Source organism: Hyperolius riggenbachi, chromosome 5 (genome assembly GCF_040937935.1).
Source record: "Hyperolius riggenbachi isolate aHypRig1 chromosome 5, aHypRig1.pri, whole genome shotgun sequence".
In the NCBI taxonomy this organism is placed as follows: domain Eukaryota; kingdom Metazoa; phylum Chordata; class Amphibia; order Anura; family Hyperoliidae; genus Hyperolius; species Hyperolius riggenbachi.
The window spans coordinates 327482519-327554607 of NC_090650.1; positions in this window are offsets into that span (position 1 = coordinate 327482519).

The following is a 72089-nucleotide window of genomic DNA, read 5'->3' on the forward strand; positions in this document are numbered from 1 at the left end:
CTGACTGGCAGCAGTACAGTGGCAGTACAGAAATGCTATACAGTGGTGGGTGAGCGGTGTACCACTATTGTCAGCAGCGACACAGAGCACAATGCTATACAGTGGCGGGTGAGCAGTGTACTACTGTTCCCAGCAGACACAGAGTGGAAGTAAACACAATGCTATATAGTGTGGCTGAGCCGTGTACACAGAGTGGCATTAAACACAATGCTATATAGTCTGCTATATAGTCACCCCGAACAGGGTGATGTTCTGCAGAACCCGAACAGTGGCAAACACTGTTCGCCCAACACTATTGGGAGGGAACGCAGATTTTAGTACCTAAACACACGATACAACATGTTTTCCGGGGTCGGACTCTGAGGCACATACAGATGGTCCCGATCATCATCCTCATCATACAACTCTTCTCCTGAGTCTGACCCACCCACCACCTCTGCCACCCCAACATCCCCAGACACAGACCCCTCATCGTCCTCAACATTAACTTGGGATGCTGGCCTGAGCCAGACCTCCTCCTCCACATCAGGCCCCATCATCTCCTCAATGGCAGCCCTCATTAATCGCTCTGGCGACGGACCGATGGACACAACGTTCTCCTCCGGGGAGGGCTGCTGCTGACCACTGGCTGCTGGGGTGGATGTTATAGCTTGCGTGGGGCGTTGGCTGTTGCTGTTGTTGGGAGTGCTGCTCACAGCGGAGGTCTCTGGGGAACTCATGTTGAGCTCATATAGTGGTTGACGGTGAGTGGAGTATTACTGATCCCAGCAATATACACACTGACTGGCAGAGTACGCAATGCTATATAGTGTGGCTGAGCGGTGTACACAGAGTGGCAGTAAACACAATGCTATATAGTCTGGCTGAGCGAGCGGTATACTACTGTTCCCAGCAGAATCAGAGTGTCAGTAAACAATGGTATATAGTCTGGCTGAGCGGTGTACACAGAGTGTCAGTAAACAATGGTATATAGTCTGGCTGAGCGGTGTACACAGAGTGTCAGTAAACAATGGTATATAGTCTGGCTGAGCGGTGTACACAGAGTGTCTGTAAACAATGCAATATAGTCTGGCTGAGCGGTGTACACAGAGTGTCAGTAAACAATGCTATATAATCTGGCTGAGCGGTGTACACAGAGTGTCAGTAAACAATGGTATATAGTCTGGCTGAGCGGTGTACACAGAGTGTCAGTAAACAATTTTATATAGTCTGGCTGAGCGGTGTACACAGAGTGTCAGTAAACAATGGTATATAGTCTGGCTGAGCGGTGTACACAGAGTGTCAGTAAACAATGATATATAGTCTGGCTGAGCGGTGTACACAGAGTGTCAGTAAACAATGGTATATAGTCTGGCTGAGCGGTGTACACAGAGTGTAAGTAAACAATGGTATATAGTCTGGCTGAGCGGTGTACACAGAGTGTCAGTAAACAATGGTATATAGTCTGGCTGAGCGGTGTACACAGAGTGTCAGTAAACAATGGTATATAGTCTGGCTGAGCGGTGTACACAGAGTGTCAGTAATCAATGGTATATAGTCTGGCTGAGCGGTGTACACAGAGTGGCAGTAAACACAATGCTATATATAGCGTGGCTGAGCGAGGTGCACAGTGGCAGTACACACAATGCTATATAGTCAGGCTAAGCCGTGTACACAGAGTGTCAGAAAACACAATGCTATATATAGCGTGGCTGAGCGAGGTGCACAGTGGCAGTACACACAATGCTATATAGCCAGGCTAAGCCGTGTACACAGAGTGTCAGAAAACACAATGCTATATATAGCGTGGCTGAGCGAGGTACACAGTGGCAGTAAACAATGCTATATATATAGTGTGGCTGAGCGAGCGGTGTACTACTGTTCCCAGCAGCGACACACAATGACTGGGGGGGACCCTGGCTAGCGTGGCTGGAGAGCGAACTACCCTGCCTGCCTACCCAAAGCTAAACCCACAGAGAAATGGCGGAGATATGACGTGGTTCGGGTATTTATTTACCCGAACCACGTGACCGTTCGGCCAATCAGAGCGCGTTCGGGCCCGAACCACGTGACCAATCACAGCGGCCAATCACAGCGCTAGCCGAACGTTCGGGGAACGTTCGGCCATGCGCTCTTAGTTCGGCCATGTGGCCGAACGGTTTGGCCGAGCACCGTCAGGTGTTCGGCCGAACTCGAACATCACCCGAACAGGGTGATGTTCTGCAGAACCCGAACAGTGGCGAACACTGTTCGCCCAACACTACCCTTGACTTTTAAACCCATTTGAAAAACAAAATATACTTTCTATTGTGTTAAGGTCTGTATAGGTCTGACTTGTGCGTTGCTTATTTAAAATGTTCTGCTTTCGGCATCCACTTCTCACAGTTGAGTGGCCAAGATTCAACTCTATGCTCGGCTATGTGATTCTGATAAGCTGACAAACAGAAATATGTCTGCCTCCAGTGAGCCTGTCAATCAGAATGAGATGGAAGCCTAGGAGAAAAAACGTTCTACTGTGCACTTTGGCATTATTATTATTGTTGTTATTGTTGTTTGATTATTCCATAGCATGTAGTACAGTAGTATAAAGGGCTATTAACTTACAATAAGCCCCGTTAGAACGTCATATTAAATGGTTGAATGGGTGATAAGCTCTTCCACATTTGAGTGCATAAGGCAATAAAACCTACTAGTTATGGTGCAGGAGTCAGCATGTGCTACATATATAACCTGGAATGCATTACATGTAGTAATTCTCTAATCATTAAACAGTGGAGAACCTCTTATTAGGAAGCAAGATAAATTGCAGTTATTTCGGTGCGCTCTGCAGATAGCACTCATTTCCCTATTTAATTTCACATCATAAAAATGCAAAATCCTGAAATGTCCTTCAAGATAGATGGCTACGCCTTCACATTACTGCCTCAATTCCTTCAATAGCTCATGCTGCTTTATACGACAGGGCCTCATGTCTCATTACACCTATGTCAGCCCTGGACCTTACCTCTTATTATCCCTCTCTCCTCTCAGTAACTAGACCTCATTTATTATAACTCATCCCTTTGTTATTGATCTAGTGGAGCACCTTACAGAGATAGTGTGTGCCTTTCCTAATCGTGTCCATTCAATTGAGCTTAGCACTAGTGGACGCTAAACAATTTGTAGAAACATTCCACTGGTTATAAATAAGATGAAGTACACTAAATAGCAAATGGCATATTGAAGGGTAGGAATACTTGTTCACTGTGCTAACTCTGAATATTAGTTCTGAAAAAAAAAATGTCAACTATTTAAAAATGTCTTTATGGGGTATGGAATTGTTAGGATCTATGCCTTTAAAGTGAGTCTGAAGCAAAGTTAAAAAAAAATAAAAATACTCACCTAAGGAGAGGGAAGGCTCTGGGTCCCATAGAGCCTCCCTGTTTCTTCTATGGTACCCGTGTTCCAATGCTGGATCGCCCGCTAACAGTCTCAAACCGATGGGTCAAAGCTTATTTACTTTGCCCACTGCTGGAGGCTTTGGCAATCTTTAGAAGCCTGAGTGCTCCCGTAGACACACTGCTCATACTGCGCATGCATGAGCACGCATTCTCGCACACTCGCCCATGCACAGTACGGTGCGACCCGTCTATGGGAGCACTTGGGCTCCCGAACATTGCTGAAGCCTCCAGTAGTGGTGGAAGTGAGCAGTCCCCAACCCGGGAAGGCTCTATAGGCAGGGCCGGCCCGCTCATGAGGCGGGGTGAAACATTTGCCTCAGGCGGCAGATCTGGGGGGCGGCACCCGCCTGTCCATCATGGATGCTGGGGGCCGCCCGCTGAGCTGGAGGGGTAGCTGGCAGAAAGGGGGTATTGGGCCTAGCGGTAGGGAGGGGGGTCGGACCCCCCCTCCCTCGCCTGGGTCCCCTAATCTGCGCTCCTCCTCCAGCGTTAAGTACCAGCATGCATATGATTGAGGCAACGGGCGGGGGAATCACTCACCTCTTCCACGTTCCATCGTGCGCTCCACTGACGTCACTTCCGGCAACGCCGCCCACTGTATTGTAAGTGGACGGCGTTGCAGGAAGTGATGTCAGTGGAGCGCACGATGGAACGCGGAAGAGGTGAGTGATTCCCCGCCCGTTGCCTCTTAATCATATGCATGCTGGTACTTAACGCTGAAGGAGGAGCGCAGATCGGACGACCCAGGTGAGGGAGAGGGGGTCCGACCCCCCCCCTCCCCACTTCTAAGCCCAATACCCCCTTTCTGCCAGTTACCCCTCCAGCTCGGCGGCCTCCCCCCACCCATGGCTGGGGGGGGGGGGGGGGGCAGCGTTTTTTCTAATTTTGCCTCAGGCGGCAAAAAGTCTAGGGCCGGCCCTGTCTATAGGATCCAAATATGCTAATAGAATGCAGTCTGCAAAAAAAGCCAGCAATATGTTTTGCTGAATAGTGACCAGTGCCACGCCGACATTCTTTTTTTATCTGAGGTTACCTTAAACCGTCACACTTGCCTGCCGTTTCTATTATTTGACTTCTTGGCATTGATCCTCTGCTTGTCTGACTACTCTTACCTGCTGTTTGTTTGATTACATCTGTGTACATAAAATTCTGTGAATCTGTGCTCTGTGCTTGCATATTTGCCTTGTATATATTTGCAATAGTTAGTAAAGGTGCGTACACACGTCCAACTTTACGCCTGATTGTCGTTTGAACTGGTCGTTTGAATGACTTGAAGTGCACACAACAAGTTGGACAGAAGTCATGTACACACTGACAACAAACCTAGTTTACATGTCATTTAACCAACTTGGTAATGGAAAATGGACTGGAAAGAGCAATGGACTAGATCAAACAAAGTTGTGTGTATTTACCTTAAAGAAGAAGTGACACCCATGGTAACCTAGAAATAAAAATCACATACAGTGGTTTGCAAAAGTATTCAGCCCCCCCTGAAGTTTTCCACATTTTGTCACATTACTGCCACAAACATGAATCAATTTTATTGGAATTCCACGTGAAAGACCAACACAAAGTGGTGTACATGTGAGAAGTGGATCGAAAATCATACATGATTCCAAACATTTTTTTACAAATAAATAACTGCAAAGTGGGGTGTGCGTAATTATTCAGCCCCCTGAGTCAATACTTTGTAGAATCACCTTTTGCTGCAATTACAGCTGCCAGTCTTTTAGAGTATGTCTCTACCAGCTTTGCACATCTAGAGACTGAAATCCTTGCCCATTCTTCTTTGCAAAACAGCTCCAGCTCAGTCAGATTAGATGGACAGCGTTTATGAACAGCAGTTTTCAGATCTTGCCACAGATTCTCAATTGGATTTAGATCTGGACTTTGACTGGGCCATTCTAACACATGGATATGTTTTGTTTTAAACCATTCCATTGTTGCCCTGGCTTTATGTTTAGGGTCATTGTCCTGCTGGAAGGTGAACCTCCACTGCAGTCTCAAGAATTTTGCAGACTTCAAGAGGTTTTCTTTCAAGTTTGCCCTGTATTTGGCTCCATCCATCTTCCCATCAACTCTGACCAGCTTCCCTTTCCCTGCTGAAGAGATGCACCCCCCAAGCATGATGCTGCCACCACCATATTTGACAGTGGGGATGGTGTGTTCTGAGTGATGTGCAGTGTTAGTTTATCGCCACACATAGCGCTTTGCATTTTGGCCAAAAAGTTCCATTTTGGTCTCATCTGACCAGAGCACCTTCTTCCACATGGTTGCTGTGTCCCCCACATGGCTTGTGACAAACTGCAAACGGGACTTCTTATGCTCTCTGTTAACAATGCCTTTCTTCTTGCCACTCTTGAATAAAGGCCAACTTTGTACAGTGCATGACTAATAGTTGTCCTATGGACAAAATCTCCCACCTGAGCTGTAGATCTCTGCAGCTCGTCCAGAGTCACCATGGGCCTCTTGACTGCATTTCTGATCAGCGCTCTCCTTGTTAGGCCTGTGAGTTTAGGTGGACGGCCTTGTCTTGGTAGGTTTACTTTTGTGCCATACTCCTTCCATTTATGAATGATCGCTTGAACAGTGCTCTGTGGGATGTTCAAGGCTTTGAAAATCTTTTTGTAGCCTAAGTCTGCTTTAAATTTCTCAATAACATGGTCCCTGACCTGTCTGGTGTGTTGTTTGGACTTCACGGTGTTGTTGCTCCCAATATTCTCTTAGACAACCTCTGAGGCCCTCACAGAGCAGCTGTATTTGTACTGACATTAGATTACACACATGTGCACTCTATTTAGTCATTAGCACTCATCATGCAATGTCTATGGGCAACTGACTGCACTCAGATCAAAGGGGGCCGAATAATTATGCACACACCACTTTGCAGTTATTTATTTGTAAAAAAAATGTTTGGGATCATGTATGATTTTCGTTCCACTTCTCACGTGTACACCACTTTGTGTTGGTCTTTCATTTGGAATTCCAATAAAATTGATTCATATTTGTGGCAGTAATATGACAAAATGTGGAAAACTTCAAGGGGGCCGAATACTTTTGCAACCCACTGTATATAAGCAGGGCAGTTTCTAGGCTAAATTGCACCCAGGGCGAGGGTATAAAAATTGTGCCCCCTTTAACCCCCCCCATGGACTTGCGCACCACTACTCATTTGAGACAGTCACACAGCCACAGGTCACAAAAAGATCTGCCTACTTACTAGTGACCCGACCAGCCGCTCATCCAGGAGGAAGCAGGGACCAGTAAAACACAGACGAAGAGAGCTCGGAAAGCCGACTCCTCCATGGGCACCGCACACTGACAGCCTGCAGTACCGCTACAGGACATCAGGTCTCATGCGGTGGTGACGTGATGATGCCTTGACGTCTGATGCAGACAGCCCAGGAAGAGTCAAGGGATGTGATCGAGCTGGTAATCTTCTTCTTCCATCTGGCTGCACCGCACATCACCAGCTCCCTAGCGGATATGTCCTTCTGTCTATGCCCCCCTTCTTCTACTTGCTGATCTGCGCCCAGTGTGGTCGACCAGGGCCGGCCTTAGGTTTCACAGCGCCCTGAGCGTATCCAGATTTTGGTGCCCCCCCCCCCCATTCATCCTCTTCGCGTGTGCGTGCACACACACACAGCCCCAACTATATATAGGCACCAGATACGCCCTTTAGTGTATATAGATATTTAAGACATATTCCCTCCCCCCCCCACTTAGGCAGATCCCCTCTTTAGTATATATATATATATAGGCAGATCTACTCCTTACAGTGTATAGGCTACTAGCAAGGCTGCGGTCCAAAAATCCAGCCAATGGTGTACAAAAAAAGACTTATTGAACAAGTGCACATTTTTGCTTAATTACAGTGAAACATTAAAATGCATGAACAGGTCACAAATTTAAAAACAACATTGCTGTTGCAAACAAACTGCTATTTCACACATATTGCCAAGCCACACCCCAAGCGTAACTACAGACAAGGCCCCAATAACATGCACACATGGGATCCCAAGTAGAGGCAGCTATCCCTATTCCTTAGTGCCAACCGAGGTATAACAGAGTTCTTCCTTCACACATCAGCAAAGCATAATCAGCGAGCAGCAAAAATCAACAGCTTCAGCATCAGCTAGCCAAAGATTGACAGCGAGTCCAGCAAGCCAGCTAAGCTGATAGCACAAGAGCAGTTATCATTCTCACAGATCTGATATTCCTAATAAAGGGGAGGGCAGTCCTAGTCCATAAAGTATCACAGTGCACTGATGAAGTAAATGAGGGCCCCCCCGCATGCGTAATATCCACCAACCATTCACTTCCACCTAGTGATTAGTGAACACAGCCATCCATAATCCAAACTGACTAGGCGGGAACGCAGAAGCAGCAGTCCGCGGGCATCCACTTGTCCACTCACCTTTGGGCACTGTGATATGGTGGACAAATGTCACTGGATCGAACAGGCAACGTGCGGCAGAAAAGCCGACTAGTTTTGCCTGGTGTTTCCGGGTTTCATCAGAGTGTGGCTTACTAAGGGGCCGTGGCCAGGTCTCATCTCTCACTTAGGAGGACAGGGGCAGGGCAGGGTAGCTGCCGGCACACGTGCTGCGCGCTTCAGCGCTCCTGGCCGGCTCCATCTATCCTATCATGGGCCGAGCGCCGGGCGAAGTCTCACACTGACTCCAAGAGGCAGCGCAGCAGCAGTTGCTGGTCTTCTCCCCCATCACCCCCAGCGGCACCAAGGGGCGGAGCCGGAGGGAGACGCAATAGACCAAGCCGCTGCAGCACAAAATAAATATGTGGCCTGGGCGGCAGGAGCGCGGCGCCCCCCCCTGGAAGCCGGCGGCAGGCGCCCTGAGCGATCGCTCCGGTCGCACAGGTCAAAGGCCGGCCCTGTGGTCGACCTGCCTGCACTGCCCTAAAAACAGCCCTGTATATAAGTAGATTCCTGTGAATTTTATAAAGGAATAGCAGAGAATACTATTCTAGACAGTTGCCATCTTGGTTACCTTTGACTGAAGCTAATCCTGACATTTCATACTTCACTCTTTTTTTCTTCTCTTGCTAATTGTATATTTTTTAACCGCCCTCCTACCAGAGTCTTCAGATACTCCCACTGAGGTTCTACACTAGGAAGTGCACTGTCTTACGTCATTAGAAGGAGAGGGAAATAAAGGGAAGAGGAGGAATATATTATAGATAAAAAAAAACACCAGCTTGCAACTGCCGATGGCAATGGCAATTATAGGGCCAGTGCTCCTAAGGTATGTGATAACTCCAAACCATAACAGCAGAAAAAGTTTTAAGAGTTGTGAATGCAGGATTAGCATCTTTATCACTTAATACACTCAGACCAGTTGCTGTTGAAATTTTATTTCTATGGTGAGAATCCTGCTTTAAAGGATACGTCATGGAAAAAAATTCCACTTACCTGGGGCTTCCTCCAGCCTCCCGTCACAGAACAGCTGCCAGGGGATGGAGGAAGCCCCAGGTAAGTGGATTTTTTTTCCCTGGACGTATCATTTCAGGGTTGTCATTCTGGAATCAGTAGGGCACCTTGTATCTGGCTGCGTTTATTGCATGTATAGGGCCGGGCCGAGGCGAGAGAGGCTCCAGCCTCAGGGCGCAGTGTAGGAGGGGGCGCACAGCTCACTCAGCTATCATTCACCTGTTGTGTTTGAAGCAGAGAGAAATAAGAAAAGGGGATACATGGCAGTGACTGCGAGCCAGATAACTAGAGATTAAGGTGTTGGGGGCCCTGGGGAGCCTTTTAGTCTAATAGCAATCAGGGTGTGGTGGCTGGGGTGGGAGAGTTGGAGGGCGCATTTTGGCACTTTGGTGTCTCAGCCTTGGGTGCTGGAGGACCTTGTCCCGACTCTGTGTATACTGTATATTGCACACCTGTAAATAAACACAAATATTCACTTTGAAATCCATTATTTGGATCTCAATATTTCCTGCCAAGTGATCTTCTGTTTCTGTGCAATCACTTTAATAATCAGCACACAGGTCATTACAAGAATCTTATATGATGTGAAGGGAAAACTAATTTAAACCTGTTTTGGCATGGTTCTAACATAGGAAAAAAAAGATAAGGTCTGAATGCTTTCTGACTGCACGGTATGGACTCCCTGTCACTTTCTACTAACAGACACTCAGTTAATTTTGCATGCAAGTCTGAAATATTTGCATTTCATTATTTAATCTCTACTAACCAAATCTACATGAATACAGGCACACTAAATGAAATACACAATTACACTAAACGAATGCAGTCTGGAACCAAAGCCAGCAATATGTTGTGCTGAATAGTGACCACACCGACATTTTTTTTTTTATCTGAGGTTACCTGAAACCGGCACACTTCTGTTAAAATTATTGGTTTTCTGAAGTTAAACACAGCTCTCCAGACACTTGATACTTGAAAAGCAGGTATTGTTTTAATATGAGATGCTGCTGAATTCAATAAATATAAAGCAGTTGAAGCACAACTAAATTTAGCCCAACTAAATCCAGATCTGAACACGGTAAATTCTCAAAGCACTTGTTATGGGTATTACATTTGGAACTGAACTTTTCAAATTCAAAAACTCATTATGTAGCTGGATTTGTCTGCAGCGGCATGACTGTCCAAGAAAACAGAAGCCCTTCACTGACTTAGGGCTCTTTCACATTACATAACGCGCACACAAACCAATTTCGTGCACGCGTTATGACTTGCGCCGCGAACGTCTGGAAGTTGCGGTGTAATGCTGATTAGTGACGGTAGTTCTAATTTACCTGATGGGAAAACGCTGGTGCTGTATGATACGTAGCTCCTTGATTTTTTACAAAGTAACACTCTGGAATGCTTTGTCCAGTGTGTGAGTTACCATAAAAGTCAAATACACTTTCTAAACGCATTCTAGGAGCGATCCATCAAAATGCATGGATGAGCTCCTAGTGTGAAAGAACCCTTAGTCATTTCTAGTTAGCAGACAGAAGTTTTACAATTATCCATTTTAACTACCTGTGTGTGAACTACATATCTGTTTAGTCACATACAGGATGCACAGTTTCTACTATAATTCAGTAATGCTGGGGAATGTTGATGTTGTTGTTCAGTCACAATTCAGTCATGTCTGAGTCTTTGCAACTCCATAGACCACAGCACGCCAGGCCACTCCTCTATCCTCTACTGCCTCTTGGAGCTTGTCCAAACTCATATTTGTTGCCTCCTACTCTGCTGCCCCTCCTCTTTTTGCCCTCAATCTTTCTCATTACCAGGGTCTTCTCCAATGAGTACTGCCTTCTTATTGTGTGTCCAAACATTGCCCCCTCTAATGAACAGTCAAAGTTAATTTCTTTAAGGATTAGTTGACTGGATCTTCTTGCAGTCCATGAGACTCTTAAAAGTCTTTAAGAGCATCAGAATTTGAAGCTGGAAAACCTTTTGTACATCAGCCTGGAGGTTTAAGTAAAAACACTCTGATTCAGGGAGGACCAAGTGGATATGTAAACAGATTCTATGCTGCCCCTACTCTTTGGAACTCCCTACCACACCCAGTAAAGACAGCACCATCCCTGGAGCTATTCAAATCCAGACTGAAAAGCACCTGTTTAGCCTGGCATTTCCAGATTTATAAAATTCTTCCTCTGTTCCACGATGGTCAGAGCCATGCTTATGTGCTTTGAGTCCCACGGGAGAAAAGCGCTTTACAAATGTTTGTTGTTGTTGTTGTTATGTTAAGCATAGGTCCCATTCACACTTTCCACTTAAAATGGAGTGAAACAGGAGGGGGAGCGGGGTGCATGTTTCCAACAGGCACAATTTTTTTCAGAGATTGTGAGAATGGATAAATGTACACTGTTACCAGGCTGGTTTACCCCTCCATTTCCAGATCTACTCACCTGTCTTCTGTGTCTTCCACCGCCTTTTGGGTCCTCCACCACTGCTGGCACTGCTGCTGGGCTCGGGAACAAGAGATATTATATAGCACCAGCAAGAATTCTCTTTGGTTCATGGTGGACCAACCAATGAGAATCCTCCCTGATGCTAGGGAGGACTCCCATTGGTCTTTTGTAATCCAATGGCAGCCCTATGCTACTACCAGGGCACTGAGCTATAGCAGCATAGCCAGCAGAGATGAAGGACCCGAATGGTAGCAGGCAGTGATTGCTGTAATGGGGGCAGCAGTGAACCGGATGCACATCAATGGTGAGTGTTAACATCTTGCCAGACACTGTGACGGGGCACAACTTATCTGCTCGCAATATGCTGTTAACACACTGTTGTGCAAACGGTGTAGTGGGAACCCTGCTTTACCCACCTACTGACAAATACAGAAAATTATTTCTAGTGCAGTTTATAAGCACAGGTCCCCAATAGAGATGTTAGCTACAAGTAGCTACGAGTACACTTTAAAGCCGTAAGGAAGAAGTAGACCATGAGTGGAACACGTTGTCTATAGGCGGTGGCAGAGGTAAGTTAAACCCCCCATCTGCCGTGGGCAGCGCTATCTAATTTAAATTTCATTTACGAGTAGCTACATACTCGCAGCTAACCTCACTAGTCCTCATAAACAGCTTGTGTTTACTTATTAACCCAAAATTGTTATGAGAAATCAATTTGTATATTATTCAGTGTAGCTGAGCTTTAGCTTTTGCTTGTGCAGGTGGAGAAAATATGGAAAATTAATTGCTGACAAAATAAAATATGCTGTGTTTGTCATCGCCACCTCTACTGATCCAAGCTTATTAACAGTACTGGCACATGGCAGCTTTAACTTTACATTATATCATGAGAGCAGAGCTCCTCTCCTTGTCCAGACTTGCTTAGTTATGACACACTAATGAGGACTGACCTCACACAAGTCCCAATTAAAAACAAAACGTTTGCGTGTCTAACTAATAGAGCATGGGGACCTGTGAACAGTGATGGAGTGATTTATTAAAGAGGATGTGCTGTAAAAGACCATTTATGCACAGGCTATTTGGGACAGCCATCGGTTCAGTAATTGTTGGTGAAGTCTATTTTCACTAATTTCCTCTGCAAAACTCTTTCAGCAAATTATGCTGTAAGGTAAGAACAGTTCTTTGGAAAAAGTTGCATTGAGTTTGTTGTAGGTATGATACTTTCTTTTGAATCAGGGTTCATAAATTTATTGAAGCTGAGCTCAGAGCTTTTAGGGCATACATGTAAAAAGGCTCCTGGAAAAAAGGAGGTTGCAGGGGATAGCCACTAGTAAGATATCGTTAAACTTAGCGATATTCTGTTACTGCGTTTTGCTAGTAAAATATCTGTAATATTTACCGATATTTTACTGGCTAAACCTAACCTACTCTCACACAGAACCCTTCCCTGGTGGTGCCTGGTGTTCCTACCACAACACAAAAAGTATAAAACCAGCCTGAATTTCATTGCTCAAGATCATAGGACACAAGTAGCAAAGTAACATAAACAAATAAAAAAAAATTGTAATTTAGTGCAATGAACAATAATGGTGCAGGAACCAGTATGGCCATTGTGACTGCTATGGGTCCTTGGAGGTGGGGGGTGGGAGCCATGGCCAATTCTCTCTACCCCAGAATTGAAAGCCGAGCTCACCTTTTAGGGTTTAGCCGGGTGCAGTAGAAGAAAGACGTTTTTTTTTCATCTCTGGAACATCTTCATGACCAAAGCTGGCTTCCATATAATGCAGTCATATGTAGTCATGGTACCAGGAGTACTGGCTATGGAGATGCACCAGAGAAAAGGAGTGGCTTTCTATTTTTGTTGCACATTGCCAGGCCCAGACAGGTAAGCTCAGCTGTCACTATTGGCTCAGAAGGAGAACAAGATCTCAGCTTAGGCTATTGGCTAGGAGTGAGACACATTGCAGGAGGGTAACAAAGAAACCACTATGGAGGACCAGAGGAGGAAGTGATAGTAGGGGGCGCAGGATTGGGAGTGGGTGGCTTTGAGCACAGTATGATGAACCATCAGTGAGGAGGAGTCCATCTGGGTTTTACTAACGGGCCCCATGGTTTGTAGTTTATTATGCCTAATATAATATCAGCTGTCTCTGATACTGTTCACTGAATATTGTAAGTAACAAATGTGGCATACTTTTCCACAATGTAGCTGACAAAGAAGTTTACACTTCTAAGCACTTGTATATGTTGGCTAAAAATTGTGTAATTCACATTTTATGAATATTTTAAGAATTAAATTCCTTATATATGACCCTGGGGTCATTTTACTACCACCTCTAATTATCACACCCAAAGTGGGTTTGGGATGTTCTCTTCTGGACTCCGTACTGATATAGAGACCAAATTTGGTCATATGGGGATAAATTGTATCCAACATTACTGGGATCCTCAACTTCCTTGTTTATAGGAAACAAAATAGAACAGGTCAAAGAGCATGAATATCTCTATCATTGCCTCATTGCAATTAGGAAAACCTGCAGAAAATGTGGAAAAAATTCCGATAAGACTGGTGTTGATTGGTTGACCTTATTTTACTTAGGAATCATAAAAGTAAAGCCCTGTGTACACTGTGTGGTTTGTTTTAAAATTACAAAAGTAATTCATACTGACGAGTTCTCTTTCACAAGGTCAAGTGCTACATTCTGAACTTTTTTTTTTATCTACATATTTAAGTGTCCGTTATTTTTAGGCTCTGGCCGTCATCTGGTTACACTTCTGTACATTTTCCAGTTATGTTCTTCTTTATCTCAATAGCTATGGCAGCTTTATCCATTAGTAACAAAGGACACTGTAGACCAGACACCTTGTAGCCATTTCATTACCTACTGATTACATGTGAATGACCTCATTTCTTATTCATGTAAATACTTTTTACAAACGTTGCTGTTAATGTTGTAATTGTTTGGTAATGTCTGAATACAAAATTGCAAAACAACCCTATAGGGGATTGCTATAGGCATACTTTATGGTAAGGCTGCATGTTATGGTTACAAGACACTTTGGGGTTGATTCACAAAGGTTACTTATTTTTCACCTTAACCTATTTTGGTTCCTGGACGTAGAAACTACGTCCAGGAACCATGCGCGCTCCCGCGGCCGATCGTGCGCGCGCGCTCCCGGCCCGTGGTTCGTTAGCCAGGCAATCAGTGAATCGGGCTCCTCTCCCCCGCTGAAAAAGCGACAGCTTCTCTCTGGCTGTTCCCTCCCCGATGCGTCACTCTAAGCGTGTGTTACGCTTAGAGTGACGTCATGTAAACAAACTCATGGCTGCCATCTTGTGGCCAAAAAGTAAAACTACAACAAAAAGTAAAAAAAAATTAAATCAACACACAATTACATTAAAAAAAATATGGTTTACATCCCACCCTCCCAAAAATAACCAAATAAAATGTAAAAAAACAAAAAAACATTACAGTAAAAAAAAACATGTAAATATTTACCTAAGGGTCTAAACTTTTTAAATATTAATGTAAAGATGTAATATTTCTATATATTTTTTATTCTAAACTTGTAAGTAGTGATAGATGCAAAACGGAAAAAATGCATCTTTATTTCCAAATAAAATATTGTCGCCATACATTGTGATAGGGACATAATTTTAATGGTGTAATAACCGGGACATATGGGCAAATACAAAACGCGAGTTTTAATTATGGAGACATGTATTATTTTAAAACTATAATGGCTGAAAACTAAGAAATAATGAATTTTTTCCGTTTTTTCTTATTCTTCCTGTTAAAATGCATTTACAGTAAAGTGGCTCTTAGCAAAATGTACCCCCAAAGAAAGCCTAATTGGTGGCGGAAAAAACAAGATATAGATCAGTTCATTGTGATAAGTAGTGATAAAGTTATAGGCTAATGAATGGGAGGTGAACATTGCTCAAGTGAAAACGACGGAACGCGAATGGGTTAACTATAAGGAGTGCTATTGCATGAGATAAACTGCTGGCAACAAATAAAACAAGGAAAGATAATTAATGAAATAAATAGATAAGGAGAGCTAAACCATGAGTTATGTGTCAGGATCTCTCCTGTAGCATATCCTGTTGGTTGCAGTGGAACTGCAACCGGGAAGTTCTGATATCTCTGCATTCATTTAGTTGTTTGGTTTTGATTACATTCACAATTTACTTATTTATTGTATTTATAAAGCGCCAACATATTACGCAGCGCAATAAGCGTCATTGCCATCTGCAATAACTCTCCAGTTCGGAACAGCTAAGGATGCTGTCCTAAATCCACCTATGGCTTACCCTAACCCTACATGCATGTTACTGCATAATATTGCATGCGTTTGTAATCAGTACTTTCCATCCACAGTCAGCCTTTAGTCTTCAATCAGACTAGCACAGGATTGAGTGATTACCATTCAGACGTGTGGGCATTTGCACGCCTGCTTTCATTGGGTGATGTTCATAGAAAAGTCTCCTCCTCTCACACCTTGCCGGTCATAGCATTCAGCTCTGTCTTAGCTCGTTGCTGCTAGGTCCCTCAGTTGTAGTAGTGTGAATTATATTGCTTGCCCTGCCTTGTTTGCTTATATGTTCGCTCTACCTGTGGAGGTACAGCAAAGTTCTTCCAGTCCTGTTAGCCTGGACACAGCCATCACTATGGTCGTGATTGGTTAGCGTTCCAGCTAGTTCTGATCCTGTGGACGTGACTATAGCTGCGGTTGCTATTAGTTACACTCCTTCCTGTTTGTCTTGTCTGTGCTTGTGTGGATGTTTGCTATGGCTGGGGCAGTGATTAGATTGTTAAACCCCCCCTAGTGACTGTAATAATCAAATATTTAGTCCCTGTGTGTGACTACCTGACAGCCTTAGTGCTGGTCCTTATCACCTTCGGAAAATATACAGCCGTTAGCAGACTTTCACAGAATTGGTCGCCAGAGCAGTTAAGAGAATCTTTATTGTATCCAACCGGGATACTCGGTATAATCTTGGTTACAAACTTATATTGAAAAACATACGAAGCAAAGCAAACATCAGCAAGTAATAATACGGATATTGAGCAAAGCTGATTAATATGAGCGCGCTAGCCCCAGACCTGGACGCATATACCTTATAAATGGAAAAACCTCCAGACCCACAAGTGTTAACTAACCACACGCCCCCGAAGGTGGGATATGGGCGAGTTCCAGATGTCACCCCTATTAAACGCTTGCTATTGGCCTATAGAACTCTGTGATTAACATCCAGAACTCTGTGATTGACATCCGTCTAGTGCGCAAGCGCGAAGCCGATGCCCTGTACCCTAAATACTCAGAAACTGGTGTTTAGAAACACCAGGCATTGTTTGGCATTGTATGGCCCTGGGCATCCCAGGCTCAGACAGCTAGTCTGCACATCCCATAGATAATGCTGCGTTCTGACCTTTTACTATTCCCTGTAATGTTCTCTCTTCTATTCCACTCTCTGCCTGGCCTTCTAGAATCTGTATAGCAAGAGAACTCTGCACATAATCTTTGACTGAAACACAGGTTCACTTTGGCTCTAATAAGGGCCATACCTTGCAAGACCCTCTAAGAATCTTACAGTCCCCCCTAAAGACTTATATGCAGAATTCTCCTATCAGATTTCCTACATCATCCTCTGTTTTAATCCCTCGCTCAGCCAATCCATATTGGTCTCCACGACTTTTCCCTTTTTAGGTTCCACCTCTCCATGATCACACACAGTCCCTTGTCTAGGTGGCCACACCCTGGGAGAGAGCTACCCCTCTGAGCTCTACTGGGGAGGCCCTAATATGTAGCACCCCCACTCAGACGCATCCATGTCACAAACGTATCACTTCCATACTTGCATGGTCATGGAAAAGTGAAACTCGCCGTTAAAGGGAATGCTGGAAACAGATACCTTCTAATGGACTTCTCATATGGCATGTCTGAGCCTAAAACTTTTCATATTATAACATACTATAACTTATCTCTAAAATATTGACTTATAAGATATGTCTAACACTAACTTACCCATATTGCCTAATCTCAAACACAAAATCACTTGTGTAATCAAGCATAATTATAATACCCCTCCTAATGATCAGTGGGTGCTTATCTTAACAAATTAAAACAAAAATGTGGGCTGATTTTATGACCTGGACTCCCATGGAGTATTATCTCTCAAGGTGGGCACCCCCTGTGGAGCTTTGCTCTTAACACTTTGAGGAATAACATAGTTAAACCTCGACACTAGATCCATCTGGGATTTTTGCTCACACAGTAAGTTCCTCCCTTGTGAGATTCACTTGGTCTGACCACGTATATCCATAAATGTGTCTGTAGACTTCATGTTAAAAAGCAAAAGTAAACTTTTTCCTGCGGCCCCCAGGAATCTTGGTCTGCCCTCCGGTAACAGTTGTCACTCTTCTTGTATCATAATACCAGTAATAGTAATGAGAATAGTAGTAATAATAATAATCATAATAGTAACGATAATAGTCATCATAGTAATGATAATAGTCCTCATAGTAATGATCATAGTCAGAATAGGAGTAATAATAATCAGAATAGGAATGATCATAGTCCCAGATGGTACATCCTGGAAAAGAGAAAGCATTAGCACTTTGGGTTACGTTTTGCCCCATCAGTCTTTCAGTCTTTTTCTCGGTCTCGGAAATCCTGCTCCTTTCCATGTCCGGATTGACATCTGGAAACTTTCGTTTGTACGGATGAAATCTCGCTAGCCATCTCAGTTGACATCTATTCATCTTCCTTGCATACATGTTGTCCGATCACCTGAAATCAACATAGGAACATATCATTCCTTATTATTGGTTGTGCCTGACCCTTCTGGAGTCGGGCCTTTCCCTTTATACACTTTACATTGATCAATATGCACAACAATTGGTTTCTGTGGAGTTCGTTTGAACTTTTTCTTGCTTTTTGGTGGATTGAATGACAAATCCCTCTCCACTACCAAAGTGGTGTCACTTACTTTCTTTATGATTTTGTAAGGACCTTCAAAATTTGCTTCCCACGGACCTGTCTTTCTGAAAGTTTTCACCATCACCCACCCCCCTTGGACATACTTTTCAGATGCGCTATCTGCAGTATGTACAGGCTCTGGGCGACACATGTTTGTGGCTGCAAACTGCAAAGTCCTTTGCAGTTGTGCTTGCAAAGCTCTTAACCATTTTTCATGACTAATGGCCTGCTTTTGCATCTCTGAAAGAAAAGGTTCGTTCGGGAAGACAAGATGCATTTTCCTCCCTGTCATCAGTTCCTGTGGTGACACTCTTGTGGCCGCTGCAGGTGTGGCTCGATACGCCATCATTACAGCTGGAAGGTGGGTAACCCAGTCTTTGCCATAGGTCAGGATCATCCTTTTTAAGCCTGTCTTAAGAGTACGGTTCATACGTTCCACTATCCCAGAGGACTGGGGTCTGTATGGTATGTGGAACTTTTGGTCTATCCCCAAAAGGGCACAAAGTGTTTTCATCACCTGACCAACGAAACTTGGGCCTTGATCTGACTCAATACATTTGGGCAACCCCCACCTACTGAAAACATGTTCCCATAAGGCTTTAGCTGTACACAGGGCTGTGGCAGACTTGAGAGGTATGACCTCCACGTATTTTGTGAAAATGTCGACTATTACCAATGCAAATCGCAATCCCCCCCTGGCTACAGGGAGTGGGCCTATGAAATCAATCTGTAGGGTCTCCCAGGGACCTCCCGCCACAGGAACCCTCTGTAAAGCCGGTTTTTCCCCTTTTGGCTTGGGATTGATCTGGGCACATATGAGACATCCTTGTACACACTCCTCACATGTCTGTTCAAGGGTAGGGCTGTAGTATTTGTTTTTCATCACTTCTACTAGCCGTGCTATCCCTATGTGTCCCAAAAGATCGTGGTTGAATCTCACTAATTCCTTCTCTAAATGTTGTGGCATATATGGCACTATCCCTTCTGGCCTTTGTTTACACAGAACACCATTGATCACAACCAGCTCTGCCGGAAGTTTGGTCTGTTCCACAATCTGAACAATGTTTTGATCTTTCCTTTGTTCTTGGAGGAAACAGGGTGCCGGTTCCGGAACCTGCTGCTTCACCTTGGAAAGTTTGCTGATCGAAGGCATTTCCTCTGAATAGAGAAAATCTCCCTCCACCGCTGCCTTTTTTGCCAGTGTGTCTACCTTTGCATTTGCCAAGAGAATGTCATCATTCCCTGGAGGAAGGTGTGCTTTCACTTTAACTAAAGACACCCGTTCAGGGCTCCGCATGCCAGTCTGAAAGAGTTGCATGAGGATCTCTGAATGCTGAATGGGTTTGCCTGTCGCATCCACCATTCCTCTTTTAGCCCAAATGGGAAGGTAGTCACACAGGGAACGTACCACATATGCACTGTCACTGTAAATGGTAATTCTCACCTCTGTGTTTTGGATTACCCATTGGACGGCTTCCAATTCGGCTCTCTGTGCCGAAAAACCTGGTGGGAGCTGGAAAAGGTATGTTTGATCAGTCTGTGGGATAAAAACTGCAAAACCTGTCCAGTATTGACCTTCTTGCCAATACCTGGCCCCATCCACAAAAATTTTTACCGCTCCTTCAACGTGGAGACGGCCGTATGGACTGGTCAATTCCTTTTCCACCTCCTGGACACAATCATGTTCTGTTCCCTCATACTGCATCAGTTGAGGAAGTACATATTTTGCACTGTGTACTATGGTAATGTTCTTCTCACTAAGAGGGACAATCCACTGTGTCAACCTCTGTGCTGATACCCCCCTGACCTGCCCTTGCAAAATCATTCTCAGGGGTGTATGTGGTGTCTGCACCTCGATTGGAGAAAAGCCTACAATGTGCTCTGTAGCAATTATTGCCCAATGTAGAGCTACCACTTGTTTTACACATTCTGGCATCCCCTTTTCCACAGGTGACAAGACTCTGGAGAAATAACCTAGGATTCTAGGCCCATCTGGATGTTTTTGCAACAGCACGGCCGAGATGGCCTGTTCTGAAGCAAACACCTGTATGGCAAATGGCAAGTCTCGGTGCACTGTGCACAGAGCTGGCGCTTGTGCCAAACCTTGTTTCAGCCCTTCCCATGCTGTCTGACAATCGTCAGTCCATGGGAGGCTTTTGGATGCTTCTTCCTGATCTCTCAGCAGTTCATATAAGGTTTTTGCTTTTTCTGCAAACCCTTCTATGAATTCTCTGCTGAAATTGACCAATCCCAGGAATTTCCTGAGCCCTGTCACTGTTGTGGGTCTTGGGAGTGCCAGAACTGCTGCTACCCTTTTTTGTATCGGTTTCTTGCCCGTCCCAGAGATTTGAACTCCCAGATACGTTACCTCATCCTTCAGGATCTGTGCTTTCCCTGGATTCAGCTTTAGGCCTGAATCCTGGAGAGCTTGAAACACCATGTCCAGTATCTCTTTATGCTGATCTACAGTAACACTTTGGACAAAAAGATCATCAACATAAAAAAGCAATGCATCTCCCAGGTTCAGGGGTTCTAAAACATGTGCCAGCGCCTGATGAAAAAGAGAGGGACTGCTGTGCAATCCCATAGGCAAGACCATGAAGGTATATTGCTGACCCCGGAAGGAGAAGGCAAACCTGTACTGGGAATCTTTATGCAATGGTATGCTGAAAAAACCTTGACATATATCCAAGCAACTGAACACACAGCATTTTGCATCAACTCTGGCTAAAATGTCTGGCATTGAAGCCACAATTGTGGTCACAGGCGGCGTTACCTTGTTCACCGCCCTCAAATCCACACATAGTCTCCATTGATTTGTTTCTCGTTTCAAGATTGGCCAAATCGGGCTATTGGATACCGAATTACATGGCCTGATAATCTGCTTGTCTAGGAACTCTTGAATGATTTTACTCACTGGTTCCTCAGATACTGGGGGAAGGCGGTACTGCCGAATGGATGGGGGGTCTGGACCAGAAATCCTGACCACCACATTCATCCTCCCAATGTCTGTTTTGCTCTTTGCCCATAACTTTGGATATTTTTCCAGATACGGGCGAAGGTTTGGATCAAATTGTTCAGACCAGCCTTCCTCCAGATCCTCTCTTGACACCTTGAAAACATCCTGCCAACCCTCTTGATTGACACATTTGATGCTCTGATCAGGTACCCCAGTACTCCACACGACCTGATTTGGCATATCAATCAGCCACCCCTGTTTCCGGATTTCATCCGACCCCAGAAGTGTCCCCTTGATGTCCGTTTTCCACAGTGGAACAACCATAGTGAATCCGCCCAGTTTTACCCGTGCTTGCGGAATCAATCTGGCTTTGCTTTGGTATCCATTGAAACTAATCAGATTAGTAGTTTCTGTGGAGCCCTTCTCTTTTAGTGGCAGACCGGTGGTTGATACTGATGCACCTGTGTCTAACAAAATTTTTTCCTCAAACCCCTCCACTGCCCCTTTAAGATAAGGCCGTCCATCCCGCCCTATTACAATGGGTGCAACGAAGGACAAAGCAGTGGGGGGCGTACACCGTCAATCGGAGGCTGTGTCTGCATCCTCACTGCTTTGCTCGTTAAGGTACATTGCAGCTATCAGCTTCATGGCCTCAGTGTATGGAGACTTCCTTCTCTGTCCTACCTCTAAAACCAGAGGCTCTTTTCCTTGCTCTCTTGTCTGATAAGAGCTAGAGGATTCAGGAGAATTCTCCACTTTCTGTCCTTTGACAAAGTTACGTTTTGGTTTAATCTGCTGTATAAACCCATTTTCCTTTGCTGCAGCTAAATCATCTGCGTCTCCTTTCTCTGCTTTGCTCGGGCACTCCCTAGCTAGGTGTCCTTTATTATGGCACCTGTAGCATTGTATACCAGCCCTGCGTGCCTGGAATGAAGACAGATCCCCCTCAGCCCCCCCTCCTCCTCTCCGAGTGGAGGAAGGTTGCTGAGCTTTCACTTTCTGTTTGTCATTGGTAGCTGGACCCCCCCCTGGTGGCCATTGCATGGATCTTCTTCTTTTCCATGCTTGGGCCTCCATCGTATAATTGGGCTGTTCTGAGAACTTTCACTGCCCCTGCCATTTTACCAGATTGTGCGGCTAAGCTCACCAAAGTACGATCCAAATGTTTCAAACATCGCAAAAATTCTATAACCATTAACTCTTCCTCTCCTGGAGACATCTGCTTGTTCTCCTGGCGGGTAACCATCCGCCAGGCTTTTTCAAAAACTGCTGAGGCCTCCTCCAGGCTGTCATCCTTTGAGAACCTGAAGGATTCCAGAGCACTTGGACCTACAAGTGGAGCCCCTGTGACTGCTTCCACAAGCAGCTTTGTTCGCTCACTTTCATTGGGATACAAACCACTTGGATACCGTGCTCTGTTCAGACCACTGTATTCCAGCTGAGTCCCTACGTTGTATGGAACCCAGAGAGACATTGCCAGGCATGCCTGCTCATCCCCCCATTTGTAGCGTTTAGCCCACACTTCAAAAATCTGAGAATTTTGAAATGCACTCAAATTGGGGTTATATGGTGTTATGGTTTTAACCATCTTCCCCAAACGTTCTGCATTGATGGGGGAATACAGGGGTGCCATTGGGTGCCCCCAGGGTGCCGGAGGTTGCACTGGAAACTCTGGATTCTGCACTGGAGGAGCTCTCGGTTTTGGAGGCTTATTAGGAGCTCTAGGGATCCCGGATGGCTGCCCAGGTGGTGGTAAACTTTGGGCAGATCGAGGTCTATCTGGTGCTATGGGGACCCCGGGTGTTTGGAAATTAATTGCAGACTCATCACCACCAAAGTATCCTGTTAAACTTTGTGGAGTGAGGTCCGGGAGTGGGATTCCCCCCTCCCTTGGGGCATGCATTCCCGCATCTTCCTCCTCTGCTCTCGTACCTTGCTGCCTCCCCCCTCTGCTATCTCTTGGGATCGCGATGGGACTGTTTGGCTGCGGGCCCATTTCTGCCTCCTCACTGTATGAGAACTCGTCTTCCTCCCCTCCGTCTGCCCCCCAGAGCTGTTCCTCCTGCTCTTCCTGTATTCCCATAAGGGACCCCTCCTCTTCTTGCTTAATGGGGACCCCTCCTGTCACTGTACCTCCCAGTGCATTTCTAAACTGCTGAATCTGCCTTTTGAAATCCAGACATCTATCACACCCCTCTGCTCCCCTTATGTCCAGAATTTCCCTGCAGTTGTACACAGCTTCTCTCACAAATGCATCAAAAGTTTGGACTGCGTTAGCCAGCAATCTAACTTTTTCCACATACCGAGCCCCGAGCGTGGTACAGCTTTCTCTGCCCTCTAAAGTCTCCCATTCTTCCGACAGCTGTGAACAAAGGCGGTCCCACGTTCTCACAATGTTTTCATTCTGTCGTAGCGAAAACACCACGGAACTCTTATTGCCTAAGAAATGCAAGACCTCCATGTTTTGTAAACACCTCGTACTAAACAAGCAGATAACACCGGAGAGAGAAGAGAAGAAAAAAAAAAACACAATTCTACAATATAAACTGTCACTTCGCTGCCGCTCCCAGCTGCACAGCGTTTTTTCACTGCAGTTTAACCCTAGTCTCTTCAACTAGACTTTACACGTTAACACTGCAATAGTAACAAACTTATACGTTTATACTGCAATTGTCATACTCACACCTCCTAGGTGTAGATACGGTCACCAGGCATCTCAGTACATCTCGGTCTGCGACCCAACGATGCTCCCACGAGCTGCCTCGACTCTCTTAACGGATTCCTCCTCTCTGGAATCTGCCGGTCCAGTGCAAGGAGTGCTCTTCGAGATCCTTTAGCAAAGACTGTGTGTACAGAACAGTCTCAGACACGATCCAACTTCTGCCGCTGTTCGCACTTTCCCTCTGCGGTGCAGGGTTGCGCACTTATCTCTTTTTGATAAGAGACAATTCTGCTTTTCCAGGCTAGTCACCGGTCTCTCCGTTCACTGTAGAACACGGGTTAAATCGGCACCACTGTTATAATCAAATATTTAGTCCCTGTGTGTGACTACCTGACAGCCTTAGTGCTGGTCCTTATCACCTTCGGAAAATATACAGCCGTTAGCAGACTTTCACAGAATTGGTCGCCAGAGCAGTTAAGAGAATCTTTATTGTATCCAACCGGGATACTCGGTATAATCTTGGTTACAAACTTATATTGAAAAACATACGAAGCAAAGCAAACATCAGCAAGTAATAATACGGATATTGAGCAAAGCTGATTAATATGAGCGCGCTAGCCCCAGACCTGGACGCATATACCTTTATAAATGGAAAAGTCATGGAGACCAAAATGGATTGGCTGAGCGAGGGATTAAAACAGAGGATGATGTAGGAAATCTGATAGGAGAATTCTGCATATAAGTCTTTAGGGGGGACTGTAAGATTCTTAGAGGGTCTTGCAAGGTATGGCCCTTATTAGAGCCAAAGTGAACCTGTGTTTCAGTCAAAGATTATGTGCAGAGTTCTCTTGCTATACAGATTTCCTACATCATCCTCTGTTTTAATCCCTCGCTCAGCCAATCCATATTTGATTATTACAGTGGTGCCGATTTAACCCGTGTTCTACAGTGAACGGAGAGACCGGTGACTAGCCTGGAAAAGCAGAATTGTCTCTTATCAAAAGGAGATAAGTGCGCAACCCTGCACCGCAGAGGGAAAGTGCGAACAGCGGCAGAAGTTGGATCGTGTCTGAGACTGTTCTGTACACACAGTCTTTGCTAAAGGATTTCGTAGAGCACTCCTTGCACTGGACCAGCAGACTCCAGAGGGGAGGAATCCAATTAAGAGACGAGGCAACTCGTGGGAGCATCGTTGGGTCGCAGACCGAGATGTACTGAGATGCCTGGTGACCGTATCTACACCTAGGAGGTGTGAGTATGACAATTGCAGTATAAACGTATAAGTTTGTTACTATTGCAGTGTTAACGTGTAAAGTCTAGTTGAAGAGACTAGGGTTAAACTGCAGTGAAAAAACGCTGTGCAGCTGGGAGCGGCAGCGAAGTGACAGTTTATATTGTAGAATTGTGGTTTTTTTTTTCTTCTCTTCTCTCTCCGGTGTTATCTGCTTGTTTAGTACGAGGTGTTTACAAAACATGGAGGCCTTGCATTTCTTAGGCAATAAGCGTTCTGTGGTGTTTTCGCTACGACAGAATGAAAACATTGCGAGAACGTGGGACCGCCTTTGTTCACAGCTGTCGGAAGAATGGGAGACTTTAGAGGGCAGAGAAAGCTGTACCACGCTCGGGGCTCGGTATGTGGAAAAAGTTAGATTGCTGGCTAACGCAGTCCAAACTTTTGATGCATTTGTGAGAGGAGCTGTGTACAACTGCAGGGAAATTCCGGACATAAGGGGAGCAGAGGGGTGTGATAGATGTCTGGATTTCAAAAGGCAGATTCAGCAGTTTAGAAATGCACTGGGAGGTACAGTGACAGGAGGGGTTCCCATTAAGCAAGAAGAGGAGGGGTCCCTTATGGGAATACAGGAACTACCCGGGGTCCCCATAGCACCAGATAGACCTCGATCTGCCCAAAGTTTACCACCACCTGGGCAGCCATCCGGGATCCCTAGAGCTCCTAATAAGCCTCCAAAACCGAGAGCTCCTCCAGTGCAGAATCCAGAGTTTCCAGTGCGACCTCCGGCACCCTGGGGGCACCCAATGGCACCCCTGTATTCCCCCATCAATGCAGAACGTTTGGGGAAGATGGTTAAAACCATAACACCATATAACCCCAATTTGAGTGCATTTCAAAATTCTCAGATTTTTGAAGTGTGGGCTAAACGCTACAAATGGGGGGATGAGCAGGCATGCCTGGCAATGTCTCTCTGGGTTCCATACAACGTAGGGACTCAGCTGGAATACAGTGGTCTGAACAGAGCACGGTATCCAAGTGGTTTGTATCCCAATGAAAGTGAGCGAACAAAGCTGCTTGTGGAAGCAGTCACAGGGGCTCCACTCGTAGGTCCAAGTGCTCTGGAATCCTTCAGGTTCTCAAAGGATGACAGCCTGGAGGAGGCCTCAGCAGTTTTTGAAAAAGCCTGGCGGATGGTTACCCGCCAGGAGAACAAGCAGATGTCTCCAGGAGAGGAAGAGTTAATGGTTATAGAATTTTTGCGATGTTTGAAACATTTGGATCGTACTTTGGTGAGCTTAGCCGCACAATCTGGTAAAATGGCAGGGGCAGTGAAAGTTCTCAGAACAGCCCAATTATACGATGGAGGCCCAAGCATGGAAAAGAAGAAGATCCATGCAATGGCCACCAGGGGGGGGTCCAGCTACCAATGACAAACAGAAAGTGAAAGCTCAGCAACCTTCCTCCACTCGGAGAGGAGGAGGGGGGGCTGAGGGGGATCTGTCTTCATTCCAGGCACGCAGGGCTGGTATACAATGCTACAGGTGCCATAATAAAGGACACCTAGCTAGGGAGTGCCCGAGCAAAGCAGAGAAAGGAGACGCAGATGATTTAGCTGCAGCAAAGGAAAATGGTTTTGTGCAGCAGATTAAACCAAAACGTAACTTTGTCAAAGGACAGAAAGTGGAGAATTCTCCTGAATCCTCTAGCTCTTATCAGACAAGAGAGCAAGGAAAAGAGCCTCTGGTTTTAGAGGTAGGACAGAGAAGGAAGTCTCCATACACTGAGGCCATGAAGCTGATAGCTGCAATGTATCTTAACGAGCAAAGCAGTGAGGATGCAGACACAGCCTCCGATTGACGGTGTACGCCCCCCACTGCTTTGTCCTTCGTTGCACCCATTGTAATAGGGCGGGATGGACGGCCTTATCTTAAAGGGGCAGTGGAGGGGTTTGAGGAAAAAATTTTGTTAGACACAGGTGCATCAGTATCAACCACCAGTCTGCCACTAAAAGAGAAGGGTTCCACAGAAACTACTAATCTGATTAGTTTCAATGGATACCAAAGCAAAGCCAGATTGATTCCGCAAGCACGGGTAAAACTGGGCGGATTCACTATGGTTGTTCCACTGTGGAAAACGGACATCAAGGGGACACTTCTGGGGTCGGATGAAATCCGAAAACAGGGGTGGCTGATTGATATGCCAAATCAGGTCGTGTGGAGTACTGGGGTACCTGATCAGAGCATCAAATGTGTCAATCAAGAGGGTTGGCAAGATGTTTTCAAGGTGTCAGGAGAGGATCTGGAGGAAGGCTGGTCTGAACAATTTGATCCAAACCTTCGCCCGTATCTTGAAAAATATCCAAAGTTATGGGCAAAGAGCAAAACAGACATTGGGAGGATGAATGTGGTGGTCAGGATTTCTGGTCCAGACCCCCCATCCATTCGGCAGTACCGCCTTCCCCCAGAATCTGAGGAACCAGTGAGTAAAATCATTCAAGAGTTCCTAGACAAGCAGATTATCAGGCCATGTAATTCGGTATCCAATAGCCCGATTTGGCCAATCTTGAAACGAGAAACAAATCAATGGAGACTATGTGTGGATTTGAGGACGGTGAACAAGGTAACGCCGCCTGTGACCACAATTGTGGCTTCAATGCCAGACATTTTAGCCAGAGTTGATGCAAAATGCTGTGTGTTCAGTTGCTTGGATATATGTCAAGGTTTTTTCAGCATACCATTGCATAAAGATTCCCAGTACAGGTTGGCCTTCTCCTTCCGGGGTCAGCAATATACCTTCATGGTCTTGCCTATGGGATTGCACAGCAGTCCCTCTCTTTTTCATCAGGCGCTGGCACATGTTTTAGAACCCCTGAACCTGGGAGATGCATTGCTTTTTTATGTTGATGATCTTTTTGTCCAAAGTGTTACTGTAGATCAGCATAAAGAGATACTGGACATGGTGTTTCAAGCTCTCCAGGATTCAGGCCTAAAGCTGAATCCAGGGAAAGCACAGATCCTGAAGGATGAGGTAACGTATCTGGGAGTTCAAATCTCTGGGACCCTCAAGAAACCGATACAAAAAAGGGTAGCAGCAGTTCTGGCACTCCCAAGACCCACAACAGTGACAGGGCTCAGGAAATTCCTGGGATTGGTCAATTTCAGCAGAGAATTCATAGAAGGGTTTGCAGAAAAAGCAAAAACCTTATATGAACTGCTGAGAGATCAGGAAGAAGCATCCAAAAGCCTCCCATGGACTGACGAGTGTCAGACAGCATGGGAAGGGCTGAAACAAGGTTTGGCACAAGCACCAGCTCTGTGCACAGTGCACCGAGACTTGCCATTTGCCATACAGGTGTTTGCTTCAGAACAGGCCATCTCGGCCGTGCTGTTGCAAAAACATCCAGATGGGCCTAGAATCCTAGGTTATTTCTCCAGAGTCTTGTCACCTGTGGAAAAGGGGATGCCAGAATGTGTAAAACAAGTGGTAGCTCTACATTGGGCAATAATTGCTACAGAGCACATTGTAGGCTTTTCTCCAATCGAGGTGCAGACACCACATACACCCCTGAGAATGATTTTGCAAGGGCAGGTCAGGGGGGTATCAGCACAGAGGTTGACACAGTGGATTGTCCCTCTTAGTGAGAAGAACATTACCATAGTACACAGTGCAAAATATGTACTTCCTCAACTGATGCAGTATGAGGGAACAGAACATGATTGTGTCCAGGAGGTGGAAAAGGAATTGACCAGTCCATACGGCCGTCTCCATGTTGAAGGAGCGGTAAAAATGTTTGTGGATGGGGCCAGGTATTGGCAAGAAGGTCAATACTGGACAGGTTTTGCAGTTTTTATCCCACAGACTGATCAAACATACCTTTTCCAGCTCCCACCAGGTTTTTCGGCACAGAGAGCCGAATTGGAAGCCGTCCAATGGGTAATCCAAAACACAGAGGTGAGAATTACCATTTACAGTGACAGTGCATATGTGGTACGTTCCCTGTGTGACTACCTTCCCATTTGGGCTAAAAGAGGAATGGTGGATGCGACAGGCAAACCCATTCAGCATTCAGAGATCCTCATGCAACTCTTTCAGACTGGCATGCGGAGCCCTGAACGGGTGTCTTTAGTTAAAGTGAAAGCACACCTTCCTCCAGGGAATGATGACATTCTCTTGGCAAATGCAAAGGTAGACACACTGGCAAAAAAGGCAGCGGTGGAGGGAGATTTTCTCTATTCAGAGGAAATGCCTTCGATCAGCAAACTTTCCAAGGTGAAGCAGCAGGTTCCGGAACCGGCACCCTGTTTCCTCCAAGAACAAAGGAAAGATCAAAACATTGTTCAGATTGTGGAACAGACCAAACTTCCGGCAGAGCTGGTTGTGATCAATGGTGTTCTGTGTAAACAAAGGCCAGAAGGGATAGTGCCATATATGCCACAACATTTAGAGAAGGAATTAGTGAGATTCAACCACGATCTTTTGGGACACATAGGGATAGCACGGCTAGTAGAAGTGATGAAAAACAAATACTACAGCCCTACCCTTAAACAGACATGTGAGGAGTGTGTACAAGGATGTCTCATATGTGCCCAGATCAATCCCAAGCCAAAAGGGGAAAAACCGGCTTTACAGAGGGTTCCTGTGGCGGGAGGTCCCTGGGAGACCCTACAGATTGATTTCATAGGCCCACTCCCTGTAGCCAGGGGGGGATTGCGATTTGCATTGGTAATAGTCGACATTTTCACAAAATACGTGGAGGTCATACCTCTCAAGTCTGCCACAGCCCTGTGTACAGCTAAAGCCTTATGGGAACATGTTTTCAGTAGGTGGGGGTTGCCCAAATGTATTGAGTCAGATCAAGGCCCAAGTTTCGTTGGTCAGGTGATGAAAACACTTTGTGCCCTTTTGGGGATAGACCAAAAGTTCCACATACCGTACAGACCCCAGTCCTCTGGGATAGTGGAACGTATGAACCGTACTCTTAAGACAGGCTTAAAAAGGATGATCCTGACCTATGGCAAAGACTGGGTTACCCACCTTCCAGCTGTAATGATGGCGTATCGAGCCACACCTGCAGCGGCCACAAAAGTGTCACCACATGAACTGATGACAGGGAGGAAAATGCATCTTGTCTTCCCGAACGAACCTTTTCTTTCAGAGATGCAAAAACAGGCCATTAGTCATGAAAAATGGTTAAGAGCTTTGCAAGCACAACTGCAAAGGACTTTGCAGTTTGCAGCCACAAACATGTGTCGCCCAGAGCCTGTACATACTGCAGATAGCGCATCTGAAAAGTATGTCCAAGGGGGGTGGGTGATGGTGAAAACTTTCAGAAAGACAGGTCCGTGGGAAGCGAATTTTGAAGGTCCTTACAAAATCATAAAGAAAGTAAGTGACACCACTTTGGTCGTGGAGAGGGATTTGTCATTCAATCCACCAAAAAGCAAGAAAAAGTTCAAACGAACTCCACAGAAACCAATCATTGTGCATATTGATCAATGTAAAGTGTATAAAGGGAAAGGCCCGACTCCAGAAGGGTCAGGCACAACCAATAATAAGGAATGATATGTTCCTATGTTGATTTCAGGTGATCGGACAACATGTATGCAAGGAAGATGAATAGATGGCAACTGAGATGGCTAGCGAGATTTCATCCGTACAAACGAAAGTTTCCAGATGTCAATCCGGACATGGAAAGGAGCAGGATTTCCGAGACCGAGAAAAAGACTGAAAGACTGATGGGGCAAAACGTAACCCAAAGTGCTAATGCTTTCTCTTTTCCAGGATGTACCATCTGGGACTATGATCATTCCTATTCTGATTATTATTACTCCTATTCTGACTATTATCATTACTATGATGACTATTATCGATTATATGTACCCTAAATACTCAGAAACTGGTGTTTAGAAACACCAGGCATTGTTTGGCATTGTATGGCCCTGGGCATCCCAGGCTCAGACAGCTAGTCTGCACATCCCATAGATAATGCTGCGTTCTGACCTTTTACTATTCCCTGTAATGTTCTCTCTTCTATTCCACTCTCTGCCTGGCCTTCTAGAATCTGTATAGCAAGAGAACTCTGCACATAATCTTTGACTGAAACACAGGTTCACTTTGGCTCTAATAAGGGCCATACCTTGCAAGACCCTCTAAGAATCTTACAGTGACCAGGCCATTTTTAGTTAATTGGGCCACTGCAGATTTAAGGTCAAGCTGCAGGGCCGCACAACACAGCACACAAGTGATTCCCCCCTCCTTTTCCCCCCACCAACAGAGCTCTCTGTTGGTGGGGTCTAATCACCCCCACATTGTTTATTTTATTTTTTATAAATATTGATGTCTTTTATTTTTAAAAAAATTTGTACTTTTTTTTTTGCGTTACCCTCCCTCCCCATAGTCGGCCAATCACACGACCGGCTGTCATAGGCTTCTAACAGTCGTGTCATAGGCTTCTAACAATCGCCACTCAGAGACTGAAGGCGGGGCGGAGCTCCACCCCCCAAGCAGGAGATGATTGTGCGCAGGCACCTACTAGCCCCATAGAAGACTGTTCACACCAATCGGCGTGGAGCGGTCCTGGGGCTGCCGCACTGCTCACGCCAATTGTCGTGGAGCAGTCGGCAAGTAGTTCAACAGCATGGAATGAAGTAGTAGTTACATAGCTGCTAGGAGAGAAATAAAAATTATAAAAATTTCAGATACTTCACAAAGGAAGTATGAAAGAATGACATTTCTAGGCATTAACCTGCATACATTACACCATTTTTACTTTTGTGTTGCTGCTACTGTAAGGCACCCAGAGGACTTGGGTGCTGCAGGACCAGCACTGCAAAGGAGAGCACTCAAAATGTCTCCCTCCTCCTCGGCTCTCACTGCTGCGGATAGTTGCCCCTGCTACTGAGGATTCGAAAGCTGTTACAAAACAGGGAGGGTACATGTTTAGAGGGAGGCAGTGAGTGCTGGCAGGTAGACTGCAGCCTTGTGTCTCTATCTATCTATCTATCTATCTATCTATAGAGATGTGGCGAACGGTTCCCAAACCATTCGCCGCCAAACATCTCTGAATCCCTGGGGGGTTTACTACTTCCGGGTCGCTCTGACCCGGAGTAGTACGCCTGAGCTGCCCGGCAGAGCGCGTCCTAGATCGCGCTCCTGTTGCCGGGCACTTTCTGCGCATGTGCGTGATGTCATGAACGACGTCACTCTCACGCGCAGAGAATGCCGGGCAACAGGAGCGCGGTCTAGGACGCGCTCCGCCGGGCAGCGCAGGCGTACTACTCCGAGTCAGAGCGACCCGGAAGTAGTAAACCCCCCAGAGATGTTCGCCACATCTCTATCTATATCTATCTATCTATCTATCTCTCTATCTATCTCACTAGAAAAGTAAGGGAATACTTTTAAATCCGAGTACACTCTGTATCCTGCTCATATCTTACAGCCACTGAAAGGGAGGTACAACTGTCTGCTGCAGGACAGAAACATCTCCTCTCTCCCAGCTGACTGTTCAAAGTCAGAAGCATCCAGGAATGATGTGCAGTGTGGTGAAGGGGGGAGGCTTGTCTTGGAGTGAGAAGCTGCTTGTGCAGTAGCATGGAACCACTAATGCACTTCATTTTCCTCTGTGCACAAGCAGCACTGTGCTCCCAGGCAGGCGTGAATCCACTGATGCCTGCAAAGTGTGGCTGCACTTGTACACAGAGGGGAGCATGGCTGCAAAGAGGAAGAGGGTCCCAGGCAGCAGCAGAGGGGTCAAGGAGGATCGGAAAGGGTATCAGTTGATAAGGCGCCATCTGTGTAAAACCGGTGCCTCCATAGACTTAAATGTTATTTTTGCAAAAATTGGTTACAAGGTGGTGAAAAGGGTGCCCGAGATTTTTGATTCTGCTACAAAAGGGCACCTTTTTATAGTCAACATATTTGATTCGGCTACAAGGTTTTTGATTCGGCTACAAAAGGGCACTTTAGGGTTAGACACCACTTGAGGTGAGGTGTCAGGCAGGGAACACACTTGACTGTTTTCGTGCACGTTTTCTGCACAGAAAAACTGACAACTCATGTTAATCAATGTGCTAGTGCACACTTACTGTGTTGTTCGCACGCAGAAAAAAAAATGTCATTCTGCATCCTGATCCTGCACATTTTGGCAGTTTCCTCTATCATTTACATCAGCTGCTGTGAAAAAACGCACTCGTTTTCCTGCATGGAAGCACACTTGGTGTGCAGAAAAAATGATGCAGAAAAACGCGCATGGAAAACTGAAAGTCAAGTGTGTTCCCTGCCTCAGGGTTAGCTACCACGGGGGGGGGGGGGGGGGGGGGGTCTTAGAGTTAGGCACCACCATGGGGGGTCTTAGGGTTAGGCATTACCAGGGGGTTCTTAGGGTTAGGCACCACAAGGTAGGGGGGGTTAGGTTTAGGCACCACCAGGGGGTCTTAGGGTTAGGCACCACTGGAGGGGGTCTTACCGTGCACCCCACCGCAGGGCATTAAAGGAGACTTTCATACTGCCACAGTACGACACGATGCAAAGGAAGTTACTTTTGTGCCACATCCCCAACGCTAGGACAAAACTATGTTACATGTATCTGTGTCGCCCTGGGATTTAAAAAATGTTGCATTGTGACATGTATGCGCAGAAGTGTATTTTTTACAATACGTCTCCATGCACTTCCGCATACCCCGAAGCAGGAAGTGACCACAAGCATGCGTCACTTCCTGCTTGGCTGGTGGCCAGACAGGAAACATTGAGTACTAATCCAGTGTTCCCTGAAGGCCTGTTTCTGGCGGTGCAATGTGGTGTGGCGGGCATGACGCACCACTTCGTTGCCGCCAATTTATAGTATGAAACCGGCCTTAGGATTAGGCACCACCGGAGGGTTCTGTGTGAGATTAGGGAGAAGTTAGGTCATAGTAATCACTTTTCTTCGCTATATCATTTTTCTCAGCTGTATCACTTTTCTCGGCTATATCTAATGAACAAATTTCAGCTATAACAGCACCCTTTTATAGCCCCCAAAATTTTGACTATAACAGCGTCCTTTTTTATAAACTAAAACTAGCTTTTTGGCTACACCAGGTGCCTTTTATAGCCAAATTCAGCATCTCTGCTACACTAGGCACCTTCCAGGTGCCCTTTTCAAATGTACGCTTGGGGAGGCCTATGGAGGATTCAGTGGCTTCCCCCTACTGAGGTAAGTATCTATTTTTTCCCCGACTACAGGTTTGCTTTAATGAAAAAAAGTAAGAATAGACTAGTCATCGATTTTCATCCTACTGTCTTAAAATACATACTGCTACACTACTTTAGATAAATAAAACAAATTATATTTTTGTTATTATCTTATTTATCACAATACATTTATTATGTTGTTGATACAATGTTACTGTGTGTGGTGGCAAAAATAATTTTGAATGAAAGCAAGCCCTAAGTCTAAATGAATTTTTTTTTAATTAAATGTGCCCCCATGAGCCTATTAAAAGCTTCACTAAACCGATGTACTTTCATTGCTCTAAGTATTACCATTTTACCAGGAGCTCTCTGTAATATCCATATTGGGTTTGACTGACTGTAGTGAGTAAGTTTGGCTGTGCTCTGGAAATCAAATGTTCATTCTTCCATATAGTAGCTTCTTATAATGCCACCCATAGTAAAATCAGTTCCCGTAATACTCATTCTCCCTGCAGATTTCTGCAAGGAGAGCCTATTGTAAATACTATATTTAGCTTCTCGCTGTTAAAGGTTAAAATCTAACTCCAGGAAACAAAATCATTATGTTGGATTGCGGGGAAAGAAGTCAGAACCTATCTTTGAGTTTTACTTTAGCCCAAGTTCCCGGTGAGGATATTTTCCCCTCATTTCCTTTCGTATGCTTGGTGGTCCCTGTGACAGGTACTGAGGGACAGTAACATGATGGTGGCTTCCATGTTGCTGCCGGAGTTAGCAGCTTATAGAAGGAGTTGGCATCTCATTTTTCATGTTGGGACTAATCTATTGACTGGAAGTCAATATAGACACTGCAATATTACGGAATCTATTATTATTATTATTTTCATTTTATTAGGACCAATGTCTTCCATATCATTGTAGAGAGTACAAAACAAACTAAAGTGGGGATCATCAATGCAGTAGTAGGTCAATACACAGTATAATGAGGACATCCAGCAACATAAGTGCAAAGTACATAAATGATTTGTGTATGGTTTAAAACATCACCAATACCAGTACATGTTCATGTGATTGATAAAGTACAGCAGACACAGGAAACACTATGGAGAGGACATTCCCCTTGTGAACTTACAGTCTACTGGATAGTAGGGTGGAGACAGTAGGTGAGGCAATAAAGCGGCTAGCTTACAGGCTCATATTTCACATATTTATGTGAATACAAGCTGAATTAGGGCTTGCTATTAAACCATGGGAGTAACAATAGCCATTGCAAAGGGATGCAGCCGCAGGGCCCACCGGGAAGAAGCCTGAGTGGGGCCCTTGGCTCTGGGGCCCTCCATGCAGGAGGGGGCACAGCACAGGAAGGGGGAGCAGGGGTGCAGCAGGCACAAACAGCAGCAGGGAGGGGGGCCCAACTTCCCCCCCCCCCCTTCCTCACCTCGGGCTACCATCAACACTCCCCACCCCTTCATCAATGACAGCTAGGGGGGCCCATTCAAAGTTTTGCAGGAGGGGGGCAGTGATTTCTAGTCACGCCCCTGTATTAAACCCTGCAATGCGTAGGTCTGAATTGAAGGGATTACATTTTATCAGCAATAGTGGAGTTTCACTTTAAATAAAGAGACTGCATGAGGTGTGATATATATACAGTACACTGCCAAAGATGCATCGGTGTGTATTTTAAAAAAACAACATGGTAATCTTTATTCTTGAACAGAGGCTCCAAAACAACTTTTGCTAAAAATATATAAAATGGGAGGTAGTGCTAGACTTACCTCCCCAATAGAAGACACAAATATGTCAGTTTCCTATTCATATAAACACATGGAGAGAGGCTCACATAATTTAGACTAGAGATAGCCCGAACGGTTCGCCTGCGAATTTCGGTGGTTCGCAGTGAACCGCAAACTATATGCTAGTTCGACCCGCCCCCTATACTACATCATTAGGGTCAACTTTGACCCTTAACATCACGGTCAGCAGGCACAGGGTAGCCAATCAGGCTACACTCCCTCCTGGAGCCCCCCCCTTATAAAGGCAGGCAGTGTCAGCCTTTTCACTCACTCGTGTGGCTGCAGTAATTAGAGAAGGGAGAGAATCTTGCTGTTGACATAGGTAACGCTTAGTTAGGCTCTTGTGTTAAGCTCGTTAGGTTGCTCTTTCTAGATGATCTTATTGCTAAAAAGCACTCCTCATCCTCAACAGCTCTTTTGGGAGCTAATGTTGTTCTTGTGATCTATTTTGTGTGTGTGTGTGTGTGTGTGTGTGTGTGTTTCCCACAGACACTTGTGTTGCATATACAGCCCTGTCAGTCAGTCGCAGCTGCTGGTGGGACCTTGGCCCCTTGGTAATTCCTACTGTGCCACTGCCAGGCCCAGCACATTCAGTGACTACCTGTGTGTGTGACAGCTGCACATTTGTAATATCAATCACTGCATACCCACCTGTGTTCAGTGCACCTACCTACATACATGACCACACGCAGTGTCACTGCACCTGTTGACGGTACCTGTGTGTGTGTGTGACAGCTGCACTTTTGTAATACCAATCACTGCATACCCACCTGTGTTCAGTGCACCTACCTACCTACATGACCACACGCAGTGTCACTGCACCCGTTGACGGTACCTGTGTGTGTGTGACAGCTGCACATTTATAATACCAATCACTGCATACCCATCTGTTCAGTGCACCTACCTACATGACCGCGAGCAGTGTTATATACGCAATGTCACTGCATCTGTTCACGGTACCTGTGTGTGTGACAGGTGCAAATTTGTAGTACTAGTCATTGCATAATTGTTCACAGTACCTGTGTGACCGCACGCTGTGTAATATACCAGTCCATGCATACCTGTTAACTGCACTTGTGTGACAGCTGCACATTGTATTGTAATACCAGTCACTGCATACCTGTGACTGCACATTGTATTAGTCAAGTCAGTGCACACCTTTCACTTCACCCCCCCCCCCCCCCAATATGGACAAAACAACAGGCAGAGGCAGAGCCAGAGGCAGGCCACCCAGCAGGTCTGTTCGAGGTCGTGCTGACATAATTTCATATGGCCCTGGCCCAAAGTATAGTGCTCAGAAGAAGGCACGTGCCATTAACTCCCAAGATTTTCAGGACGTGGTTGACTATTTAACACAGAATACCTCATCTTCCGCAGCCACCAGTGCTACTACAAGCACCACATCCGCTGTATTTGACACTTCACAGGAGTTATTTGGTTGGGAATTAACTGATTCACAGACATTATTGTTATTGTGAAGGCACTAAGCAAGTTACTTGCGCAAAAGGTGGATCAGCGCAACACCAGGCCGCCTCCGAATGGCCTCCATCAGAGATGCGCTGAGCCCCCCCAGGAACTACAAATGCACCTTGAACCCAAACAGAAGCTCTGCATATACACCAAAAGCATGGCTGTTAAGTGGGAGCAGCTGACCAAAAACGAATTACATTAGTACATAGCAAGGAAATGAGCAGCGCTACTTAAAAACAGACTAGTGCCTACCTGCAAAAGAGTGCAAGCCCCACCTGTGGGGTCGTACACACACCGAGCATACACATGACCTGTCTACCACTAGAGGAGGATGTTGGTTTCCATTAACAGCTTGCATGCAACCTATTAAGTACTCGTCCCTCCCACTGCGAAGAAGTCAATCCTCCATGGGAGGGGCCTAACACTAACTAAATACTAAGCTATGTATATGCATAGCCTGGGTGCGGCTAATCAAATAAAATCGAAAATTGAAAATTGCGCAAAAGGTGGATCAGCGCAACACCAGGCCGCCTCCGAATAGCCTCCATCAGAGATGCGCTGAGCCCCCCCAGGAACTACAAACGCACCTTGAACCCAAACAGAAGCTCTGCATATACACCAAAAGCATGGCAAGTTACACCACCTCATATAATATCAGTGAAGAGGCGGCACACAAAAGGCTTGCTAGTTAAAGCATATATTGGTGGTGGAGCAGCACTACATGTTACGAACCTTCACGGTTCTTCATCAGGTGTAAAATGAATCCCAACATCACACATACATTTATAGTGGCTTAAAGACCACACCCCATGGACAAGGGGCGTGGTGATCACTGCCTAGACAAAAACCACCTCATATGTCTGAGTTAGGCGACACTATAGACGTAATGTGTGAGGAGGATGAAGTACCTGGTGTTGGTGCAGTTGAGGTGCCTGAGGCAAGTGAAGCTGGGGAGGATGATTATTATATGATGATGATATGGATGCCATGTGGGTTCCTAAGAGACAAGATGAACAAGGGGACAGTTCAGAGTGGGAGTCAGAGAGGAGTAGGAGGAGATGAGTTGCTGAAAGAAGCAGGGAGAGCTGGTCTTCAGAAACAGCTGGTGGCAGTGTCCAACACCATGTATTGCCACCTATGGACAGCCATCCAACATGCCCTTCAACGTCGGCTGCTGAGGGCAGCGGTTTGGAAATTTTTTGTGTGTCTGCCTTAGATCAGAGCAATGCCATATTTTCTCTCTGCCACCAAAAATTGAGCCAACAGCCACGTAGGGACAACTGCCTTACAAAGGCACATGGAGAAAAGGCACAAACTGCAATGGGAAGAGCACCAGAGGAAAAGCAGCACACGAAAGCAAAGCCACCCTCCTTCTCCTCTTCCTCCTTCAGGTGCATCATCTTCAGCCGCTTTCTCCCTTGCACCTGCACAATCACAGCCACCCTCCTCCACTCCACCTCTTACCTTGAGTGGTTCCTGCTCCTCTGCACACAGCAGTAGCCAGGTGTCCGTGAGGGAAATCTTTGAGTGGAAAAAGCCAATGTCTGCCAGTCACCCCCTTGCCCGCCGTCTGACAGCTGACTTGGTGGAACTGTTAGCTCGCCAGCTGTTACCATACCAGCTGGTGGACTCTGAGGCCTTCCGAAAATTTGTGGCCATTGGGACACAGCAGGCCACAATTATTTCTCAAAAAAGGCGATACCCAAACTGTGCCATGAAGTTGAAAGGCAAGTGGTGTCATCTCTTGCACACAGCATTGGGTCAAGGGTCCATCTGACCACGGATGCCTGGTCTGCCAGGCACGGTCAAAGCAGGTACATTACTTACACAACCCATTGGGTCAACCTGATGACCGCTGGCAACTTGGCAAGCAGGGAGTACGTGGCTGTGCAGCAGACCAAGTTGTGACACCTCCACAGCTTGCAGGCAGGCCTGCTGCCACCTCTTCTCCTTCTCCTCCTACTCCTTCTGCTACATCCTCTTCGCTTTCATCCTCCTCCTCCTCCTTGGCTGAGTGGCAGTGCTACTCTACTGGTGCTGAGATCTTCTCTCCAGCTACACAGCCCCAGCTCCCCAGGGCCTATGCTGCACGCCAGGTACGATGGTGTCACGCCATCTTAGACATGTCTTGCCTCAAAGCAGAGAGCCACACTGGAGCAGCTCTTTTGGCTGCTCTTTACAAACAGGTGGATCAGTGGCTGACCCCACAACAACTGGAGATCGGCAACGTGTGTGACAACGGCAGCAATCTCATTTTGGCTTTGAATTTGGGAAGGTTGACACATGTACCCTGCATGGCACATGTGCTGAATCTAATAATTCAGAGACCCAGGCTTACAGGATGCCCTGAAGCAGTCCAGGAGGGTGTGTGGGCATTTCAGGCGGTCTTACACGGCCATGGCACGCTTTGCCAATATTTAGCGGAGAAACAAATTGCCGATGAGAGACGCTTGATTTGTGATAGCCTGACTCACTGGAATTAGACTCTCCTGATGTTCAACCGCCTGCTACAACAGGAGAAAGCCATCAAACAAGTATCTCTACAACTACAGTCAAAGGACACGCTCTGGGGAGATGGGGATGTTCTGGCCGAAGTACTGGACACTCATGCGAAATGCCTGCAGGCTCATGCGGCCGTTTGAGGAGGTGACAAACCTGGTGAGTCGCAGTGAAGGCGCCATCAGCGACTTGATCCTATATGCTTTCTTCCTGGAGCATGCCGTGCATAGAGTGGTGGATCAAGCTGTGGAGGAGCGTGAACAGGAGGAAGAGTTGTGGGATCAATTCTCAGCAGAAGCAGATGATTCCTCAACACCTGCAGCAGCACAGAGGGTGGAGGAGGAGGAGGAAGAGTCGTGTGGGGAAGAGGAGTCAGATGATGAGGAAGGTGTTGTTTTGGAGGAGGAGGCAGCAGAAGAACAACCACAGCAGGTGTAGCAGGGGGCTTGTGCTGCTCAACTTTCCCGTGGTATTGTACGTGGCTGGGGGGAGGAGGAGAACTTAACTGACATCACTGAGGAAGAGCAAGAGGTGATGGATAGTACGTCGCATCCAATTTTGTGCAGATGGCATCTTTCATGCTGTCCAGCTTGTTGAGGGACCCCCCCGTATAAAAAAACTCAAGGGGAATGAACTGTACTGGGTGGCCATGCTACTAGACCCTCAGTATAGGCACAAAGTGGCGGAGATGTTTCCAAATCACCAGAATGCAGAAAGGATGCAGCAGTTGCAAAACAAGCTAGAAACTATGCTTTACAATGTGTTTAAGGGTGATGTCACAGCACAATGAAATAAAGGTGCCCAGTAATCCTCCTCCCATGCCTACGTAGGCAAGGACAGGACGCTCTAGTGATCTCATGGTGATGTCGAACATGCGGACATTCTTTAGTGCAACGTCTCGCCTTAGCCCTTCCGGATCCACCCTCCACCAATGCCTGGACCGGCAGGTAGCCGACTACCTGGCCTTAAGTGTGGATGTAGAAACTGTGAGCAGTGATGAACCCTTGGACTACTGAGTGCGCCGGCTTGACCTGTGGCCAGAGCTGTCACAATTTGCCATCCAACTTCTGTCTTGCCCTGCCTCAAGCGTCCTGTCAGAAAGGACCTTCAGTGCAGCTGGAGGCATTGTCATTGAGAAGAGACGTCGCCTAAGTCACAAAAGTGTTCAGTACCTCACCTTTATCAAAATTAATGAGACATGGATCCTGGAGGGCTACTGCCCACCCAAAGACTAAGTCAGTCCCCACACACAGCATCTCTGCCTGCACGCCGTGTGACTTCCTGCCCCATGACTAAGTCGCTCCCCACACAGCATCTCTGCCTTCAGGCCGCTTGACTGCCTTCTCCGCCACCACCAACAGGGTCCAGGACTCCAGGCAGATTCCTGAACTTTTAAGGCCGCTGCTAGCAGTGGCCACTATAATCATTTTTCTGGTGCGTGTACATGCCTGCCTAATTTTTCTGGCTGCACTGCAGCTGCAACAACAAAACAGAAGGCATGTACTGTACATGTGCCCATTCCCCTTCGTGATCATTACCTTGCCGTGGTGAAGGGGCTTGCATATCACAATAAAGCAATGCCCGACGGCTATATAAGTGTCTGGGGGGAGGGGCACACCCAACATAATAAGGTCGTAGCTTCATTGTGGACAGACCATATTCGATCAGTTGGACAATCACTGTTGTTCTGTCATTGAGCTACCTCAGCCCGGCGACCATATGGGCTTGAAAACCGCCATGGCCTGCACTCTGGCCATGGTGCGCACCAGTCCAGCACGGCCATCACTACACAAACAGCTGTGTGTGGTGCATTATATAGTGAGTTTGGTCTGTCAGTGTGAAGCAGTACTCTAATTACACTCCCTGATTGATGTATACACATGCAAGATGTTTTAAAGCACTTTAGGCCTCCAATTTAGCATGCAATGTGATTTCTGCCCTTAAATGCTGCTTTGCGTCAAATCCAGATTTTTCCCTGGGTTTTTTGGCATGTATCCCACTCCTCCATGCAAAAACTCAGATGTTAGACCCTTTGAAACATCTTCTCCATCACTTTTGTGGCCAGCATAAATGTTTCTAATTTTCGAAGTTCGTCTCCCCATTGAAGTCTATTGCGGTTCGCAGAAGTTCGCGCAAACTGAACTTTTTGCGGAGGTTCGTGTTCGAGGTCCGAAAATCGGAGGTTCAAGCCATCTCTAAAGTAGACTTTTATTCACCACTTTATAGTCACCAGGAGCGGTGACAGTGAAGCATGCAGGACAATCAATGGCTTCTGACTGCCACTCGCAATAAAACCATACAAACATATACACCAAGACCATACACAAAACAATTAAAAGAGAGAACGACTATTGGACAAACTTCTTATATGGCTGCAGGTGGCCAGTCTATCAGCACTGTCCAGACTGAACTCTCATGTTGTGTGCAAGCATGAGGATGGGTGGGGACAAGAGTACTTTGCCTAGTATAGCATAATGCAATTTGTGTACCACTTGCTTCCAATACGAATAAGCTGCACTTCACAGTGATAAGGCTTACTTTCCCTTTCTGATGTATGCTGTGGCCATGCCATGTGCAGGCATTCTTCACTCCCTGTTGTGTAGAGCGCGTCTTACTTCTAACTGTCAAGCCCACATGACTCCATTATGAGCATACAATGCTCCACCACCAGATCGGGCAGACACAGGATACATGCTTATTCCCTGGGCTGTAGGCAGAATCATTCCTCCATGATGGCTAAGAATACATAATTCTGGCACCGGCTATTGTCCATAACCCAGGATTAATCTCCATCCCAATAGGTCGCTGATACCCGCTTTCTCTTGAGAAATCTTTAAATTTCCTCAATAGATCATCAGGGAAATCTGTATGACGGATATTGTGATGAAACCACTCCCACAGTGTGATGTCAGGGCCATGGGAACATCATTGCATTGTGGGAAATAATTACTGTTTTCAACTGCCAAGCAAGCAGTATCTCACTCTGTGCATCTATCTATCTATCTATCTATCTATCTATCTATCTATCTATCTATAGTTACATAGTTATTTGGGTTGAAAAAAGACATGCGTCCATCGAGTTTAACCAGTAAGCAAAGTACAACACCAGCCTGCTCCCTCACATATCCCTGATTATCTATCTATCTATCTATCTATCTATCTATCTATCTATCTATCTATCTAACTTTTAGCCTTTTGCATTGTTAGTGGCTGTGTTTACAGATAATGCAGTTTGTGCTGTCTAGTTCTTTTTTTGTCTGCCAGCATTAAATATGATTACCTGCAGGCTTACAGTCGATCAAAAAACATGAACAAGTGACACAGCGAGTAAAAACCATTTGTAGATCTACCTTCTGTTTTTCAACTTCTCACTTCGCCCAGTATTGATGTAGATTTCTCCCTACTACTACTCAAGTTCCTATTTAAAGCTAGGATCACAGAAAATATGGGGCCAGCAATTTGTAGTTACACCACTTGTGAAATGGCTGCCTCTATTTCCTTCACAATAATGCATTACGGGCTACAAGATCCTTTTAAACACCAAATTCAAATTTGGCAGTGCTCCATATTAAACATTTTACAGATATTTAAGGAATAAAGATTTTATTTCTTACGTCCCGAGGCAAAATTGCATACTTTTTTTTTCTCATCTGAAAATGTACCATGAGTCTCCTGAAATTGCAAACCTATAAGTTATAACATTTTGCATTAGAGAATAAAAAGTCAATTAATGGCTTGACAATGAGCTGAGAACTGGCTCAGCAGGAGAGGGGTTAATACAGACTGCGTAAAATATGTTGATGTCTTTCAAGCAGCAGGGAATTAATTGAAATATTAACTCACAAAATTTAAGAGCCTCTGCTGGCCAAAACAGAAGCAGGTTTATGAGAATGATTCATTTCAGTACACAAACAGGAAAAATAAGCTTGTTTTCTTTTGTAGGAATAGCGAATGTGATAAACATATTCCTTTTGGACAGACCCATGCCGTGGTTTTAATAGGTGTGGCTTCTGAGGAGTGTCAGGATTATACGGACAGGGTGCAGCTTCTTTCTCAGATGTTGTGTTTTCTCAAAACAATTCAGTGTTTTCTCTCGCTAGCAATGGCCGTTCTCTTGTTTTCGTTAAGAAAGACTATTTTAAAAGAGGTATGTCAGAGGACGGTGCTAGGCTTGGGCATGTTTTCACTGTTATAAAAATATTGCCTTAAGATGTCTATTTTTAGGTGATTTACATGGAATGAAATACAATGTTCTGATGTTACTGAAATGGAATACTTTGATGTCCGTGTGTAGCCTTGTTATTCCCTATCAATCTGCTGCAGTTGGAGGATACACAAAAGCATGGTTATGAAAAGGGCTGGATAACCCTTCGTCTTCTTATTTGTGCTTTATTTTAAGCACAGTGCAAAGAACAATGAAGTGCAATAATTCGTAATCTAAGATGCTTAAAGGAAAACTTTAGTATCAAAAAATGAAAAAAAAATACTTAGAGAAGCCTCTGGATAGTCCAGAGGCTTCCTATCACCTCCTCAACCCCACCGCCACTGGTCAGGACCCTATTTAGCTCATGGCTTTGCTCCCCTTTGTGCACTAGTGAGGCTGTACTGTGCACGCAGGAGTACATCTGCGCCTGTGCAGTAAGCCTACACAGCTCATTCGCAAGTGGCTTTGTGCTACTGCGCCACTGTACTTGTGCATGCGCAGTATGGCAGCAGCTGGACTTGAAGGGGAGCATGGTCAGGAGAACATTTTATGGAAAAATCACTAAGGAAAATATTTAGAAAACCTATACTAAGTAGTGGGAAATCTTTGTACTATCCATCTAATCTTCTTTAACGCCTCAGCTGCCAGGGGCTCTCTTCATGGTCATGCTCCTATCTGGCGTGAGTTGGGCTAAATATTGTGCTTGAATATCGGTCTCATAATGTTATCAATATTATTCTATGGGTAGCAACAGTTCTGTATTGATTGGCTGTGTACCCTTCTAACCTCCCCCTACACTGTCCACTAACCTTCCTACTGATATGCCCAATGCTAACCTTCCTACCAAGCCCGGGACTGCTTACCCATCACTTGCTGCTGCTTGCAAAACACTTGCACCATTTGCCAAAACCTTTCTATGCCAGTTGCCGCTTACCAAACACTTGCACAGCTTGCAGTATCACAAGTGCTGCTTAATGATGCTCCTGTGGCAAAATAAACTTCCCCACCATCCCATAATTGCAATGAATATTGCAGTCTATGGGACTGCCAAAAACGTGTGGTGCTTGCCGATGCCCCTATGCTAAAATAAATCTCCCTGGCGCTGCAAAGCAGCATCAATATTTCTGTCTATGGGACTGCCAACAACATGTGCTACTTCCTGATGCTCACGTGCTGAAATAAACCTCCCTGGCGCCATATAGCTGCAATTAATATTGCAGTCTATGGGATTGCCAAAAAGCACAGGTTGCCGAGATTAACTGTTTTGGTAAAAATATCCTGCCTCACTATCAGGTAACCACTGACTTCTGTGCCTGGTCAGGTAACCACTGACCTCTGTGCCTGGTCATATAGCCACTGACTTGTGCCCAGTCCAGAGACATATCTAGGGTAAACATTGCCTATGGAAAACACTGATATCCACCCTGGGGAAGGGGGCACACCATCCAAATATTTAGACTCAGTTGAATTGGTTGTGTCTGAGTTAAGGCGAAGCATGGCCTGTAAAAGTGGAGTATTGCAATAGGTCAGATTATATATATCCTCCAAATAACAGGCAGCTTGTCCCCAAAAAAAGATGTAAATAGGCAGCAGAATGTCCCCCAGCTAAATATTAGAATCTTTATGGAGAACATCTGGGATGGCACAGAGCAGCACCCCCAGTAAGTGGCGCCCATGGCGCATGCTACACCTGCACCCCTGTAGGTACACTTCTGGCCCAGTCAGGTAACCACTGGCCTGTGCCCTGTCCAATGGGTGCCGTTGGTGTGTATATGGTTTTGATATTGAACATAGATAGCAAAAAATAAAAAAATGGAACCACCCATTAATTTCAATTAGTAGGGGGTATTAGAAATATATTAAAATGCTGTTGCAGTTATTTCTGTGTACTATGCAAATAAGAAGAGGATGCTCGCAGGCTACATTGAAGACATACAACTCACAGCACTCTAGAAGATCATTTCTCATACTATTGAGAAAGGCTGTGCTTGAAAGGCTGTACTGTGTTTTTCTATGGTAACCTGTCACAAAGGTTGCAGAAGCCCCTATTCATTTTTATCTTGCAAGGCAACAGAGCTTATGCTATTAACAGACCATTGACAATTTTCAATAGTGTTTTTACTTGTCAGATGTGCTGCAGACAGTGCCCTTCTGACATCATCTTTAGAATGTTTTCAGCCATGATAAAAATGAAACTCAGAAAAACATGTGAAAACTGTGAAATATACTGCAAAATCAAATAAAGTTCAGTCTTTAAAGATGAACTTCATGGAAATATAATCCTTTATTTCAGGTATGTATTCAATAAAGCATGGAAAAAATATTTTTTAAATTGTACCTGATTTTTTTAATATTGGCCTCACACAATTCACTGCACAGCAACATTAAGACTAGGATAGGGAAGGGCTGCATGGTAAATCAGTAAAAATCTACTATATTGCACAGTGCTGTCAATCTCAGTTATGATTTTAAGTAATAAGTTAAGAATGATTGGTTACCAAAGGTACAGCAACATGATGGCTCATTAAAGTGCTCCTGCTCTGCACTATCCTATCAGCTGGCAGGGGAGGATACTGTATTCATGGTCAGGATGCATGCCCAATGCCTTAGTAGTAAAGGAAGGATAAGGGCCTCCCATGCTACCAGGGCCACCCAGTCTGTGACTTGTATGGCTGCCTCGGCCTCCCTATCAAGCAAGGTCATTGCTCATTTCCTGCATTTGAAGTGTGCCACACAGTTACTGTGCACTGCTCTCCTCACTTTGGGTTTCCACTGATGTGCAGGTCTGTGAGTGTTGGGGATCTTGAGGCAGCAGGCAGCTACATACCCCCACTGACACCAATGCCTTGTAGGAAGGGGGGGGGCCTTTGGATGTGCACTTTTGGCTACCTAACTTTCCTGGAGGGCCACCCTTTTTTTTGGGGGGGGGGGGCAATTTGTCTCCCTATTATTAAGGGAGAAGGGGGCTTCTGGCGGGGGCAAAAATTATGTGCCACTTGGGGCTACAAAAACCTTTGCAGCAACCCTGTATAAGGGTGTGGTTACACTAAGGGGTATTACAGCAAAAATTGGTAAAAATGCCTTGTACAGGCAGAGCATGGCATCGTTACTGGTACTAATGCAAGTTAAAATACCACAACCAAAGTTATTTTGGGGATTTTTATAGCACCAACATATTACACAGCGCTGGACAATAAATAAGGTTACAGACAATGATACTAGGGGTGGCAGACAACACAATACAGGTCATAAGCAGTAAGACATAATACCAGATCATACACTGGAGTAGTAGTCAAAGTAGTTGAAGTTCATTTTATTCTGTGTGCAGGATGCATGAACAGGTAGGATTCACAAGGTGGGAGGGCCCTGCCAAAGGCTTACTATCTAAAGGGAGGGGATACACAATGCCGGTGTTGCTACTATAACACACGTTATGCAAATGGTGTAAAGGCATCCTGGGAACAGGATATCAAGGTGATATCACTAGTGACTTTATTTATTTATTTTTTTAACATTAGTGAGGAAGGGTTAAATTATTTTTGTTGTATGATTGTTTGGAATTAGAAAATGAAGGGAATCCTCCACAATGGAAATACAAGAAGCAATTTAAAACCTGAGCGGGTTTAAATCTTTTTTTTTTCATTGTTAGGATGATGCGCCCCGTGGACGCATCATCACATCATAGTCCGATTCCAATATATTGACATAACGCAATCAGAAGGGGAAAAAAAACACAAAAAACAAAACACACACACAAAAAAAAAGGGAAAAAGAGAAAATGCCTTCACTGGTCTTAGCCTACTAATATTATAAATTGGATGTTTGGATGTTTGTTACCGATCACGCAAAAAATGGCTGAACAGATCTGAACGAAACCCAGCACACACACAGTACACTACCCGGCGAACTTTGAAAACTAGAAACACTTATGCTAGCCAGAAAAGTGATGGAAAAGATGTTTCAAGGGGTCTAACACCTGAAGGGGGGCATGGGGGAGTGGGAGAGATTCCAAAAGTCCCAGAGAAAAATCTGGATTTGACGCAAAGCAGCGTTTTAAGGGCATAAATCACATTAAATGCTAAATTGCAGGCCTAAAGTGCTTTAAAACTTCTTGCATGTGTATACATCAATCAGGGAGTGTGATTAGAGTACTGCTTCACACTGACACACCAAACTCACTGTGTAACGCACCGCAAACAGCTGTTTGCGTAGTGACGGCTGTGCTGGACTGGTGCGCAACATGGCGAGAGTGCAGGCCGTGGCAGTTTTAAAGCCCATATGGTCGCCGGGCTGTGGTAGCTCATTGATAGAACAACAGTAACTGTCTAGCTGATCAAATTTGGTCTGTCTGCAATGAAGCAACAACCTTATTATCTTGGATGTGCCCCCTCCCCCCCCCCCCTGAGACACTCATATAGCCGTTGGTAATTGCTTCATTGAGATACGCAAGCACCTTCACCGCGGCAAGGTAATGATCACGAAGGGAAATTGGCACATGTACATGCCTTTTTGTTTTGTTGTTTCAGCTGCAGTGCAGCCAGAAAAATTAGGCAGGCATGTACATGCACCAGAAAAATTATTATAGCGGCCACTGCTAGCAGCGGCCTTCAAAATTCAGGAATCCACTTGGAGTCCTGGACCTTATTGGTGGTGGCAGAGAAGACAGTCAAGTGGCCTGTGGGCAGCGGTGCTGTGTGGAGAGTGACTTTTTCTTGGGGCAGGCAGTCACACGGCGTGCAGGCAGAGATGCTGTGTGTGGGGACTGACTTAATCTTGGGGCGGGCAGTAGCCCTCCGGGATCCATGCCTTTCTGATAGGACGCTTGAGGCAGGGCAAGACAGAAGTTGGATGGCAAATTGGGACATCTCTGGCCACAGTACAAGCCTGCGCACCCAGTAGTCCAAGGGTTCATCCCTGCTCACAGTGTCTACATTCACACTTAATGCCAGGTAGACCTGGTAATGCCTGCTGGTCCAGGCATTGGTGGAGGGTGGATCCGGAAGCGCTAAGGCGGACTAAAGAATGTCCGCATGTCCAATGTCCGGACTAAAGAATGTCCGCATGTCCAACATCACTATGAGATCGCTGGAGCATCCTGTCCTTGCCTGCATGGACATGGGAGGAGGATTACTGGCAGTGGTACCTTTTATTGCGTTGTGCTGTGACATCACCCTTAAACGCATTGTAAAGCATAGTTGCCAGCTTTTTCTGCATGTGCTGCATCCTTTCTGCCTTCAGGTGAGTTGGTAACATTGGCAACTTTGCGCCTATACCGAAGATCTAGTAGAGTGGCCACCCAGTACAGCTCATTCCCCTTACAAAATTTTATACGGGGGTCCCTCAACAGGCTGGACAGCATGAAAGACGCCATCTGCACAAAGTTGGATCCAGACGTACTCTCCATCTCCTCTTGCTCTTCCTCAGTGACGTCAGGTAAGTCCTCCTCCTCCCCCAGCCACAAACAATACCAGGGGAACGTTGAGCAGCACAAGCCCCCTGCAATGCCTGCTGCGGTTGTTCTTCTGCTGCCTCCTCCTCCTCCTCCAAAGAAACACCTTCCTCATGATCGGAGTCTGGCTCCTCCTCCCCACACGACTCTTCCTCCTCCTCCCCCCTCTGTGCTGCCGCAGGTGTTGAGGAAACATCCGGTTCTGATGCGAATTGATCCAACAACGCTTCCTCTCATAACTGTTCCTGTTCACTATCCTCCACAGCTTGATCCACCACTCTACGAGCGGCACGCTCCAGGAAGTAAGTGTACGGGATCAAGTCGCTGATGGTGCCTTCACTGTGACTCACCAGGTTGGTCACCTCCTCAAACGGCCGCGTGAGCCTGCATGCATTTCGCATCAGTGTCTAGTTGTTGGGCCAGAACATCCCCATCTCCCCAGATTGTATCCTTCTACTGAAATTGTAGAGGTACTGGGTGACGGCTTTCTCCTTTTCTAGCAGGTGAGAGAACATAAGGAGGGTTGAATTCCAACGAGTCGGGCTATCGCAAATGAGGCGTCTCACTGGCAACTTGTTTCTCTGCTGAATCTTTGCAAAGTGTGCCATGGTCGTGTAAGACTGCCTGAAATGCCCACACTACTTCCTGGCCTGTTTCAGGATGTCCTCTAAGCCTGGGTACTTTGACACAAATCATTGAATGACTAGATTCAGCACGTGCCATGCAGGGTACATGTCAGCTTTCCCAAATTCAACGCGGAAATGAGATTGCTGCCTTTGTCACACACCACGTTGCCGATCTCCAGTTGGTGCGGGGTCAGCCACTGATCCACCTGTTTGTTAAGAGCAGCCAGGAGAGCTGCTCCAGTGTGACTCTCCACTTTGAGGCAAGACATGTCTAAGATGGAGTGACACCGTCGTACCTGGCATGCAGCATAGGCCCTGGGGAGCTGGGGCTGTGTAGCTGGAGAGGAGATCGCAGCACCAGTAGAGTTTAACTACCACTCAGCCAAGGAGGAGGACGACAGTGAAGAGGGGTCTATCAGGAGGAGAGGAGGTGGCAGGAGGCCTGTCTGCAAGCCGTGGAGATGTCAGAAGTTGGTCCGCTGCACAGCCACGTACTCCCTGCTTGCCATCGGTCACCAGATTGACCCAATGGGCTGTGTAAGTAAGGTACCTGCCCTGACCGTGCTTGGCTGCCCAGGCATCTGTGGTCAGGTGGACCCTTGACCCAACGCTGTGTGCCAGAGATGACACCACTTGCCTCTAAACTTCATGGCACAGTTTGAGTATTGCCTTTTTGAGAAATGATTGCGGCATGGTATCTTCACATGCGGTGTCCCAGTGGCCCCAAATTTTCGTAAGGCCTCAGAGTCCACTAGCTGGTATGGTAACAGCTGGCAAGCTAACAGTTCCACCAAGCCAGCTGTCAGACACTGGGCAAGGGGGTGACTGGCAGAAATTGGCTTCTTCCGCTCAAAGATTTCCTTCTCAGACACCTGGCTACTGTGGGCCGAGGAGCAGGAACCACTCAAGGTAAGAGGTGGAGTGGAGGAGGGTGCCTGTGAAGGTGCAAGGGAGAAAGCGGCTGAAGATGCTGCACCTGAAGGAGGAAGAGTAGAAGGAGGGTGGCTTTTCTTTTGTGTGCTACTTTTGCTCAGGTGCTCTTCCCATTGCAGTTTGTTCCTTTTCTCCATGTGCCTTCGTAAGGCACTTGTCCCTACGTGGGTGTTGGCCTTTCCACGGCTCAATTTTTGGAGGCAGAGAGAACAGATTGCATTGCTCCGATCTGAGGCAGACACATTAAAAAATGTCCACACTGCTGAGCCCCCCTGGGGTGATGGCACTATAGTGGCATTAGCAGCTGACGTTGAAGGGCATGTTGGCTGGCTGTACATAGGTGGCGATACATGGCGCTGGACACTGCCACCAGCTGTTTGTGAGGACGAGCTCCCCCTGCTTCTTTCAGGAACTCGTCTCCTCCTACTCCTCTCTGACTCCCCCTCTGAACTATCCCCCTGTTCATCTCCTCTATTGGGAACATAACGTGGGATCCGTATCATCGTCATCATCATAATCATCCTGCCCAGCTAAGTTTGCCTCAGACACCTCCAAAACTGCACCAATAGCAGGTACTTCATCATCCTCCTCCACACGTTACATCCATAGTGTCGCCTAACTCAGACATATAAGGTGGTGGTGTAACTTGCTTAGCACCTTCATCTGGTTGTAATAATAATGGCTGCCACCAAATAACTACTGCGAACTGTCAAATGGAACGGATGTGGTGCTTGTAGTAGCGCTGATGGCTGCGGAAGATGAGGTGTTCTGTGTTAAATAGTCAACCACGTCATGACAATCTTGGGAGTTGATGGGACGTGCCTTCTTCTGAGCAGTGTACTTTGGTCCAGGGCCACACGAAATCACATCATCACGACCCCGCACAGACCTGCCGGGTGGCCTTCCTCGGCCTCTACCTGTTTTGTCCATTTTGTCCATATCGGGGGGGGGGGGGATGAAGTGAAAGGTATGTACTGACTTGAGTAATACAATGTGCAGTCACACAGGTGCAGTTAACAGGTATGCATGGAGTGGTATATCACACTGCGTGCATTCACGTAGGTAGGTGGGTGCACTGAAGTGAACAACAGGTAGTAGGTATATGCAGTGATGGGTATTACAATGTGCACCTGTCACACACACACAGGTACCAGACAAGCACAGTGACACTGCGTGCACTCACGTAGGTAAGTGGTTGCACTGAAGTGAACAACAGGTAGTAGGTATATGCAGTGATGGGTATTACAATGTGCACCTGGCACACGAGTGAGTGAAAAGCCTGACACTGCCTGACCTTTTATAAGGGGAGGTGGGGCTCCAGGAGGGAGTGTAGCCTAATTGGCTACAATGTGCCTGCTGACTGTGATGTAGAGGGTCAAAGTTGACCCTCATGATGCACTATGGGGGCGATCCGAACTTCCGGAAAAGTTTGTGGTTCTCCGCGATCGCAAACCACGGAAGGTCGCCGGGAGCCGTTCGCCGGCGAACCGTTTGGGCCATCACTAACGGAGACCAACACAAATTTCACTAGGAAAATGCAGACAGCAGCAATTCCCACACTGTCAATTCCATGGCTCTCAAACCTTGCGCAGCTGGTCACTGGGTGACTGTGATCCACATCCAGAAAAGTGGGTGGAGCCCACAAAAGCCAATCAGAACTCACCCATTGAATCTCAAGGGGACCATATAATTGCTGCCATGCTTGCACTGTTTATGGCACAAGCCTCAAACCTGGCACAACTGGCCACTGGGCGACTGGGGCTCAAATTCAGAAAAGGAGGCCTCACTCACTTACCTCAAAACTCACCCACCGATCCTCAAGAGAAACATGCAACCATTGGCACTCTTGCACAGTCAATGGCACAAGACTCAAACTTGGTACAGCCCAAATTCAGAAAAGGGTGTGGAGCCACAAACAGCCAACCAGATCCGTTTCATTTCAATGCAAATCATTGATGCCAAATATTTCAAAGCCCACCAACTCGGTCACCGAGCAACTGCGTGCCAAGGCTAGAAAAATTGCCCGCAGCCAACACCAGCCAAATATACACCTGGACATCAGTGGGCGGAGATAAACACAACCCCCACTGGGAAAATGCAAACCACAGCCACCTCCACACTGCCAATGGTAGGGCCCCCAAACCCTGCAGAGCCAGCGACCGGTACCAACTCCCAGAAAAGTGGGCGGAGCGAGTTTAAATCTTCTGCTCTCAATACCAACCTCAAACCATTTGGTCTTTTGTGAACAGTGTACTAATGTGTAATCATATACAACATTGTGGTGTTTCTTTTTTCTTTGTTCTTTTTTCACAATGGAAGTTTCCATGGTTAGAGTGTAATCTGGAATTTAGTTCCAATAATGCAGCTTTCACTGACACGTTACCTTACAGTGAAGACATTTCATGCAGCTGAACTTGGATCACATCTGTGACACAGCTATACATAGCAACCGGAGGAACATTTCTTTATGTAAATGTCACCTGCTTTTTCTATCTATATAGTATGCTGTTTTCTGTACAGCTTTTCCATTCAAATTAATGGGAAACCATACACATTTCTTTATTGGGCACGGTCCCCTTGCTATCTTCAGGCGACTACATTTCCCAGAGTTCCCTTAGCTAGATAGAGGAAGTGGATCGGCGTCATTTGACGCCGCTTCCGCCTCCTCATTGTGCGCGACCGCGCACACGCATGAGAAGTATAGGGCTTGCTGACTCCCCGCCCACTTAGGTCCTGGGACTTATAAAACGCCGGTTACCACTTAGGTCTTTATGCCCAGATGAAGCTGCGCATCAGAGGCGGCGAATCGCGATGGCGAACACGGGGCACGCTGTACCCTTGCCTTGATCATATTTCTCCCCGGTAAGCTACACTCTTGTTTCACTTGTCTTACACTTATCTGTCCACTTTGGCACGATCCTTTCTGCTAATTTCAGCACTGGCTTCTCCTAGTTTTCTTCTCACACTTGTTGGCAATACATTATCTTGTGGATGGTCTTCTTATATGAAATTTGTCATCCATTCTCTGTGGTTTCACTATTGCACTACTGTTTATGATACACCACCATTTGTAATCTTACCTGGGATATATATATATATATATATATATATATATATATATATATATATATCTTGTCTATTGATCTTTTCCTTTTTGAATGTAACAATACTATATATATCATATTACCGTTTTACCGTTTTAAAATTTTACCAATTTTGGAGCCCTGTAACTCTGGTTTGCAGAGATGTAGAGACCCCATCTTTGGAATCCAAGTCTAACAATATGTCTTCTACCTGCATGAGACATTTCGTGAAATTCAGACGTTGCTAACGGCCATGGCTGAGATTTATGTACGTCAGCATCACTACTATTGAAATAGCCCAAATAAACAGGTTTTTGTGACCCTAGGCTATGACCTCTTCGGCCTAGGGGCCCAAAACTCACCAGTCATGTTCCCCCTAAGGGTCCCTACAATGCTAGAAAATTTGCCACTGCTGAGCAATTGCCCTTTGAAAATATGTGAGATTTTGGAAAGTGAAATAGGGAGGCAATGAAAGCCTATGGGGGATTTTACCAATTTTGCACCCCTGTAACTCTGGTTTGCAGAGATGTAGGGACCCCATCTTTGGAATCCAAGTCTAACAATATGTCTTCTACCTGCATGAGACATTTCGTGAAATTCAGACGTTGCTAACGGCCATGGCTGAGATTTATGTACGTCAGCATCACTACCATTGAAATTGCCCAAATAAACAGGTTTTTGTGACCCTAGGCTATGACCTCTTCGGCCTAGGACTGCATTGTGCGCATTCTGGACAACACCAATTACTGGGTTTATACCCTTCTGGATCCACGGTACAAACACAATGTTCCAAAACTGCTTGAAGAAAGAGTCAGACAGGTCAAAATGGAAGAATACCAGCAGGCCCTTGTGGAGACTTTAGAGAGGAGATTGACATCCTCCCCCTCCTCTAGCCAGTTGTACGCCGACAGACTGACTTCCGCAAACCCAGGACGACCAGGAGGGCAGCAAACAACACAAGCCGCAGCTAGTGCCCAAAAGGGAATGGTATCGGCAGTGTCCTTGGAGTGGGAAAATTTTCTGACACCCATGCAGCAGCACACAGAACAGCAAGCGTGCAGATCCACCTCCAACACCGATCGCCTGGAGAAGATGGTCAAGGACTACATGTCAGATGGCATAGCTGTGTTGAACAATCCATCTGCACCCTTCAACTATTGGGTATCGAAGCTAGACACCTGGCACAAACTGGCAATGTACGCAATAGAGGTGCTGGCTTGCCCGGCAGCCAGCGTTATGTCGGAACGCTGTTTCAGTGCTGCCGGAGGCATCGTCACAGATCGGCGTATCCGCCTCTCCACAGAAAATGCAGACCGTCTGACTCAAATTAAAATGAATCAATCCTGGATTGGAAACGACTACGCAACACTCCCGGACCCCAACCAAGTAACATGAACAATGAACATCTGCGATGGGTTAGCGTTTCCGGTCCCTGTTTATTGAACCTCTCATCTGTATTACATTTATGACTGCATGGCGACAAAATGCAAATTGCTATCCGCACGCTTCTTGTCCTCATGCAAGGCCTGGGTTGTTGTGTCTCAAAGCGTGGCCTTCTCCTCCTGCGCCACCCTCCTCCTGTTCCATCATGTGTGCTGCTGCTGGGTTAGCGTTACCAGTCCCTTTTCCTGGAACCTCTTATATGTATTACATTTATGACTGCATGCCGACAAAAAGCATGTTACCTGTGCAAAGAAAACAGACATTTCCCGCATTTAAAAGACAGTTTTCCCTTTGAAACTTTAAAATCGATTTTCTCAAAAACTATAAGCTCTTTTTGCTAAAAAAAATTTTCTCCTTGTACCCACTCCCAATGTGTACATACCCTGTAAATTTGGGGTATGTAGCATGTAAGGAGGCTTTACAAAGCACGAAAGTTCGGGTCCCCATTGACTTCCATTATGTTCAGAGTTCGGCTCGAACACCCGAACATCGCGGCCATGTTCGGCCTGTTCGGCCCGAACCCGAACATCTAGATGTTCGCCCAACACTAGTTCTCCCTGCCGTGATTGGCGCCGATGGCAGGCGTTTTGTGATTAGTGCCAATCACAAAACGCGTTACGTGCAGCATTTTTGCCCTGATTCTGGAGTGCTAAATAAAGCATTGACCGCAATCACTTTGAATCATGGAAGTGTCCAGTGATTTTACAGCGCTAATTGCGGTAAAATCACTTGCGGATTTGCGCATTTAGATGTGAATGAGGCCTAACTACCCCCACATCTGTGTGTGTAGGCGCTCCAGGGGACCCCCAGATGTCCACTCTCCCAGGTGAAATGGGTATAGGAGTACTTATATTACGTACCCCTTACCCATTTCCATAAAGATTTAAATTTAGAAATAATAACACTGCAGCAAGTAAAGTATTTTAATAGCCTTAAAAATAAATAATTACCTTTTAGTTAATGATCCAACACCAATATCGTCGGAAATGTCTCTTGCCTCCTATCATTAAAGGACCACTTCAGCAAAAAAAAGTTAGCAGTTAAAATCTGATAGAACCGACAGGTTTTGGACTAGTCCATCTCCTCATGGGGGATTCCCTTTTTTGGGGGGGTTGTTTGTTTTCAGAAGCATTTCCTGAACAGCAATTCAACTTACTTACTTGTACACTGTTTTGTCAGTTAGACTTAGCAACTGCTATTCAGAAACAGATGCGCCCATACCCATTTGAGTGACGGAGCGGAGCCAACAGTCTGCCAGCGGCGATCACCACTAACAGACTGAAGAAAAAGAAACAGCCATTTCTTTTCTTTGTACAGAGCTGTGGTCTAATGCCTCACTATACTGGGGACAGCCCTGTCACTCGTCTGTCCCCCTGGAGGGAAAAAAAAGGATCGCTCTCATAGGCTGATGCCCATGAGAGACAATCCTGCTGATTGGCTGTCGGGGAAGGGTGAAAAAAAAATAGCAATTTTAATTCAAAATAAAATACAAATAAATTAAATAAAAAAACAATAACTCTGCAGCAGCGATCAGAGCCCAACAACAGAACACTCTGTTGGTGGGCAGGAAAGGGGGGGGGGGGGGCGATCCGTCTGTGTGCTCAGTTGTATGGCTCTGCAGCAAGCTATTAGAGCTGCAAAGCACTGAATTGTAAAAAATAGCCTAGTCACTGGGGGAAGGGTGTTGCGGAGAAGCCTGTGGTCATCAAGTGGTTAAATAAATCGCAAATATTTGCCTCGGTGAGCAAAAAAAACATGCAGTGGTTTCTCAGGGACTACATTCTAACACATGCAAAGAAAAGAGGAGCAAAAATGTAACAAAACTGGAGCAGTTGCCCAGAGCAACTAATCGGAGTCCATGTTTCATTTATCAGCTAAAGCTTCCTCGGTGACTCTAAGAAACAAATACGCTTTTCCTCCAGCCTTCTTGGCTCCTGTCTTGATAAATCAGCCCCTCAGCCTTTATACTGGTTAGCAAAGATGAAGGTTAGAGCCATTCACTAGGTAATGAGTGCATTTAAAATCTTATCTGACTGATGAAAACTGTGAAAGCACCATTTCATACTTTTCACTTTCGTCTCTTTTACTTGAATGACCCAGAATGGCGATGAATCAGTAGGCTGTGCGCTGTCTCACTCTCTTTCTTTCATAACATGCCTTTGGGACTAGAAACATCTACAACAAACTATCATGGCACAGAAAGATTTCCAGAGCACTTGCTTACTGTGTTATACAAATAGATGAAAGTCGTAAGCTCATGGTGACATGTCCACTATGAATATGACTCCTAATCTTTTTAGCCTCAGATTTACCCTTGCCTAACCCTTGCCGGATGAGGATAATGATATAGAAGCTGTTATCTGACACATTGCTTGGCTGCCTACTACAGATCTGCGTTCATCTGACTTCACAAGAGAGGTCAGATCCTTAATAGGAAACAGAGGCTCGGAAAAAGGGTAACGACAAAATCCTTTCATTACCCGACATCTGATTACACGTTATGTTATTGAGCAGTTACATTTTGGAGTGACAGCACAAATTGAGAACAGGACCACAGCGTCATGCACAGGCTTTGGGAAGGCAGTCTGTCTCTAGATCTGTCAAATGTATTGTGTGCTGTTACTGACTATACTCCAACTGAGAGCTAATGAAAGCCTCATAATTTGCCAATTTCAGTTATATATTTATATTTCGAAAAAGCTCCAAATAGCACTCTACAGCTATGCATTTGTTAGTCATTTTTTTTTCTTATTTTTGCATGTAATAATGAATTGAAGTAGTGTTATAAATATGACATTTTTTACAGCACTTTGTGGAGTATAATAAATAACTCAACGTACATTTAAAAATAGGCGCCGACGATTTATTTGCCAGGCATAACAAATAGCAGAATATCGGTCATTTTACTGATATTCTATTACCACCAGTAAATAAGGATATCTCAACTTTTAGTAAATAGTAATTGCATATTTGCTTGGGTGTCCTAAACCTCTGCAAATGTTTTATGTTATTTGTTGTTAAAGGTACACCAATTCTTTGAAACCCAACTCTATGCAAAGTTATTTAGCCTGATGGCTTACTTAACCACCCTGGCGTTCTGATTAAATCGCCAGGGTGGCTGCGGGAGGGTTTTTTTTAAATAAAAAAAAAACTATTTCATGCAGCCAACTGAAAGTTGGCTGCATGAAAGCCCACTAGAGGGCGCTCCGGAGGCGATCTTCCGATCGCCTCCGGCGCCCAGAATAAACAAGGAAGGCCGCAATGAGCGGCCTTACTTGTTTTGCTTATATCGTCGCCATAGCGACGAGCGGAGTGACGTCATCGACGTCAGCCGACGTCCTGACGTCAGCCGCCTCCGATCCAGCCCTTAGCGCTGGCCGGAACTTTTTGTTCCGGCTACGCTGGGCTCAGGCGGCTGGGGGGACCCTCTTTCGCCGCTGCTCGCGGCGAATCGCCGCAGAGCGGCGGCGATCAGGCAGCACACGCGGCTGGCAAAGTGCCGGCTGCGTGTGCTGCTTTTTATGTCATTAAAATCGGCCCAGCAGGGCCTGAGCGGCAGCCGCTGGCGGTGTTGGACGAGCTGAGCTCGTCCAGACCGCTCAGCTGGTTAATAGTGCACCCTAATGTTCTTCAATCTGCAAGGTTAATTGGGCAGCTGTGCTTGGCTATAGGTTAGCTGAGCACTGGCTATCAGTTTCAACAGATCCAGGTTTTTTATTTTGGGTGCAATTTCTCAGCTATTACATGACCAAGCACCATCTATCAGTTTTACAGGCTGTAGTGTGATTTGCTAGTGCTTGACTATACAATAGACAAGTTCTGGTAGCCAAATAAAGCAATGGACAAACAAGACCACAGAAGTTGAACATCAGCATAGGCAGTGTTGCTTGTGATTTTTTGCATTGAAAATGGCATTTTTGATTCATTTTTCACAATATGGTGAAAATTCTCAAAAAATTTGAAAAATCCCTTTTACTGCGAAAATGTGAAAAACCATTATTTATACTGCAAAAAATTGTTTATTTTTTACCCTAAATATTATTAAAAAATTTGAAAATGACAAATTTATTACAAAATGGTTTTCAATGGCATTTTCGCTCAAAAGTCAAATGTAACATTATTTCTGTGAAAATGAATGCAAAAAGAATATCACATTTCTACTCCTCACTGGTCACAGGTTAGAGTTAGGTGTAGTTTCAGGAGAGTTATAGTTGGGAGATAGTGAAGGGGAGGTTAAAGTTAATGGTTAGAACTTGGCACATGATGTTAGGCATTTAAGCAAGGGTTTACATTGATGGGAAAGTTTGTGGTCAGAAATGAGAAGGGTTTTGTTAATGGACAATGGGGAACAGCAACAAAAACCAGGAGGTGTCATCACAAAGCTAATAGTAGAATATCAGTAAGGGCCTGTACACACTGGCTGCTTGGTGATGCAATTTTTTTTATAGCAAAGCCTTCATGAAAATAAAAAATCGCATCGCACCCCTGTGTACAGTGCATCGCAATTTGCTTTATTTTCATAAAGGCTTTGCGTTTAACAAAATTGCATGTGAATTTAAATCACAACGCAACGCAAGCCTTAACAGCACATTTCTGATATCCTCACTATTAGCATCAATCAACACCCAAGTTAACAGGCACCTCCTATTAATGTACTCCAGGAACGATACTGCTTTCTGAAGTTGCCACCTGGAGCTCTGAATATCTGGAAATGGCTGGCGCAGAGGATCCAGACCAAATACTTTTAAAGTGATTTATTTACATTAGGCAGTCAAGCATATCACACACTGATAAAACAAGCACTACCACTGTCTGCTCACATCAGATTAGGAAAAATGCATACTTGGACTAAGGCTTCAAATGCATAACATGATTTTAGAGGTTTCTATCATCCCTTAGATGCTTCTCTTTCTGCGTGAATTACTTTTCAGTCTCCTGTTGTGATTACATAGACACTCATATCTGCCCCCAAGCCAAATAAACAGAAATAATTATTTTTCATTCACTGAGATGCAGGTAATAAAGGTTTAGTGTGTGCAGTCATGTAATGGTAAATGCTTTAAAAAGAAAAAGAGAAAAAAAATAACTACTTACAATTCCATCTTTTCATGTTACTCTTTTTTTCTGTTATTATTTGTTCCCATTTGCTCAAGTCTGGACTTTTAATGCTAGATGTTGTTTTTGCATGCTATCAAGCCTTATATGCTGATCACTCTCAGTAAAGCCATTTACAATATCTTTTCTATGCATAGTGATAGATAAGAAGCACTTAACTCGCTCACTTTTACTTGCTTCATTTAAAAATAAATCATTATTTCACTTTGAGTACTCCTGGGAACTGTTACTTTAGAACGATAAAACAGTCAGGAGTTAAAATCGCTTACATCTCACCATGTCAAACGTCTGATTGATATGATGACTGATTGAGCAAGTAGGTTTCCTAGCCATTATTGCTTTCGTAAGAACCAAACTATGCAAGGAAAGTGGAAAATATTTTTGACATTGCTCTGCATTAGCCTCCAGTAACGGTGGCTATGGGCATCCTTTGTATAGTACTGTTATAGGTCCTTTAAAAAATCACTGATCGCAAACTGACAACAGTAAAAATAACAAGGGGTGGATCAACGCAATGTAGCAATAGCAGCAATAGTACGTGGTAAGCACAATTTGTAAATAAACTGGACACATTTTTATAAAGTGAATTTAAGCTTAATTTCACTCTGATGGAAATTTAAAGATACCTGACTGAAAATAAAAAGTCAAACTAACCATACACAGGTCATACTTACTTCCTGTGTAGTCTACTACTCAATTTCTTTCTCTTTCTCCTCTCCTGCCTCCCATTTGTCCACTGTGATCAATGGAATTCTCTGCCATCCATTTTAAAAATGGCCATAACCCCATAGCAGCTTTCTATCAGCATGCTGTTAAACTTTAATATCACCCACTTGAGCCATAGGGAAACATGAACATTACCTTGCACATTCGGGTGTAACTGACAGCTGCTGATATATAACTGACAGCAACTGGTATATTTCAGTTCTGACTAAATATTGTAAGAACTGGAAGGGATCACTGTAAGAAGAAAATGGTGAGCTTCTGAGAGGAACTGATGGTGAGGTTAGTATTTAATATTCATTTGCAGCTACGTCATGTGTTTATTTTAAATAATTGTACTCGCTTTTTCTCCCTACTGATCAGTATAGTGTAAGGGGGGTGTCAGTGGCTGTAAGACTCATGCCACAGTTCCATGACATTGGGGGAAGGGAGGGGGGGATTGGTGCAGCTGCTACACTCCATTACTCTCAGAAATGATTACAGTTGGATCAATTACTGTGATGATGTGATGACTCTTCTCAGTGTGGCAGCATCTTTGGATTCATGTATGTAGAATGAAGTGGAGGATATAAGGAAAAGAAGGAGCATTTCATTTACAGTAGATAGAGCCTGAACAAGACAAAAAAAATTCTCTAGGAAAAAATACATGGAAATGATGCCGCTTCATGTAGCCCTCTGTGCTAGATGTTTGTTAATAATTTTGTGGTGAGCAGTGACTCATCCTTACTGCCATAGACATCGAAGGCATCAGTGATCTTCTTTTCATCTCTTTGCCCCACTTTACTTCAAAGAATACGTGCAGCTGATGCAGCCATACCTTTTCATTCCAGAGGAATTTAGCTTTACAGATGATACTGTGCCTCTTTTACGAAAGGAGAGCTATCGTGAAGAACCTGATTGACTATAGGGAGCATGGACACTCTTTAAAGGTTGGATTTTTATCTGGCAAAAATGGCTAGAGATCTAGCATGTATGTGTTTATACTATTTGCCCACCTTTGAGGAAGCAACAAAAACAGTCAGGCATGATCAGGCAATCTCATTTGTGCTGTTTAGATTCAAGCCTAAATCAAATTCAGCTTGCAGATCAGTCATTTGTTTCATGTAGGCTAGAGCGGATTCCACTCGATGTAATTTTTTGTTGAGCTCGGCCAGCTATCCCATAATACAAAAAACCCTGTGTAATTACAAACAACTACACAAAAATGGGGCTTTCATGGCACTATACTACAACACAATGTACCAATATCATATTAGTCATTGCTTTTCAGTTAATTAAGAAAACTATGGCATACAGTTGACAAAGTACAATATACATGTACATGACAATTAGTATCACGGTACACTGGTTACAGTAATTAGATACAGGTTGCATGGAGCAAAGTATTTGTAGAAGCAACCTGTATTTAATTACTGTAACCAATGTACTGGGAAATTTGTATATGTTTAAAGTATAGTACTGAAAAAAAGCCCCACTGCTGGTGAAGATGTTTGTAATTTCACAATATTTTTGTAATATATACCATTGGTTCTCAACATTTTATTGGTATGTACCCCTTTTAAAACCCTGTATCCCCTAGCATAGTAAACATTATCACAAGTACCCCTTGACAAATATATATTTAATCGTAGTACATAATTGGTTCTAAACAATTTCCAAGCATTTACTATTACTTTTAATCAGCTAAAATACTAATTTGGAATTGTCTAAATAAGATTTATAATTTTCTAAAAATTTAAATTTGTTACTCTTGGTGAAGTTTATCAAGCCCGAGTACCCCCTGGAACCATCAGAAGTACCCCCTGGGGTACGCGTACCACACATTGAGAACTAGGATATATACCACAACATGTGGACAATTACTATTTGATCATTTTGAAATCTCATGAGAATGTATTGCATCATGACCTGGTCCACCAATCAGTCACCAGAGGTGATCAGCAAAATCTGTCATCTACTTGGAGTTTGCAGATGTCCTACTGGACTCCAGAGACCAGAGCTAAAAAGCAGAATTTTTACCCGTGGCTTCAATAGTATTCAGATTCAGGAACCACTGGATTAAGGATTTTTGGACCACTTTACTTAACCAGTTCGGCCTATCTGGACGAGCTTCCTCGTCCAGATAGGCACTGGTGCTGCCGCCGGCTCGTGCGCGCGATCGGGCGCGCCCCCGCGCGCGCTCCCGCTGCCCGCCGCTAGCCCCCCGATCAGTGAATGGGAATATAATTCCCATTCACCGATCTAACTTCCCCGCAGAAATACCGACGCTTTCTCTCCAGAGAGCGCGGTATTTCTGCCCCCAGGAAACAACTTCTCAGCATTTTAGTTCCTAGATGCGAGCTGGTTCGCATCTAGGAATTTTTTCACTGTGGCCATCTTGTGGCCAAATAGTAAACTGCACCCACATACATTTTTGATAAAAAAAAAACATTATTTTACATTTAAAATTAGCAGTTTCCCTCCCACACCAAAAATTACCCACATACACTTTTTTTATTTAAAAAAAAAAAAAACAACAATTAAAAAAAAAAAAAAAACAACATAAATAGTTACCCAAGGGTCTGAACTTTTTAAATATGCATGTCAAGAGAATATGTTATTATATTATTTAAAATTATAAGCTTATAAATAGTGATGGACGCAAATTGAAAAAATGCACCTTTATTTCTAAATGAAATATCGGCACCATAAATTGTGATAGGGACATCGTTTAAATGGTATAATAAGCGGGACAGATGGGCAAATAAAATACATGCGTTTTAATTACGGTAGCGTATATTAATTTCAAACTATAATGGCCAAAAACTGAGAAATAATGAATTTCTTCCGTTTTTTTCTTATTCTTCCTGTTAAAATGCATTTACAGTAAAGTGGCTCTTAGCAAAATGTATCACCCACAGAAAGCCTAATTGGTGGCGGAAAAAACGAGCTATAGATCAATTCATTGTGATAAGTAGCAATAAAGTTATAGGCGAATGAATGGGAGGTGAACGTTGCTCGGATGCATGAGATTTTCGGACCGCGGCGCTGAACCGGTTAAAGATCTCTGGAACCAAACCATGGCAAATTTGAGCAACAGTCGTCATCAATGCAAACATTCTTATGGTCTGCCTGCTGAACCAGACACTCTCTAAATTTATGGAAAGTGGGTGAATTCATAGGACTAGGGGGGCCAGCCTTCCACTTTTCAAACATCCATATTAGCTGACCATGACCAGTTCTGAATACAGCAGGGGGTGAAGTTTTGGCTGAGTAACAGTGGAACAAGTAGGTTACTGTAACGATTGTTGAACTTTCTCCGTGATCAGCGCACAACGCGTGCGCTGACACAGCGGAAATCCTCCACAAGCGTATATTTGCAGGCACCCAGCAAAAGGTGCTACGCACCTGTAGAGGGAAATTCCTGTCGGCAGATGGCGCTGGGGAGTGCAGAGGAACCAATCCTCTGTACCTCCACAAGTGGCAGACAGGAATTGTACGAAGCGCAGAACGCAATCGCAAGAGAGGCAATTGCGAATGAGATTGAGCAAAGGGACAGGTTGTATGTGTGTGCGCCAATCCAGTCGCCACCCCGCGACCGCGCACACACAACAGCAGATATGAAATAGGAATGCGATCGCGAGAGGTGCGATCGCCAGACGTGACACAAGGCAGATCAGAATAGAATATGAGGGTAGCAAAGGCACAGCAAATAATACAATAAGGAGATACGGAAAATAACAAACGCTAGCTAACCGCGAACACCGCACTCATTCGCAACAGTGCACGCGGCTATGCGCGGTCTCCACGTGATAAGCACAATAGAGACAAGCACGCCTAACTAACCATCGACAGACAAACATGAAACAGAGGACGCGAGCGCTTGCTTAACGGTTACCTCACCGAGCCTCCAGCAAGCGTAGCAGACAAGACAGACACACGAAAACAGGGACAAGCGAGATATAGGATCCACAGCACTAGCGAAAAGTGGCTAGCGCGATCCAGGTACTGAGTAGCAGAACAGAAGGATCCCCAGCGCTAGCGAAAAGTAGCTAGCGCGATCCCAGAAGACAGAACAGAAGGATCCCCAGCGCTAGCAAAAAGTAGCTAGCGCGATCCCAGGAGACAGAACAGAAGGATCCCCAGCGCTAGCAAAAAGTAGCTAGCGCGATCCCAGGAGACAGAACAGAAGAGATAGCTGGTAGCAACCGCTGCACCAGCTATACTCCAAGAACAGAGATCAGAACCATTTCCTGTCGACCACCTTTGGGACAGGATAATGGCAACAGGCAAGACAAGACAGAACAGGCAATACAGATAATACAACCTGACTGGGCTAGAAGGGGAGCCTAAAGCAACCCCCAGGAATTAACTATACTAGATAGCAATGGCTGACACTTCAGCAGTGTCCATCAGGAACAGACCATGGAAAGGAAATGACCAGCAAAGCCTTCTGGGAAACATAAAGCTCTTATAGTGCCAGTCATCAAAGAAGGCAGGTAGGGGATTTGCATAACGAATGTATGCAAATTCCCCAGCAAGAGAACAGACCAGAAACTTGCAATGGAAAGACAGGTCTCTGTTCCAGAGACCTGCAGCCCACAGACTAGAGGAATGGACAAACAGCTGTCTGCCTGTGCAGCCAGCTGAGCGGATCATCACAGTTACGGTATGCATTCTCATTAGTACATGTCTCCATCCTTGGGAATCAGATTGTGATAGAGGATGAGGTGGGGGTGTTGGCACAGAATAGAAGACTATGCGTTTGTGAATCCCAACCATTGCCTATGGATCCGGGAGATAACCAGATGATGCTGAAATCTTTGTTCTCAGGGATAGGCAGTTGGAGGCACATGAATTTATGTATGCTGCTGTACTACAGAATTAACTCCGGTTGCATCAACAACACTGAACATTATTAGATGGCCACACTTTTGGATCCATACTACAAAGCCACAACTCAGAACTAGAGTTGGGCCGAACGGTTCGCCTGCGAACGGTTCTATGCGAACTTCCGTGGTTCGCGTTCGCGTCCCGCAGGCGAACTTTTGCGGAAGTTCGGTTCGCCCCATAATGCACCATGAGGGTCAACTTTGACCCTCTACATCACAGTCAGCAGGACCAGTGTAGCCCCTGGAGCGCCACCCCTTTTATATAAGGCAGGCAGCGGCGGCCATTACGGTCACTCGTGTGCCACTGCCTGCCTGCATTAGTGAGAGTAGGGCGAGCTGCTGCACTGTCTCTCATAGGGAAAGATTAGTTAGGCTTAGCTTGTCCCTGACTGCATACCTGTTCTGTGAACCCACCACTGCATACCTGTACTGTGAACCCACCACTGCATACCTGTTCTGTGAACCCACCACTGCATACCTGTTCTGTGAACCCACCACTGCATACCTGTTCTGTGAACCCACCACTGCATACCTGTTCTGTGAACCCACCACTGCATACCTGTTCTGTGAACCCACCACTGCATACCTGTTCTGTGAGCCCACCACTGCATACCTGTTCTCTGAACCCACCACTGCATACCTGTTCTGTGAACCCACCACTGCATACCTGTTCTGTGAACCCACCACTGCATACCTGTTCAGTGAACCTGCCACTGCATACCTGTACTGTTCAGTGAACCTGCCACTGCATACCTGTTCTGTTCAGTGAACCCGCCACTGTATACCTGTTCTGTTCAGTGAACCTGCCACTGCATACCTGTTCTGTTCAGTGAACCCGCCACTGTATACCTGTTCTGTTCAGTGAACCCGCCACTGCATACCTGTTCTGTTCCGTGAACCCGCCACTGCATACCTGTTCTGTTCAGTGAACAGTTTGGTGTGTCAGTGTGAAGCAGTACCTTAATTACACTACCTGATTGATGTATACACATGCAAGATGTTTTAAAGCACTTTAGGCCTGTCATTTAGCATTCAATATGATTTCCGCCCTTAAAACGCTGCTTTGCGTCAAATCCAGATTTTTCACGGGGACTTTTGGCATGTATCCCACTCCGCCATGCCCCCCTCCAGGTGTTAGACCCCTTGAAGCATCTTTTCCATCACTTTTGTGGCCAGCATAAATTTTTTTTTTCAAAGTTCGCATCCCCATTGAAGTCTATTGCGGTTCGCGAACTTTAACGCGAACCGAACCTTCCGCGGAAGTTCGCGAACCCGGTTCGCGAACCTAAAATCGGAGGTTCGGCCCAACTCTACTCAGAACACCAGAGAAGAGCGGAGCCAAAATGCATTTCTGAGGATGTACTTTTAAAGGACACATGCAGATACTTTCCTTTTGGCAACTGGGATGCATCTGCCAAGTTGCCTGACACAGATTTGGGATGTGTGGCAAACAAACAGAAAGCAGCACAGCACCATCACTGATAGGATATGTGCAAAGGATTATAAACGACAAGCAATTTTCCCATCAGATCGATGGATAATTTCCAGCATGTCCAAATTGCTTTCGATCAAGAACTTCAAAGTTTCAGACAAGATGCATGGAGTGGGGCAAGCTCAAGGGCCAACGTATACATGCTAAAGGCAGCCTTTACCAGCAGCCTCGGATAAAAACCATCTAGCATATGAACATATGTAAGGTTTCAGGAAGGGAAATTTAAGGGTGGGTGTTTCCAGGGGTCCAGTCCTGGGAAAAAAAGTGAGTGGACTCACTTGGAAAACCCCTACGTGCGGCGCGCCAAAAATGGGCGTGGTCAAGCATACCGTGGGCGTGGTCATGGGTGGGGCCAAATATACATGACCATAGCAGTGATGTAAAAGGTCTGCCGAGGAAGTTTGAGCTCTGCCGTAGTGTATCCCCCAAAAATAGATGTAATCTGACAGCATTTCACCAAAAAGACACATAATCTGGTAGAAGTTCCTCCAAAATACAGATAATATGGCAGTGGTTCCCCCAAAATAGATAATGTGGCAGCAGCAGTTCCCCCACATACGCGAAACCTGGCAGCGGAACACCTAAAATACACGTAACACCCAAAATACATATAATCTGGCAGCAGTGGTCCCCCAAACATACACAATATGGCAGCAGTTCCCCAAAATACACGTAATCTGGCAGCAGCCGTTCCCCTAACATACACATAATAAGGCAGCTGTTACCCAAAAATACATAACAGCGGTTCCACAAAATGCAGCAGTTACCCCAAAATAGGTACCCCCAGCATAGGTAGCCAGGTCTATAGGTGTCCCCAGCATAAGTAGCCATGAGTATAGTAGTCCCCAGGATATGTAGCCAGAGGTATAGTTGCCTAGTATATGTAGCCAGGGGTATATGTGCCCAGTATATGTAGCCAGGGGTATATGTGCCCAGTATATGTAGCCAGTGGTATATGTGCCCAGTATATGTAGTCAGGGGTATATGTGCCCAGTATATATAGCCATTGGGATATGTGCCCAGTATATATAGGCAGAGGTATATGTGCCCAGTATATGTAGCCAGTGGGATATGTGCCCAGTATATATAGGCAGGGGTATATGTAGCCAGGGGTATATGTGCCCAGTATATATAGCCAGTGGGATATGTGCCTAGTATATATAGCCAGTGGGATATGTGCCCAGTATATATAGGCAGAGGTATATGTGCCCAGTATATGTAGCCAGTGGGATATGTGCCCAGTATATATAGGCAGAGATATATGTGCCCAGTATATGTAGCCAGTGGGATATGTGACCAGTATATATAGGCAAGGGTATATGTGCCCAGTATATATAGCCAGGGGTATATGTAGCCAGGGGTATATGTGTCCAGTATATATAGCCAGTGGGATATGTGCCCAGTATATATAGCCAGTGGGATATATGCCCAGTATATATAGGCAGAGGTATATGTGCCCAGTATATGTAGCCAGTGGGATATGTGCCCAGTATATATAGGCAGAGATATATGTGCCCAGTATATATAGCCAGTGCGATATGTGCCCAGTATATATAGCCAGTGGGATATGTGCCCAGTATATATAGGCAGAGATATATGTGCCCAGTATATGTAGCCAGGGGGAAATGTGCCCAGTATATATAGCCAGTGGGATATGTGCCCAGTATATATAGCCAGTGGGATATGTGCCCAGTATATATAAGCAGAGGTATATGTGCCCAGTATATATAGCCAGTGGGATATGTACCCAGTATATATAGGCAGAGGTATATGTGCCCAGTATATGTAGCCAGTGGGATATGTCCCCAGTATATGTAGGCAGGGGTATATGTCCCCAGCTAGCCAGGTGTGCCCCCAGCAGGAGGGGAGCAGTGCAGAGAAGGCGAGCTATGGGGACAGCGGGGAAGGGCGGACGTCTCCCCCCCTTCCCTCACCTTCGTGCTCCCCTTCCTACCTCTCCCCTCCGGTGTTTTCAAGTGTCGGGCAGGCGGCAAAAATGGGCAGGGACTTAACGCGTTCCAGTCGCAAGGGACGCTCCGCTCTGTGTGCGGTTAGTCTGGTCTTTCCCGCTGTCCCCATAGCGTGCCTTCTCAGCACTGCTCCCCTCCACACAAGCCAGGGTGGACGGCGTTCACTCTCTGGAAAAAGTAAGTGGACGCCGTCCACCCGCGTCCATGCAGGACTCGACCCCTGGGTGTTTCATTAGGTATTAAGAAGGGAGATTTCATTAAAAGAGGAGATTCAAGTCAGGCTCAACTAAATAAAGTGGATGGCATAATAATGGCAAAGAAACCTCAAAACTGATAAATAGCATTGCAAGCTAATCTAGTAAATTTAGGTGATCCATGTAGCTGAAACTCAGCAATGTTCCTGAACCAGCTGTGCCAAAGCCACAGGCACATGGCGGTCTACTTGTAGCTGTCGTGGGGTTTTCTCTTGTTACCTGGTTCAGGTTAATACAGTTCCCTTGGCAGGAAAGAAATATTTAGGGAAAAATTCTCCTTCTCCCCAAAAAGTTGCCTTTTAAAGTTATCCCTCTGTTTAATTTCATATTTAAATCTAATTTTTAAGTTGAACCTTTTTATAACCCTTCTGCTCGCAGAAGCCATTTTCTGGAAAGAAAGTGTTTTATTGCTGTAATTCCTTATCAGCGAGAGTTACGCTATAGTCTGACCCAGTGCCGACCCAGACAAAAACTGTCACTTGCATACCTGATTTTTAACTCTTTAAGGCAGAGAAAGTAAAAAAAGGAACATAGCCTAGTTATTTGTGTGCTCAGCCCTGTACATACACATGTCACCATCCAGCCACTGCTTAAGGATATGTAACACCATCCAGCCACTGCTTAAGGATATGTAGCATGGCCTTGCCTTTCGTGTTCAACAGTTGTCCAAAGAGAACCCCAGATAGCCAGGTAAATTCATCTCTCTCTCTCTCTCTCTCTCTCTCTCTCTCTCTCTCTCTCTAGTAGGGATGGTCACTGCTTTCCGCGGAATTGTATTTTTGCGCATAAATGGATTGAGCATAAATGGTACATGGTAGACTGGCTTCAGCATGTAGTGTTGGTGGTGGCAAGGCCATGCCTGGCTACATATCCTTAAGCAGTGGCTGGATGGTGTAATGGTTAAGGGCTCTGCCTCTGACACAGGAGACCAGGGTTCGAATCTCGGCTCTGTCTGCTCAGTAAGCCAGCACCTATTCAGTAGGAGACCTTAGGCAAGTCTTTCTAACACTGCTACTGCCTATAGAGTGTGCGCTAGTGGCTGCAGCTCTGGCGCTTTGAGTCCGCCAGGAGAAAAGTGTGATATAAATGTTTTGTCTTGTCTTGTCTAATTTTTCTCTTGACAACTGTTGAACACGAAAGGCAAGGCCATGCCTGCCTACATATCCTTAAGCAGTGGCTGGATGGTGTAATGGTTAAGCGCTCTGCCTCTGACACAGGAGACCTTAGGCAAGTCTTCCTAACACTGCTACTGCCTATAGAGCGTGCCCTAGTGGCTGCAGCTCTGGCGCTTTGAGTCCGCCAGGAGAAAAGCACGATATAAATGTTATTGTTTATTTTTTCTTTTGGATTGAGCATAAATTGTACATGCTAGGCTAGCTTCAGCTAGAAGTGTTGGTGGTATAATGGATATGTTAGTTACCTACCATACACTGAGACCTGGGTTCAAACCCCAGCCACGGTATGTAAGCTGGCTTTTGAAATACTGGAATTCCCTGGCAGATGAGACCCTCCTTCCTCCGGCAGGAGGTAGAGGGAGGAGGGTGCTCCAGGGATTAGAACCTTTGAAACATGTTTTTTATCATTTTTTTAGCCAGTAGAAATTTTTGTAAATTTTGAAGTTCGCATCCCCATTGAAGTCTATTGCCGTTCGCAAACTCTCCGCAGAGGTTCGCGAACCGAAAATCGGAGGTTCGCGACATTACTAGTCACCTCGGGTGTTCTTTAAGCAATACCACCTGCCTGGCAGTCCTGCTATACTTTTGGCTGCTGTTGTGTCTAAATCACACACCTGAAAGAACAGGGTTGTACACTCTCAGGTTCCTAACTGGTGAAATGGCTTATGGAAGC